At 47.8% G+C, this 71,531-nt stretch overlaps 2 protein-coding genes across 2 annotated transcripts in view; one reads left to right on the top strand and one right to left on the bottom strand.

The window, feature by feature from the left end:
* The window catches only part of SLC25A48 (solute carrier family 25 member 48), a 63,942-nt gene extending 63,443 nt beyond the window's left edge, over positions 1-499 (bottom strand). The window contains exon 1 of the mRNA XM_026063535.1: positions 466-499. Coding sequence (XP_025919320.1) covers positions 466-499 — 34 coding nt within the window. The remainder of the gene's footprint in view (positions 1-465) is intronic.
* A 45,213-nt stretch (positions 500-45,712) lies between these two features.
* On the top strand, positions 45,713-53,759 carry CXCL14 (C-X-C motif chemokine ligand 14). Its single transcript, XM_026063494.1, has 4 exons — positions 45,713-45,793; positions 46,696-46,801; positions 51,726-51,836; positions 53,445-53,759. Exons 1-4 carry the CDS (start codon positions 45,730-45,732, stop codon positions 53,458-53,460), a joined length of 297 nt encoding a protein of 98 aa, XP_025919279.1. The 5' UTR covers positions 45,713-45,729; the 3' UTR covers positions 53,461-53,759.
* The last annotated feature ends 17,772 nt before the right edge of the window (positions 53,760-71,531 follow it).

The raw sequence follows: 71,531 nt of genomic DNA, 5'->3' as shown, positions 1-71,531 counted from the left end.
TCTCAGTAAAGCATATAATACACCTCAGGTAGGAAAGCTACCAAATAGAAAGCTACCAAAGAACTCTGTCAAAGAGCGATTACATCCTAAGTCTTATTATCTTGACACAGATATTGTCATGATGCCAAACTATTCATCATACCCTGTTAAGATGTGAAAGCTGGAACTTCTCTCTGATTTTGTTTATGTATCTTAGGAAACTGTTTATCATTTCCCATCTTGTGCATTAAAGGGACACTATTTAATACGTACTAATGAGAGTCTGGTTTTCACATGGTCTTTACCATAACGTGGATGACATACACAGAAGCGAGATACATGGGGGGATCCTGGTCGCTGACCATAGCGAAGGAGGGCTCCTGCCGCCTTTCCTAGGTTTCTTTCTGACCAGTCATGCTAAAATTATAACATCAAGTCACAAGTTCACTGGAGCAGTAATGGAGCGGCAAGGTCAACATCACTTACCATTAAAACCAGAACAGTTGTCCACCTCGTTCATCCCAACGTGGACAGGCAGAGGAGGGCAGTGCTCTGTCCAGAAACAACTTTCAGAGAGCCATTCCCTTACACACACCTTGATCTGCCCCATTTTCTACATACACATTTGAAGCATATCTTGAATACAAATATTGACTTATAATTCTCACTAGGCGCCTTTACCAAATTTGCATCGACATAATGTTAGTATACGCCTGTGATTAGATCAATATTACAAGCTAATCTTGCTTTTCACAGTTCCCCTTGAGCTCAGTTCTAGCAAACAGTTCAGCTAGTCTAGTACAGCAAAACTCACTGGTCTTCTGGCTTCCTTTGGAAATCCTAAATCAGATACCACAGCCGCTGGGTCATTTCTGCATATCAGTACACCCAAGTTCAGCCCACATTAAGTCAAGTAAACATCATAGGCCAAAAATGTCCAGCATCATATGTTTACAAAGCTAAAAACCAAACACGCCAGCCACCAATAGGTTCACCAAAGGGCAAGCTTAACACCTTGAGGTGCACTTCCAAGGCAATATAAGGGATTTCAGCCATACCACTCTCTTTAAAACCACTGGAAGTCCTGAGACTGACTCTCCACACACATCACGGGCAATGTCAGACTTTAAGAAGTTCCAGAAGCTCAAAATACAGCTCAATTTCTGTGATTTATTTAGCAACGTATCCCTGCATCCCCTAACTCCATTAACGTGCTGCTGGTTTCCTATTTAACATGCACAGTGGGCTAAGCTGTTAGGTATTTTAAAGCACGACCCTATGTGCCACGTTAATCGGGGCGATCTTCATACGACCGAGCTGCTCCTCCTTTTTTTTCTTTTTTTGGAGGATTTGACTAGTGCTTCTCCCCTTTTTAAAATCCATCTCCCTCAGCAGCCCCCTTTCGCCCCCAAGAAGGGATCGCCGCTAGCGCTGCCGGGACCCGTCTCGTCGCCCACCTTCCCCTCTGCGTCGCGGCTGCGGGCGACGAGCGCGTGAGGATGCGAGCTGATAAGTTAATTAGGCAAAAATTGTTTCCCCTCCGATATCCTGTTATTTTACCCACATGGTGATTTACTGATGTTCAAAATTGGGCTTGGCAGGTGGAGACTTCCGCGCTGCTGGTGGCTGCCAGAAAAGCAGGTGTCTTGGTTCTGATTTTAAGAGGCTTTTTTTTTTTTTTTGTTAATTTGCCTGGTATTTTTTTCTTTTTCTTTTTGAAAGATACATTCCCTTCCTTTATGGTTTTGTTCTCATCTTTGCAATTCACATCCTTCCTTTTAATCTCTGACTTTGGAACACTTCCATATTTGACTGTCCCTGATATTTGAACAAATTCCTAATCTCTGGGATTTCCTTTCATCTGTAAATCACCTTTAAAAACCCCACAATCCTTTATTATTTCCTCTTTCATTTTCATCGTTTCATCTATAATAAGCAACATTAAATCCTGGGAGCATTCATGACCAACTTCAATTTCTGTACGAAAGAAAGAAAACAAACCATTTTCCTCAAGCCTGAAGTGGGATTTCTGCCAGAGGGAATATTTGTTCTCTCTCTAGTAACAAGGTGACACGGTGCCAGTTCAGTCTAATTTCGCATGGGGCGGGGAAAGATGCTTTTAAACGGCTGTAATATTCACTCAGCGTTTCTTCCAGAGCGTGTCCTAAATAAACCAAGAGCTGCGCGGTGCCCGCTGGGTCGTTTCCTTCCTCCTGGGGACCTAGGAGGACTGTACTTATTTTCTCAGGTAGCAACAAAAGAGACCATCTGCTCGGCTATTTGATAATCAGCTTATTTCTCGGCACACGGTCCCCGCGGGAGGCTTGGAGCGCGCCCCGGGAGCCGGCGGCCGGCGGGGAGCCCGGAGCGGCCGCGCGCCCCGTGGGACGGGGACGGACGGACGGACGGACGGATGGCCCCAGCGCCGTCTGCCCCACAAGCGGTCCCGTTCCCTTCGCGTGGGGTTGATGTTATTTGCACGCAGCATTATTTGCAAAAGGGCTCGAAAACGCAACAGGTGGGGAGAGAAAGCAGCAAAGGGGACGTGGCGAGGGCCGAAAACGGGGCACGGGGGCTCCCGGCAATCGGCTCTGCACAGCCTTCGTAGGTGCAAGGAGCCCAGCAGTGTCAATAATTGCAATAATAGAGCAAATCACATTTTGCCACTCACCCAGCCATTGTCAAATGACATTTTCCCCTCTGTATGTGACAACAGGGATGAATTTTCCAGTTGCATCTGAAGATGATGATATCAGAGATTTTGCAAGAGGATTAGTTACACATTCAAGCTTTCAGTGCTGGAAAAAGAACTTATACAGAAGAGAGAAATTTAGAGCCTTTGAAAGATTTTTAAGAATGCTATTGAGATTTGGATATAAATCAGACCCCCATGACTGCGTATCGGATTGTTGATATCTTTAAAGGCGCAATGGTGCTTTGAAGTACAATAGAAAAATAGAGATTTTTATCTCAATTAGGTATGACGATAATTGCACTCAGACGCTTTAATCAGCATGCTTCAGATTTAACCAGATGGATATGGAGGGCAAATCTGCGAAGGATGAATTATTTATTTTGGGCACACTAAAACTTTCTCTCTTAAAGGTCATCAAACTTTTAACAGAATTGACAAAGTCTGCTGCATATGTGAATGCGATTAATCCTCTCATTAGTGAGAGGCAACGTTTTCTTTTGAACTTGATATGCCTGGTAGGAGAACAAAAAAACAGAGCAAAATCATTTATGGAAAAATACAGCTGAAGAGCATCTGTTTGTCTTACATCAGTGGTTCTGCCCCATTGCTTACAAAAAAAATTAAACTGGAAACCCTGGAGCAGAAAAATACGTTCTCTCCAGCAAGCATAAATATTTGACATTTTTAATAGGATTATAAAATTGAGAGTCCCAAATCAAGTGGCATTTATCAACTAATAAGACGCCTCTTTAATGGACGGCTAAGGAAGTTTAGTGTTAAATGTAATAAAGAAGTCTTTTACACTCAGTACCAGAAATCGACAGTGAATATAAAAGAGAGCAATGGCATTGATCACAACCGCTCGCACGGGTAAGCTTAACCATATGCGGGAATGGCTTTAAACGATTTACAGCACTTTGCGTTGAAATCAGCCATGGGGCAAAACTGGGCCCCCGGCTCGAATCCCTCCGGCCGCATCCTGACCAACGGGGCCAAGCTCTTACGGTGGGGGGTCGCTTTGGACCACAGGGGAGCCACCGCCGGGAGGACAGGGAGACGGGTCCCGGGACCCCCCACGGGAACCGCAGCAATGTCTCCACGGGAATAACCACCGGGAACAGGAAATTCCACGGATGCAGCGTTTGGGGCAGAAATTTTGCTCGGGCAGAACGTGAGGTTTGCAGACTTCTCCAGGTGCAAGCGCCAGCGGCCGCGGCCCTTCGGCGAGAGAGGCCTCCGGTGGGCAGAGCACCAGGGCACGATGCCACGGACAGCAACACCGGCACTAACAATCTGCACCAGGACTCGTCGTATTTAGGATCTATTCCCCGATCTGTCAGTGCCTTGAGAACACTGAGCAACTCATCCCCTGTCCTTTCCCCACATATAAAATGAGGATAATAATAATCTTTTTTTTTCCAGAGTACTTTGAAATGCACAGATGAAAAGTGCTTAAGAGAAGTTATGTGGTACTAGCTGTTTCCAATAAGTAGTTTCTATTACTTTTATTAAAGAATAACTTATTTTTGAACAGACACTATTTAAAAAAAATCTTACTAGATTGCTTTTGCATTAAAAAAAAAAATCTATTTGCAGAAGGTGGAAATTGCTCTGCGATTTTTTCAATCTAACAGCTAGATGAGCTAATTAAGGAGAGGACAAGTATTATTCCACCAGACTTCTTAGTGCATGGTAATCCAAACATTTACCACATCTAACTTTAACAAATGCCTTAATAAATCTTTCATACAGGGTGAGAAAAAGCAGCACATTTGTCGCCATAATCCCAGAGATGCTTTTCACAGAGGCCAGCTGGGGCAATTGCTCAGGCAGGACGCGACGCTACACGCAGGTTCGGTGTTGGGTGCCGACCTGGCTCGGTGCTCCCGTGCCAGCGGGATCATCACTGCAAAGTGAGGGAACAGCAGAGGCAAAGCAGAGCAAAGGGTCCCGGCTCTCCTGGACCAGGAGATAGGCTATTAGGTTTTCACCATTTCTTCAGTTTCTTTATAACAACCTAACCTGGAGAAAGCTGGAAAACAGGAGGGTGCTGCGAACTGCTAGTGATGGTTATGGGCACACCTCTGCTATCGAGAGCCCTTAATCAGGAATTTGGCCTTTTTTGCTGAGAAGGCAAAGCAAAGAGCCATCCGTGTAAGCTCTATCTGACTGAGGCAGGACCCCATAACATCATGTATTAGTCCCAGTTTGGGAGAAAACACTTTGCTCTGGACACCAAGATATCCCTTAAATCAAGTCTGCCAGCAAAACCACTGTTACTAGAGACAGAACCAAGATAGGATGCAGAAATCCAGATAAAATCCAGATAAAATCTAGACAGGATTTTATGACAGTATGTTATTCATTCCAAAACAAATTCACAGCTAAAGTCTCCAGCAAATGAACAGCACTGCGAACGAAGCTAATGGTGCCTTGCTTTCACGTCACCGCTGAGTCCCTCTGCAGAAAGCAAACGTTCAGTCCTCGCAGCCTGAAACAGAGATGAATGACCTCATTTGTCTCCACCACAGCCTACACAACACACACCAGACAGCGTGCAGCATTCTGAGAAGGGAAGAACGAGGACCCACAATGTGTGCAACTGAGCTGCAAAACACAGCCAGCGTCTTTCTGCTCTCACCAAACCCAAGCGTGGTGTGCGACTACCAAACGCGAGGGGAGTCATCCAACTGTTTCATCAAATAACTGGGAACGCTTGTCAAAGTCACATCCCTCATCTTTATCTTCCCAGCTGAAAAGTCAATAGGAAGCTACAAGCTAATGTACCTGAATATTAAAACGCAAAGTGATTCGGGTATGATAGGAAAAGAAAACGAGGTCCAAGCAATTACTCAGATGACACAGTTATGGAGTTAATGACACACACCGGACTTGATTTTTAGTCTTGGAGAGAGGCCAGAATAATATTAATGGCCACTTTTGTGACTCTAATAACAGCACAGAGTATTCATTATGTTCAGTAAAATCAAACATCTTAACAAACAGTCGATACTTTTTAATTTTGTGGACTGCAGCCTCCATACCTCAAAGCATGACAGACACATGTTTTAGTGTAAGTTCCTCTCTACTCAGAAAAGTATTTCAAGATGTACAAAAGCACTTTTTTTAATCAAGAAGTGAGCAACATAAAAGGCCATGTCTACGAGCTAGCTTGTCTTTCATAAATAACAACTTCACAATAGGTTCTTAAATATAGAAGGAGTCATGCAAATAATTCTGCAGCTATTTTGAAAAATCTGCCTCAGACCTAAGTGCTTCCATAAAGACAGCTTTGTCTGAAACCAGACCTCCTCAGAGGAATACCTCTCAGAAGGTTTTGGACTTTGAATTAAATGAAACACCCTCGGGCACTTCATTTGCAAAAATATGGTTTATATGGGGAAACACCTCAGAAAGGCACGACGACAAACTCCGGTGTACCAGGGGACTTTTTAAGTAGCTGTCGGATGCCCTAGCAGGGGCGATTTGGTGTTGGCCAAGCTCTGCTGCTGGCGCAGTACAGGTCCAGGATTTACCACAGTTATCTGCAGAACTGTTCAAAGACTTCAGTCAGGCCTCAAAAGCAGCAAAACAAGGATGTTGCATCATTTGCAGTGGCAACGTTGGAGGGGAACTGCATCACAGCAGTGAATCAGCAGTGTCACCCTTCATTTCCCTTAATTTCAGACCTGGAAATCCCACCATCCCGTAGCAGCACTGGGCAGGGATCTCCCTCGCCGTTGACCTGCCCCAGGACTACTCATATTTCTTTTGCAGCACAGTCCTAGCACAAATACACCCAAAACTCCACTCTGAGATGCTGCACATTCACTGTATCACAGCAGTAATTAAAAGAGCGAAAAATCTTGCTGCCAAATATCACAGTGTCATGTTACTCGCACAGTGAGGGCTGAGTGAAGCAAGCTTCAGGGGTTATATTCTTTGTGGAGCTTTTATTTCTTAAAGGACAGTCGTAACCAAACTACCCTGGGAAGAAAAAGGCCTTTTAAGAACAAGTTTAATAAAATTCTAAATTTAAATTTAAACACACATACAAATCATTTCTGAATGTTTGTTGCATTTCACAACGGGAAAATCCCCCCTCCTTTGGTTAGAATTATTACCTTTTAATGGGTACCATAAGATTTGTTCATTGCCGTAATGTTTTCCAGGATTTTTCTTCCTTTGTGCGCCCACAGTGTTCCCCTGCTTTGCCCTTTACAGTAGTCTCAGCAGCGTGCCTTGTGTTCACTGGCACAAATAACTCGGTGGTTTCAGCGGTCCTTGGGATTTCCAGCCAGGTTTGACTAGGTGATCCAGCCAGTTATCGGAGAGATTTTAGACTGGAAATTAGAACAAACCTGGAATGAAAAACAAAGGAATAAACGCTAAAGGGTTGTTACTATTAGGAATCTCTTTGATACAAGGTGTTGTACATAACAGAATGACTTTATTCTTCATTGTCAGTTTTGGAGGTATCACATTTGGGGATGTCTGAGGTTCCTCTCTCCCAAAAGGTAAACGCTAGCTGGTGTGACAACCTGGGGACTCAGCCGACTTACAACTTATGAATTCTGGTTGCTTTTTCACGTAACTGTTAAGAAACTATGAGCACGCAGAAGCCACCATTTTTGACACCGCCTTGAGTCCGTGCGCTCCGAGCAGGGAGCAGCTCGCAGTGAGGCCGGGCTGGAAACACTAAACAACCTATATGCTAACGAGGGGACTGAGCTGGGAAGCCAGACTGACTTAATTTGTTGCATGGAGGAGGTCTGGAAAGTGGAAAATTACCCAAGGCTGAACAAAGAGGTAAGCTGCGGCCAGGGGGACACATACACAGGCTGAGAGTACCACACAAGACGATCGGGTCGGAAGGAAGAAGACACAAGCATGCTTCTGCGCGGGTGGGAGTCGAGGTCTGGTTTAATTGAATAACCGGTATGGGTAAAGCAAGCCGAGCTGGGCAGGGAGAGAAACATTCAGCTGTTCTCAGGAGAAGTAATAAGCTGCAGGAGAATTACCTTGGACAACCCCAGAAGAGGTTGACCCCAACGAATACCCCAGCGCGTGGCTGGTTTTTGCCTTGCTATTGGCTTTTTGGCGAAGAGCGTAGTGCCTGACGCGGCATGGTCTCCGTCTCCTGGGGCGCAGCTCGGAGCAGCCCCTGGAGCGGGGCAGCGGGGAGGTGTGGGCAACTCCTATTTATTCTGTGAGATACTCGCACTGTGTTTTAAAGAAAAATCAAGGACGTCTACCTTCGTCTTCCTGCCCTGGTCAAGCCCAGTATTAATACAGGATTCTGTGGACTGCTGGAGTAATTTTATTTCTTATTGGCAAAAGAGACTTTTCTCCACAGTTACCACCTGCTTATCATCTCTCTCATACAGTATTCTTTTAATCAAAAAATTCTTTAAAAATCTTTTTTTTTCAAAGCTATCATTGCCTAAGAGGCATGGTTTACCAACAGATTGCATTTACAAACACTTGGAAAACTGGGAACAGGAGATTAATACTCTATAAAGGGTGAGTAAATGTGTGGGAACCCGTTAAAATGCTAGGAATTATGAACACATGCCCCAGCAGAGCCCAGAAATCTATTCTTAACCTTCTTAAAGCCTTATCCATTCCTAAACTCCTCTAATCCACAGGATGATCCATCGCATCGGGGAAGCCTCACCGTGCCTCCATTCCGAACTCTCCCAAAACACCAAAGGCGGATCCGGAGATGCCCCGTGCTAGCACACAGGTTCTCCATGGGGAGACTTATTTGTCCCAGCACTTTATCTCACAGTACCACCTCCAAAAACTTCCAGTGCAGGCAATTCTCAAGTATGGATTGGGGATTTTCTTTTGCTCACGTTAACTTACATGAGATATATTTCAGGGCTGAGTTTGTACTGACAGAGAGGTGGACAGAAGTGTTGAGATGCTGTGAGCGCAGATGTGTGTGCAGATGTGTGTACAGTCTGCAGCACGGGTCCCCGTAGGGTGTTCCAGGCTGATCCAGCACAAAATTAAGAGTATATGTCAGCCACAGTTCAGCTAATGACATCTGGCTATCACAATACCGCTTAAAGACACTGCTTAAGCGCTCTATGAGAGTACTATTAACATTTTAATATCATCCATGCCTTGTTATTTTCAGATCTGAACCTGAACTAAAATATTGTACTGGAACAAATTCCTGTCTCTGCTTTGAAGTTAGCCTCTCTCTCCGCAGCCACGGAAGCAACTCCCGTGACCCTCCTTCCTGCAAGCTGTTGGGGCAGCTCGGATCTGGAGATAATCTTCCCTGCCCAGACCCACTCCTACTTTCAGAAAAAGTTTTCAAAGTGAGTTCATGATCTGTGTGATTTTGTCAGCCAGTTTTCACTTTAGGGGCATAAGAGAAGAGGCAACGCTGCTGGGCATAGAAAAAAGCCTTTCAAAATCACTCTTTTGGTGTAGTTACTAATATCAGAGGGTAACCTAAAACCCTATCAGCCTACACGGAAATCTCAGAAGTATTTTATTTGTAGACTAGCAGCCAAATTTCTATTCCCTGTCAAGATGATGTAAATCTGGAGTCATACAACTGAATACTGGGAAAAGGAGAAATTCTCTGCATACACTAATTATATTTCCACATTTTGGAGAGAAAAAGCTGTCCACACTGGACTAGTCTGTGACCTGATATTGAGGGAGAAAGGTATATGCACAAAGCCTATACTGTTCCTGAATGAATAACAATGCTTAAAAGGCAGTAATCAAATTACTTTTCTAGTTTAACTAAAGTTTTAGTCATTGCTAGCAACTCAATTAGTCATTGTTCTTATTAAGCAGCCAAGCCAGCCAAATGTCACAGTGGAAATACTTGACATTTTCTTAGCAATTTGAAAAATTACAAAACAAACCCTTTTTAGGGTATAATATTCCTAATGATTTGTCAAAATCACTAAGCTATCACAGATCTACAGTAAGCATGTAAGAGTACACATAGGTAACCTAAACCAAAAACATTGAAACCCCCCCCCCCCACAATTCATGCCATCAGAAGCACCAGATCTGCTAATACCCAAAAGATTTTCCACTTGCTGCAGGACCTGAGTTTTCAAAAATTTAGAGAATGTGTTTCAAAGCTTTCTCTACAACTACATACAAGATTCTCAACAAAACCCAAGACTGAAGATGCCTGGAACTAGCTCAGTGGTGGAGGAGCCGGGGCCCTGTGAAGTGGCTGAGACCCTTGAGCCCCATCGGATTATTGCACTGTTTCACACAACCAGGTTTCAGACCCATAGCTCAGATCCACCACTCCCTCCACCTCCTCCTGCCTCGCTATGAGGTCTCTAGCCATGAGAGGTTCAACCACCAGCAGAGCAAGATGCCTACAGCCATCGCGGCCATGCCCACAAGGGGAGAGAACACACAGCAGTAACAAATTGGGAGAATGAAGTTCCCCTGGCAGATTTGTAGAGTGAAACACACCAAGAAGACGGAGCAATACAGCCAGGTGAAGACATGACCTAGCTCAAGGTGGTGGTCACCACTTGCTGCAGCTGGTGGGGCCAGGTGCTGCCATGTGTGGATCCCACTGCAGCTGCAGGCATCTCACCTAGCCCCAGGCTTCCTGCCCAAGCACCAGGACGAATTGCTAAGTCCTGCTCACCGCTGGCTGGCCCTTCATCTGTTCTGTTCTCCTGCCTTCCTCACCGTACGATGGGGCGAATAGGTGGAATTACTACTGACCTGCTGCATGTTGAATAAGTAAACCAAGGGAAAAAAGTATGTCAAATGCAAAAACATCCCTTTCCTTCTGTCCCTGTTTTCTCTTATTCTATGTAATCTAATTCTAGCTAATGTAAAGAATAAGTGTGTTTTGAAAGCCTCACCAAATCCATGACTGACTTTTCAGTTATTGCACGCGCCTGAAGAGTTAATCCCAGGCGGCTGCAGGATTTGGGCAATGGGAAAGTATACACTTAAGCTGGATGTAAGGGAGTCTGGAAGAGTCAGCATTGTTGCACGTGGCTCCACTTCTAAGAGAGACATCCTGAAAGTAGGCTAGGAAAGCCAAGGGAAGAGAAAAAATTGCAATCTACCCAGACCAGATGAATCTTAAGAAACACGGGAAGCCCAAACACAGCAGGTCAGTGAACACCCAACCAGAGGAAGCTCTGCCAGGACTGTGATATTTCATAAATTGCTGAGGTTTTAACAAATTAGGACAAAAACTACAAAACAGGTTCCTTGTCCCATCTACGAGGCACTACCTTCTCCACACAGCGCTGGGGTTTCCAGCTCTTTGCAGTGCAGCCGGCAGTCCAGACTGCCGGAGGAGGTGAGTTGGCGGAAGAACTGCATTTGAACCATCTTTTCTGAGCAGTGATGATTCCCTCATGGTCTCAAACTCCTAGAGAAGCTCATATTCAAATCTCCCATACATCACTAGTACTTGATGACTTCAGTGTGGGCGACATGGGCTGCTGAAGTTTTAATATCTCTTTGCAGGATGAGGATGAGGCCTGCCCATCACAGCCCGTGAAAGGGCTGGAGAGGAACCAGCGCAGAGGCTTTGCTTGAAGTGAGGCTCTGCTAAAGACAAATGTGTGGAACTAACTGAGGATGCGGGACGTAGCAGCAGGACCACACAACAGAAGTGCCTACATTTCAAACACAGCTGCTGAGACGCCTCCTTGCTGGGAAGGTGACAGGGAGGAATCCACAGCTGACATATACATTTTTTGCTGGAGCATTTCATGTCTTTTCTCAGGCACTGTGACTAATTATGCTAATAAAAAAAAATCATAGAATTTTGCCAGCAGACATTAGACTTAAAAAAAGAACCCAGCAAGCTACCAGGGGACAATTCACATGACTGACCAGAAAAAAATGGTAAACAGCTGTGCCTTAACATCTGTAATACATAGTCTCACTCTGAGCGAAGGAGTAAATGGGCAGAACATGCATTGCCGATAGCTCCTCTGTTCAAACACAGATGACACTCAGAGGGAAGAGGAGATCCAGCAGCTCAGTGGCTCCATTCCCCTCCCAGGACAGACAGTCCTTGGCAAGTCACTTCTGGTGGGACTGACTTTAGGTTTTTAGAAGTCAGACATCTAATCAAAGCACGTTTGTCTAGACTCCCTCTATAGCCAGGGGGAAGAGACGGGCAGCTCCAGCTCTTAGAGGCCAGCCTCAGACTGGGATGAAACTGGGATAAACAGCCCTGTGGAGACTCTTTCCTCCTCCAGTGATGAATCCCACCCTTCGTGGCTTCGCCCCCCCGGCATTTAAGGGGGATGATGCCACTACGGTATCACACAAGACCACTGAACGGAAGGGGAAGGCGCTGAATTTAAGTGCAGAATTTCAATCTGGTGTTTTTGCAGGCACAAACCAATTGAGTGAGCAGAGGGCACAGCTCCCACCAGTGCCGGGAGGCCCCAGGAGCTGCACCGGGACGGTTCAGTGGGGCAGGAGGCCCCTTTCCCCGGGATGGTGCATGGCCTCCAGGAGGAACGGATGATATCTCATAGCTGGTCAACCCTCGCAGGGGTCTCGAGTTCTGAACCTGCAACGCAAGCAGCGGCCCTGGTCTCCGACCTGCTTTCGGTGCGGGGCTGCCAGCCCTGCAGCTGTGCTCTACGCTCCCCGGCCCAGCTGAGTGCTCAAGCAGCCAGCCGCCAGAACAAGCCTTTGTAACATTTTATTCTTAAATTACAGAAGTGAAAACCTATTACAGCTGGTTGTTTCTCACATTTGCCCTCTTTTGGCTAGTTCCCTCCCAGATAAAAAGAGTTCAGCGCCGCCGGCTGCGTGCATTCCCCACTTGCAGGAAACCTGCGTTGCTTCACTCGATTCTGCTCCCATTGCAAGCAATTAGAGTTTTCCCATTGGCATAAAAACAGGGCTGTGTCCTACACATCGCTACGTGCCTGTGGGAAGAAGGAAAGTTCTCTATAGCTCACGTATGAGACACTGATTTAAGTTAAGGTGGAGCAACAACTTAATTTACTTTGGTAGCATAAAGTTGAATTGACTCCCCTGGAGCTAATCTGGAGTCACGCTGGTGCAAAGGCAGCTCTCCAGATTTAACACCCAGTTAACGGAGGCCATTCAGGCACTATCAGATGTCCTGTCCACCAAGGCAAGCGCTTTGCAAGTGTCCGGTTCGGTCAGAGCTGCTGCTTTGTTCAAAGACGCAGCAGCAATAGTTCGGATGCATCTTGGGCGCCTGCCGTCGCGCTCCTGTCCTCCCCGTGCCCACCAGCCCCTGCAAGCAGGCGTGCTCACGAGCACCCCGAAACACCCACCCATTAGGGGTGGCTTCTGTTATGTTCTCTTGTCTGGAGTAACGGGGTTACATTAGATATTGTGTTTTCAGATCCTCTTAATTGAAGAGTGTAATTCGAGATGTCCTCAACCTAATGGCTCAAAAACAAGAGTCAACCTGCCCCTCCCAATTTATTTACACAGTTATTAAGCTGATCTTACGTCAGTTAGGGTCTGACTCCTTGATTCTGAATATTTACAGTTAATTTCTGGTTTTGTGACAACAGGACAAGAAGGAAGAAGTTGTTTGTGGTTCACTGGCACGTACTATTTCCATTAGACAGACCAAGGCCAGCAAGTATCTGCAGAACACACTGATACGACTAAATTGATCCAGCAGAACTTGGATCTCGGCTCTGTTTCCCCCTGAGTATTTATTAATACCGACATCAATGCAGATAATTCAGCCGGGTGTGCTCTGGCTCCGCAGGATGAACCGCACGTGCTATCGGGCTGCGCGGGAATCTGGGCCACATCTGCAGCCGGCACAGGCGGGAACCACCAGCGGCATCCGACGCGGCCGGGCTCTCCGGGCCCCTTCCCGCAGCGAGCGCCGGGGCGAGCAGGCGCACGGGGTCTTTCCCTCTTTAAATCGATATATGTGCGATCCCCGAGCCCTCGTCCCGGGTGCCAGGCGCCTGCACGGCGCACGGGGCAGCGCCTCCCCTTCGCGTGCGAGTGCCAGCGCCGAGCTTTGCCAGGGCGTCTTCAAACGAGGTGTTTCTAAACATCCAAAAGAGCCGGAGGCATATTTACTCCCCATACGCTTATTTTTAATTACAAAAGTAATTAGCGTCCTGCCTGTTGAGATGTAATAAAATGAATTTGCCAAAGACAGCAATATAAGCCTATTTCAGGTGAGCTGAATTAATTAAAAAAAGCTAAGTTAATCCAAATAAGAAACGCGCACAGAATTCAACCCAAAGCAATTTGAAACAGCCAATAAATATGTTCTCAATAGCAGCGGGGTAATTTTTACTTGGACTCTCTTACAAAGGTTTTCAAAAATAGAGCTTCAACCAACATATTCGTGTTCATTTGACAATTTTTCTTAAAAGAACTTTAAAATATTTCCTAAATAGTCTACACATTTTGTTTTAGCCATTCCCCGCAGGTTGCATCTCAGGAGTTAACTCAAGTCTCTCCTTCAGATCATTTCTTGCTTTGCATTTTGTTCGCAGTACTTTTATGTTCTATTTCCTTATCTGTTTAATTAATTAATCACCTTAGGTGCTGTTAGATTCCTATCGGATGGAGGATTTTTGCTACCAGATTTGACTGACTGAGCTGTATTGTTCTTTCCAAAAGACAAACATTTTCTAAAAGAAGTAAATTGGGTTTATAATTAAAAAAAACCACACACACACATTTTTGTGTTCTTTCCTTTTTGAAACTGCTGAAAACCGGAATCATTCCTATCACTTGATATGCCTGGAAAGATTTTTTTCAACAATTTTTATATCTTTCAGCTAACTGGAAAAGTTGCTACATGTCAGCTTTAACCCTCTCTAGAGAATGTACTTTTATTTCCTTAAGTAAAAAAATCAAAGGAGAGGCACATGAAGGCACTCATTGGTTTTGCATGAGCTGAGAATCTGTCCCATTTCTGCTATAAATATGTGGGCAGGAATGTCACGTACACTTTCACATGCTAATGATAGTGTCGTATTAATGCTGCGAAATCACACTTGTGAGCTCCAGACTTAAATGTCACTTGGGTAAAAGGATTTTGAGCAGAGCACATAAGTTTTCAAAACTTGCTTTTGGCTGCAGGACGAGGAAAATGGACAGTGCTTCACACTTTTATTTTTGACTCCTCTGTCAATACTGACTAGCTGCGGCTTATCACATAATGCAGCTGGCAAGTATCCAAAACCTAGTGAAACCAACTGGGAAAACCAGCACGAATATTCCCGGAGTGGAATGATGAATTTTGATAATGAATATTCTAAGCTCCTCTGACGTTTGCAGCACTCGTTCCCAAAGTGGAGATGGATTTAAAGACAAGCTGAGGATACTAAAGGTTTCCGTCATCGTTTGAGCTGTCACGCTCAGCCAAACCATCTCATTACGTGAGCACCAGGGTCCTGCAAAACCACCTATTCCTCACGGGTTGCGTCTTAGGAGTTAAGTCTCTCCTTTAGATCATTTCTTGCTTTGCATTTTGTTCACAGTGCTTTTTATGTTCTATTTCCTTATCTAATTAATTAATCACCTTAGGTGCTGTTAGATTCCCATCAGATGGAGGGCTTTAGCTACTAGACTGGGCTGCCTGAGCTGTGTTGTTCTTTCCCAAAGCAGCGGAGGAGGCAGCTCAGAGCGCTATTAATGCAGATTTGGTTCCTGCGGATGACGCAGCTCCTCTGGGCATCTGAATTTTGACTGTTTCCTGTTATTCCCTTCATATTCCAAGAGAAAGGAGAGCTGTATTACAAAAGGGGTAGGGGCGGCAATAGGAACACGCTCAGCACCAGGCGTCTGAGAAACAGTAAGCGCGTAATTCAGAAGATGGAGCAAAAACAGCCCAGAAGAGACCTGCCCGCTGCGCAAAGCCCTCACGAGCATGGAGATCACAGCCCTGGCATTGCTAACCAGCTTCATGAAAAAGTGACTGGATCTGATATCCCGCTCCCCAAATTCACCTGCTGTTATTCCATTCGACATCACCAAAATTAAGTCCATTTCTTTTTCACGTTGTGGCCTTGAAATTAGGCACCTACGTCAATACACAGGCCCATAAAAGCATGGCCTGCTTTTCAGAGGCCCTCAGCACCACAGTTCCCATTAGTTTCCACATCAGCCCTCTAACTTCAAAAGCAGTGGCCTAAGGACCTCTATCAGCCACCTCTCTCTTGCCCTGTTTGAGAGGCAACGTAACAGAGAAGGGGAACATCTGTCTATTTGTATAACAAAACCTGGTGCAAGCAACTGTCCCTTACCATGTTTGCACGGACTTTGCCATGTGGAAAACTTTGCTCCTTTTCCAAGCAGCATGCCTGCTTGCCGCAGCTAGTAGACAGCATTCAGGCTCGCGCACCAGCTCGCCCCGGTCCCCCCGTAACCTGCAGCTCCTCGGGTTGTCTTAACGTGTCACCAGAAAAGCGCGACGGAAGCCCTGCGAGTGGGCGAGGTGTTTACGTCTTCCGAGCCTTGAGCAAGACCGAAAAAAGGAAAACGAACTCAAAATAGAGCTCGCGCCTCACACAAAGATGGGAGATATTCCTCACTGCAATGTGGGAATCGTCTAAATGTGAAGAACAGCACAAATCTTTAAGGTCGGAACTAATCTCGTACTTCAACTCGGTAATCTAAGGCCATTAAATATTTATACTGTTGGGATCCACAGAAAGCAAATTAATACCTGTTCAAATGAAAGGGATCAAGCTGGGAAGAAGGTTAAAAATAAAAGAGAACAGAATATCAAGTGGGATTTTCTTTCCATTTTTATTCTCAGCTCTCCTTCTGCTACTGTGTTATTTCACCCTCAATACCTCTGACAATACCAGCTGCTTTGATCCCAAAGGCTTATTTGCTCCCTGACTTGTCAGCAAGTTTGCAATAGTTTAAACAAACGCAGAAAGGTTCAAAGCCCAACAGAGAGGGATGAAATATACTTTAAAAAGACACAAAGTCAGGAAGGCATGTGTTCCTTAATTACTTTCCTGGAGGCTATATCTTTTCTCTTCCCCCCATGCCTCCTCCTCATCTACCTTCCTTCTGTTTCTTGGCTTAAATTAGACTGTAAAATCTTCTGGATAGCAAAAGCATCCTTCCTATGCAATTATACAATGGGCCATAATCTTCTCTGGTGCCCTCAGGTGATACTGTGACTAATTTTCCATCTGTTGTCAAGGATACCTGTTTGGTCCATTAACAAATAGCAAAACAAACAAAGCAAAAGGGCAGTTCACACATAAGGTGTTACTTCGACTCTCGCACTGCTCATTTCTCGGCTCTGGAGGCTTCTTGTAAAATGCAACGGGTGTCTTGCTCTTGTGCTAATGTCGTGGAGAAGCTGCGGACGATCATAACACGTCCAAACAAGTTACGGAAACTGTGAAAACTGTTTTTATATGCAGCAAAATTTATTACCTGTTGCATTTTGCTAGCAGCAGGATTTTGCCTGTCACAAGGTAAAAGGAGGAATAAGGAGATGCCAAACAGAGTAAAATTTCACAGAAGTTAGAGTATCCTAACGTTACAAACTATATGAACCGCCAGCATTTTGTTCTGCATGTAGATGGGGGGAAGGAGGAACAAATACGGTAGAGGGGAATCTGTTTTTTTTTGAACATAATCAGAATTTTTTTCTGTGATAGTAGTGAGATGAAGGCCATGTCTGGCTCTGAGTTATAAGCATCCCCTTTTCCCCTTTTTTGCATGGTGACACCAATACAGTTTCATCTATACCCTGCAGATTTCTGCCATTTTCAGCAAGACTTTCTCAGGAATGAAATGCTATGGATATAAACAGAGAGTTCCCCAAGGTCCCTCTATTTCAAATGCCTCAGGTGAAGCCGCACAGTTTGGAAACATGGACTTCTTCAGCATTATCATCCTTGAAATGCCCAAGGAGGATTAAAGCTGAAAGAGAGCTGAGATTGCAACTTTCCTACTTAAGGGGGGGGAAAAAAAGAGCCAAATGTTACATTTGCTGTCAGCGCCTGAGCCCAGCTTTTTCTGCTCGTCCTGCTTTACGCTCCCCCTGCCACGCAGGAGGCCAGGACATTGGCCACCACCGTGCCACAGTCCCCATGCAGCCGAGCCTGGCCGGCTGCAAGGAGCACAGAGAAGCAGTGAGGTGCCAGCACACCGCTGCCCTCCACAAACTCACCCACCGGCTCAGAAATTTGGGGAACCTGGTTCAGATTAAAATAAATACCAACAATTTTCTCACTAGGAAATGAAGGAAAACTCTATATTTTGTTCATTGAACAAGCACGGATTATCAGTTTATAATTACTTGCCATTCAACTAAATTGCTTTGCTCATACTCTCGAAGGAAGATTGCATCTTCCCCTCACCTTCTTACCATAAATTAAGGGGAATGATCTGCAGAGCTCCCAAGTCACGTTCATCCAGTGCTCATCTAGGGTCCAGCATTTTATCACATAGGCCTGCCCACACACATGGCTTACTGATTTTGATTGATTTCAAATCCTCTCTGCCGAATCTCAAAATCAACGGACTTAAATCCTTAAAACTGAACTCTTATGGTTTAAAATATTAGACAAATCTTTCAGGTTGGACAAAAGCTGGAGAAGGCTCTTCTCCAGATAAGAGCTTCATGTTGTCTGGATGGAGGAGTGTATGGTTTGCATACACAGGGTTTGGGAAGGGGAAAAAATATAACACCTGGTCATTCAGTTTGCATAAAGGAAAAACACTGATCCATGAAGCTCTTGGCGCACGTGGCAGGAAGGAGGTTGTTACAGCAACGTGCCTGTACACAGCCTGCCTATTTCCAAGCATCTTCATCAAAACAGCCTCTGCCCAGCAACCACACAAAACCTTCTGAATGTCAAACCTCGTCTAACTCGCTTCTTCTAGAAGCAATTCATATAGTTGATCTTAATCCAATGTCTTCCAGCAGTAGGAAGTTATTGTATATTGAAAACACATGTAAATCTTTGGTAGATTATGTCTAAAAATGCTGAGAACAACAAACAGTCACATTTGACCAGTAGCCACCAACTTTGTTACAAATATTTATATAGAAAAACAGGCAAAAACCCTTTGTTTATTGCATAGCAAAACACTCAAAACTAAGGAATTTTTAAGTGCATATGCAGCATTCATTAGCTCAAAAGCTGTACTTGAAGTTCAAGTGTCAGACTCTATATTTAGTCACACCGTAGTTGATCAGTTTGATTCTCCTGAATTTAACTCAAGGGCTCTGGTTCTTTGCTAGCATTAATGAGGAGCTCTCTCAAGTCATTCCCAAAGGCAGCCTTGTAAAAGTACTAACGGCTCTCGGCCATATATCTACTAATTCAACATGTGACTGTATAGCTCAGCTTTATCCAGCTTCATTCCTTTGGTTTAAGCTACATCCACATCACAGTGCTTGAGATTAGCCTGAAAGGACCTCACTGGCAGGGTTGTATCCTTTTGATATACTCATGAGGTGCTTGTACATTAAATTAAATATGGACAAAAATAATGGTCTGGCATAGAAAGGGGGTCAGAGCCAGCAGACGCTTCCCAGCCTGCGTGTTTTCCTCGCATGCTGCATAGCCCAGCTACAAGAGCACAGTCATTGCTGGATGGTGGCAAACCCAGACCCTCAGGACCATCTTTCCCCTCAGAGGGGCCCCTGGGCTTGCAGGAGGCATTTTGGGTGGCTAGTGCTGGCCCAGCATTGGTCTCCCTCGCCGCAGGGGAGAAGGCCAGTGTGCATGAGGACCTGACTCCCGACTCCAGCTTTGCAAACAAGCTCAAGATCAATCAGGGCAACAGAAGAAGATGGGCACCTCGCCAAAGACACAGACCCTAGAATAAATCCTTGCTAATGTCTGTGGACTTTGTTGGTTTCTCTCCCTTTTTCTCACTCTGTTGACAAGATACACAGGTTCAAAGAATTTTGTCTGGGTTTTCTTTCAGGATACGCAGAGAGCAACGAGACCGGGGAGAATGAGGTTCAGAGATCAACTCACCGATGTTCAGTTGTTCCCCACCCCACGCACATTTTTCTTTGCATTTGTTGGATCTTTCCTACAGCAAGAGGCTGCGGCAGTTCCCCTCAATTCCCGTTACCTCCCCAAGTGCTGGTTATGGGCACGCGACACAGCAAGGAGCCAGGCACCGCGTTCCTGGGGGATGGGGACGTTCCTATAGTCACCAGGGCAGCAGGGTGGCCAGGGCAATTTTCTAGAGAACCAGCCAAATCAAGAAGTTGGATTATAATGCATGCAAAATTAATGGGGAAGGGAATATTTTTTAACCCTTCTTTTACAGTCACAGAGTACCTTTAAATGAATGGGTTTCCCCTGAATACAGTTCCCAGGAAACAGCCAAGTGAACTCAGCCACTTGGAAAGAGAGGGAAAAAGCTGATGAACATCTGATCTCACATAGGGACAAGCTAAAAGAAGTAAAGCTGTTTCCAATGGAGCAAACAATGAACTACAAAGAACTTAAAATAAGCTGCAGATGATCAAACCTGGAATATTTCACACTGTATGTAAGCAGACACACATTGCTAAAGGATTTAACCTTTCCTCAGTGCCCTGTCCTACCTACTCCATTCCACTAGTTCCTTTGGATTTCATAATTGTGATAATTTCCTATTTTGGATGCAAAGTAACAAGTAATAGTCACTCAGGGAAAAATAGAGGATTTTTTTTCCTTCTGCTGCTTAATAACTTTAGGAATGTAGGTCAAACTCTTTCTTTCTTTACTTTCACTACATTAGTGACACATGCTCATTTTAGAGAGTGCTGTCCCCAATGTCCCCCACTTTTTTTTTTTTTAAATAAGTCGCATGAACTTAAGACAAGCCAGCAGTATCCACTGTTTGTTAAAGTCTATGGAGGCTATGGAGGAAAGGGACCATTACCGTGACAGAAGGTACGGCTCTCGGCGGGGATCGTTTGAAAGATTAAGGCTTGCTGTTGGAGCATACTTGAAGCCCCCCACATCTGGTCTCTCTGAGCCAGGTGCTCCAGGTCGTCCAGCAGGAATGTCTCTGCAGATGGATGGGAAGTGAACTACACACCCCCAAAGTACAGGCTTTTTTTCCCCCCTTTATGCTTTGTTGTTATTGCACAAGAATTAGCTAATTCTCAGGAAAATAAGTTATGCATCCTGAGTTATTCTCTCATTCAGTCTCTCAGAGCAGAGAGGAGCGGAGCTCGGATGACTCCGTCTATCAGCTCAAGACCTGCATACATTTCTCCTTCTATTTATCTGGAAACTAACAATAAATATAGGGGGGGCACCCCCAAACCAGCGTTATATACTCCCTGGCATGGGATTACATCATGTTTTGAAAGTTCTTTGAGAGCCTCAGGCCAGAGGGATCCCACAAACACAAGGCGCCATCAGGCAGTCGGCCCTTCTCCTTGCGCGCAGAGCAGGACGCGGAGCCCCTTGAAAGCACCCTAGCACGAAGGCGAAACGCCACCTTCGTAGGAAATCGCTCCCTGCCTCTCCTTATAGCATGCTGCAGAAAGCTCTTCCCATCAGAAAGAACCACTAATTGCCGCTGTCTGCTAGCTCTCAGGCCCAAAGGAGGCCCTGAAGGTGAAGGAAGTGCTAGAATTAAACTGAGCCCCCAGCCTGAGCTAAACCACTGTGCAACCTCCAGGCTGGCACAGGCGATTTACTCTCACCGGTTTGGTGGGTCACAGCTGCCCCTCTGCTGCCGAGCAGCCGCCACTGCTTTCCGGTGACGTCCTCAGCAACTGGGGAAAAGTTCCACCTTTAAAATGTTCCCCCTTGCCCCATTTTCTCTGCTCTTTTATAAGATTTCCCCCTTTCCTCTGTGCTCTGCACACAAACCTTGTGGTTCCTGCAGATAAAAATGGGAACTGCGCTTGCATTTCTTCTTCCCCCAAATCTTTATTAGCAGCGGCAGCATAAAGTGCACTGACACCCTTCAAAGCAAAATTTACAGTTATTGAGTAATTCAGAAACTCTTGGTCTAATCCCTGAGCGTGAGACCTGGCCTACTCCTTCGGTGGTGGCAACAAGAGTTAATGAAAGAATTATATCAACAGCTCGAGGGTTGTCTCCTTTATTTATACTAGAAGCTGGCGAGAGATGCAATTACAGTAGATTAGCTTTGGCATTGGCTTAGCATAAAAACAATATGCCAGGGCCAAATTTTATTCCAAATATAATATATCTATTACTGTGCATGCACTTCTATTTATTTTGTTTGGACTGGCAAACTTTAATTCAAAGAATGTAATTACAACATAACTTGCCAGCTAGGTTTTTCAAGATTATATTATTCATTTGAAAGGAAAGTAAAGTTTACTTCTGATTGAGTTTAAATACGAAGGTTAATTTTCTTTGAGCTATAGGAGCTTGGTTTTGACTTGATTTCTATGCATTTGGGGCAACCAGCACAGCTGTGAAAACATAATTGCTCTTAGAAATTTAGGGCCACTCATTCTCATTTTCAGAACCGTTCGCTCTTTTGTGTGCTTTCCTAATTTCAGCTCTCTGAAGTGGCCGCTGATTAGCTACCGCAGGTGCAATCTTTCTGGCCTGTTCGGTACCTCTGACTTGAAAATATTCCAAGCACATTCACAGAAAATCGGCTAATTGCAGGCAGCGAGCTGACCTCTCAAATTGGCAGAAGGGCCTGAAAGAGGGCAGGGAGGATTACTCGCCCCATCGAAGTCGATGGGAACTTCACCCTGGGACTCAGCAGGGCGAAGGCAGCGTGGGTGAGACGCAGAGGTGGTGCAGCTCGGTGCACCGATGATTGCCAGCTCCTGCCGGGTTGTCAGTGGATAGAGAGGAGCAGCTTGGAGAGAAGATCAGCCTTCGACCCGCCCTGAGCAGGATTTTGGTGGACTCGGTGGTGCCCTGGCCTCAAACACGATTCCCAACCGGAGGAAAAGGAATGGCAGAATCCTGCTATTTATGACCCAGGGATATAAATAATGGAAATACAGCCGTGGTGCCCGTGGGGGTGACCCAAGCTCTCAGCGGACACAGGACACGCTGTCCTCTGCGGACGGACGGAGCCACAGCAAAGCCCCACGCGGGTGCCGCGGGCTTGCGATCTGCACCGGCAGGGCAAAAGGCAGCGCCTGGAGCAGCAAGGGTAACGAGCCCATAAATCCTCCCCGCTGATTACCCGCGCGGGCCAGCGTGCGCGCGAGGGGACAGCGAGCCTGGCTTGCACTCCTGGTGGCTGCTCTCGAAGCGCTTTGGGTCTCGGCGAGCACAAATGGCTCTTTCACACGTCCTAGCAGATGGTACTCATTTTCTCCTCATCCCACTTGAAGCTCGGGCTACATTCTTTCGCAAAGCTCAGCCGTTGTCCTAGAAACCCCCCTTCACTCGATCCTGCTCAACAGGCTACCTTGGGCTTCCGCACACCTCCCACCTCTCCGCTGGAGCATCTCCATAGCCTGCTGCCTCCCCCCGAAATTCCCCTCATCCACTGGCCACTTCCTCTGCTCCGCTAGAGATTACGGTCTTCACCAAGGTGCTAAAGCAAAAGACACCTCGTCCCTTGTGCGCTGTGACAAGCGCTCAATAATATTTAAGGACGTTTGCAAAATTTGCATGGAGGATAGTGGCAGCCAGCCGGACACAGCTGCTGAGTGGGAAAGGCTAACGCGCACCGCTGTAACGCGGCACCAGGGTTCAGACCTGGACCGCGAGGAGAAGAAAGAGCAACGACTGCGGGCGGTGAGGTCCAGTCCGGGGGTGGAGATGCACTGGGCAGAAGTGACTTCCAAAAAATTGCAAAAATAATTCAAATTATGCACTTGAATTGGGTGGGTATGCCTGCATTCAGTGACTATGGGGGTATTTAGTCCCTTCAGAAAGCCTATTTTTATGGACGATATCCTCTTACTGCATTTCGCTCCCAGTTCTTTCTATGGCTCAGGTCCTCAGCTCCATATGAAAACCAAATCTTCCGCACAGCTCTGACACAGCATGGGCCATGCTGTTTTGACTGAACGTTCATCAATACGAGTAGGAGTCTGTAATTCACATAATACCTTTCCATAAACTACCTTTTAATTTATTCTAAGGATCCCAGAAGAAACTAAACAGCTTCATTAGATGCCTCAGTTTTTTGCCAGGTCACCAGTTTCAGCTGCGCTATGTGTGCATGTGTTTCCACGCCAATCGATACACCAGTTATGCATCGCAAGACATAAAAGTCACTAATCAATTCATAACTCAAGACAAGTCACATTCCCTACGGATCCTCCTCGTTATATTAAACACACAGATCACCCCGAGTCACTTGTCACCGCCAGCAGAGACTCAAGGGAAATAAATCAGCTACGAGAGCGCTCAGGGCCGAGGACTCGGAGCCCGGGGTTGGGTGGGAAAAGGCAGGATTCCTCCGCGTTTCGGACATCTGCACCGCGGCCGACTTTGTCCTTGGACCCCTCAAGCTCCCCCCGAGCAGACGGCAGGGATCTGCCGCGGCTCGGGCAGCCGCCAAGGCACCTTCCCAGCAAGTCACAAAAAAGCCCGGGCTGCAAATAACCTCCATATCAGAGGGTATTTGAGGGAAATGGGAAATGAAATTCAAATGTTAACGTGTAAGAAAGAAATCCTCCATGCCAAATAAGTGTTTTACTCTAGCTCTACATGCAGCAAAAATGAGCCTTTATAAAGCCCCAGGCAACTAAATAGCATTATAAAAGCAAATGCCACCAAAAGCTAATTAATGTGTAATTCTGGTTTGAAGTAACAGTTTTGTATGGATGCAATTTATTATACACAGCTTACAAAAATCAGTGTTATTTGCTACACACTCGTATGAACGAGAAACATATAAATCAAGAGCAACTTCAGGTGATCAGAAGTCAGCAGCCAGGACTGAAAGCTGGCATGCCCTATCCTGCGATTTGGTTTTTTCTGGGAAGAGATTTGCGGTGATCTTTGACATGAGAAATGTGCCCATAAATTACTGCGTTCATAAACACGCCTCCAAGCCAGCAGAAACCCCACAGCCACAAGCCAAAGGACTTCAGACACTTATAATTTTGCACACGCATCATATTTCAGCAATGAAAATACCAAGTAATATATTGTGGCAAGCATTTTTTTTTTAAAAAAACTTTTAAATATTTTGCAGTCGGGCTAGCAGCAAGTAAGGTTTTTGTCATGTGTTTTCCACCCTTGTGAGAAACCCAGTAATTACAGATGCAGGGAGAGTAACAAACAAAAAAACCCCTATATACCACGAGGAAGCAGCTCATAAAATTGCCACGTATAAATGCTGCTGCTGGGCTCTTTCAGAGCAGCGGTGAGGACGGGGATCCCGCAGCGACGTGCCGGGCGGCCGCAGAGCAGCCCAGGCTCGGCTGCTGTTTGGGGCAAGAACGCCCCAAAACGCTCCCGTCCCAAACGGGCGCCAAGCTCAATGCAGTAAAAGCGAAGGATTTCCCCAAACGGAGGCTGCGGAGACTCGTCAGAAACAAATTAAAATCAAAACAACTTTTCAGCAGGAAGCAATGGAAGAGATGTAAAAATGTTTATTACTGGAAACTGTTAAACCTGCCAATTAATTTTAAAGTGACTTAAATGAATCAAACTGTTTTTAGCTGGAAAACGTGAACGAGTTGCGAATCATAGTGGTACCTTCAGCAACGCAGATACCTCTTCTTGGAAGCCTGTTCAAAAATCAATGGGAAAAATAATCTAAACTGTCCAAAACCGGACAAGAATCTTCCCGTTACATTCATTGTCTCAATACCCCAGTCGCTCTCCCTAGAAACGTTTCCGTTTTATCACCTTGGGGACTCTGACGCTGAGTGCAAAATCGTGGTAGCTCCCCACGGAGCCCCCCGAGGCCTGCAAACTTGTCGCACGCCTGGAGCGGCCAAACTGGCCACGGCCAACATCCCTGTTCCCGCAGGAAAATCCCCAGGGACGATCCAAGGCCAGACCTCGCACGGATTCCTTTCCCACCACCCAACGCACGCAGCCTTTTCCCCTTCAGAATGCTTCCTCCGCTCTCACCCCCGCTGTATTCCTGACTTGGAATCACCAAATCAACTTCAGTGGGCAAAACGAAACCGCTATTTCCAAATGCCAAGTTCGCCATGTAGGTGTGAACCAAAAAGCACTTGGCTGAGGCCAAAATTCGCATATACCCATATGAGCATTTCATGAAGCTTTACGCTCGGGAACGGTTTTAGTTCGCTTGGACGCTGAAAGTGGTACAGATGCTCAAATGCTTAGCTAGATCAGGGCATAACTCACCCCCGTCACCATACAGATGTATTATTATTAAAAATAGGAAATAATTATGCATCGTTATTTATTTTGCAATAAGAACATGGAAATCCTAAAAAATAATGTATAATGCCTAAAAGAATGTTCATCCTACATTGAGACATGAAGTGGAACACTAACAAAAAATATTTAACATGGTCTTCTGAAACAATTCGATTTTAGGAGGACTGAAGGTGATTTTTTTCCGCTATTTCTTACGTGCTCTCTTAGAAGACCTTTACCCACGTTGCTTCCTTTGGTGTGCAGAAAGAGAATTGAGAAGGGCCTTTCTGGCGAGAGACTAGGGAACCAATTTAATTTTTCCAAAAGGAAATTAAAAGCACCTCACAGCACTGAAATGTGTCCGCTGCAAACGCTGATTTTGCAAAGGAACATTTTCCTTTAGAAAACTACCCAGAAGTATTCTGAACAGCTCTACTTCTTATCACTCCCTTCCCTTCCTTTCACATTTTATATAGCAGCCCATGTTTTCTTGAGCAAAATTGTCACTTTCCTCCCAAAACAGTACTATGTTTGGAGAGGTTATAAGGAGGTATTAATAAAATTCCGGTTATTTAAAGAGCACAAGACAAATATGACACATACACTCTCCTAAATAGCAAGCAGCTGGAAGAATACTAACAATGTCAATGTTATGTGTAAACTCCTTTTTCTATCAAAAACTATGGAAACAGAAAAAGAACCAAGAAAAATCCACTGTTTGTATAAGCTGAGACTTATTACTGTTGACTCTGGATATAACCATTGCAAGAGACAAATTGCCTCATGTTTCCAAGCTTTGCTATTCTAATTTCAGCAAAAAGGTTTCATTCTGATTTCCTTCCTAATAGCTTAAAGCCCAGGGAAATGCATTTTTTTGGCAGATTCATAGCAATTGTAAAAATATCTTGTCCCTAAATCCAAACAGTTTTTCTTTTCCACAAAGCGACCTAAGCCCCTGAGATTTTGACCCATTTACACACTGAGTGGCACCTTCCGCTCAGGGTTGTTCAGTGGGAGCTGTGGATCTACAAGGAACCTAAGACCAGACCTTCACCACACGCGTGCGACCGAACTTGAACACGTGGGGATCTACAGTTGAGGTAAGAATAAACGGCGGGTTCGATGCAGAAGGGATTTCAGCTATCATGGTACCTACCTGGAGGTTGAGGTGAAGAGAGCACCTGAAGGACTTTAGATGTTTAACCTCCAGCTAAGGGGCAGCCGAATCCCAACCCAAGACGCTGCAGGTAAAGAAAGGAAAAGTGCTGTAAATTCACAGTCTGCGCTTGCCCTGCAGGAAAACTCATCCGCAGGTAAGGCCAGCCCTAAATCCCACATGTCGTCACCGCACAAAGGCCGCGGTAGCCATCCTCGTGGAAAGGGTTAAAAAAAACCCTCAAGTAATGAGAAGCAAATCGCCTCGGGGCACTTCAGCTGTTGAAGTGCAGGTGTCACTTATGGAAACTTCACAAAATACAATCTTTTTCCTACCACCAATACTAAAGCCCACAAGGAATTAATCTCACACTTACAACCAGATGCTGCAATCAACTGCGCTCACAGAGAGGGGGGAAGGACTCACCGCATCTCACAGGCTGGTTTTCCTCAGGCGTAGGACACATGGAGCCAAACTGCACTCCCGGTGACACCGGCGGAGTTACTCTATTAGAATCAGTGTAGTTATTCTGGATTGATACCAAAGAAGCTGTGAGTAGGAGCTGGCCAGTTGTCTATTATTCACAGCAAGCTAGCCAGTTCGCTGTTATTTATGGGTTCCTCCAGCAGTCAAACCCTTACAGTTGTATTTCTTCCTTGCTTATTAAATTATTTGCTTATTAATTCTAAATTCCTTGACTATGAGGACTTTTTTTTTTCCTTAGGTATAGCTCAGGCATGGGAAATGCATCGCGCTGTGCATCATACCAGCCAGCAGGGCGTATTGCTTATTGCCTGTTGTCTCCAAGTGACACCTCTTTTTCCTCTGCCCTGCTTCAAGTGATGGGCGAAGTCTACAACGTGCAACAGAAGCGGTTTAAATAGCAAATACCTCTAAAGGCACTGTATCGCTCCAGGGTAGCACTGATGTAACGCCACTGAGCAATCAACCATTATTATGCCCTCGCTAGTGTTTCCCATACCCTGAATGAGGATCATAGCAAGAAACATGAGTTTCTTGTTAAAGATGAGTTGTAAGATCTCCCAGCTTGAGTCTTTTCATGGCTTTGGTTCTCCGCCTCGATTTCCCAGTCTGCTCGGGCGGTTTGGGCTGTGGCATATCTCTAGCAAGGTCCTGGCTTGATCCAGGGCAGCCCAGCTCCAGGGTGGTAGCCGACCAAACAAGCTGGTGTGGAGTTAGTCATTGCAGTGGAAGAAGACAAGCTGTTCAGCAAGACCTGCTGTTCACGCATTTAGCAAAGAGGAAGGCTGCAGCGTTGGGGAGCCCTGCAGCAAAACCCTGTGAACCTGCTCACCGATTTCTCCCCTGTTCGGAGGAACAGGGCTGAGTGTGTCCCAAAAATATTGCATTTCCACATCAGCATCTCCTCACCGGATAAAGGGATAAGACACCAGACTGCAGTGGAATTACTCTGGTTGAAAAGGGTAACGATATTCCCCCCCATGACCTAAGATTCAAGTTGATGTTGTGGTCGGTAATAAGGCAGGAGCTGTTTCCAGCGTGTCGCTTTACCCAACTACACGCCGAAGAGCACTGCGAGGAGGAGAGGCTGGCGGCTCCCCTCTCCGCTGCTGCCGCGGGGCGCCCCACGGCCGGCGCTCGCGGCTCTCTGACCACACCGCCCTCCCCGTTAAAGGAGGGTTTTAACTACCCCAGAAACCCGCGCATGCGCAGGAGAAAAGGAAAATGTGATACGCATTTGGCTCAGCCCCTGGAGACGTTATGTTTTACTAAAACAATATTTAGATCTGCTCATCTTCAGCTTAAGAAACTGATCCAAACAAGGCCACAAGTACTAACAACATTTCAGTCTGGGCTTGAAGAGAGATTAGGGAACATTTATTTAGCTTCCAGTATTTTTCTGATCGCTCCCAACATTTCCTTGCACAAGCATCTAAATGAGGAAAGATGAACAAAAAGACTAAGTACCATGATTGAATTAAATTCCACTGGGGGTGGGGGGAAGCAAGCCAAACTCGGTAAAATTGATCCACTTAACATTCAACAAAATAAACAGAGAGGAACGTGCTTAGCTGTGCATATAGATAATTGGGAACTTATAGGTCCATATTTCAAAACTACTGCAAAGAATTTCAACGGTAGCTTAAATCTTAGCTCCCATCTCACATGAAATCCACAGAAAACTGTTGTACTTGAAGAGTCCTGCTTCGATTGTTATATTCTTTTTGGTTCCCTCAGCATGAACATGCTGAACGACACTATTGAGAGAAGCACCTAACCTGGATTTTTTAATCACAGAGGAAGAATCAACTTTCTCCTAAAACTTTTCCTTTGGCCTGAAATGCAGCATAGAAATTTCAAGGCAAAGGAAAGTGAGAAAGTTCAGAAATGCAAATCTGGAGTTCAGCTTCCCTACAGAATGCTCTGCCCATGCCCACAAAGGAAAGGTATTTTAGAGGCTGAGTGTTTTATTACCTGCAGGACAATTTGTGAAAGGATGGTCCTTGTCCAGGAAACATCTCAAGGTGAAAACAAGCAGTAATCCTGCCTGGGGAACAAAAATTAAATAGGTTAGTGGGGGGACAGCTAGGATGAGGTTTGGCTGCTTTAAACATCGCTGCAAAAATAGTCTAGAAACTGCCTTAGTGACACAGCACAAGACGGTGCAGGGGAAATCAATACCAGGAAAGGGCCAATTCACATTACTCACTATTTGGTCTCGCTCAGATTTATTGGCTGATAAGTGGATCATGCAAATAGGTTTAATGTCGTAACGAGATTACGTGCGAACGATAAGGAGGTTATAGTCTATAAGGAAGCACAATGCAAATCAAGAAAAGACCTTGGTGATTAGTGGGAATAAAGCACTACAATAGTTTACATAACGTTTGGCAGTGGGACAAAATGCAAAAGCCGGATGAAGTTGTGTTAGAGGCATGAAAATAGAGGCATGGGGCCAGGTTTACTCAACCTGCAATAGGGAGATATAAATTTTCCCTGTCAGCACCCACCAGGCCCCAGAATTACCATATTCCCCCGTGACGCTCATCATGCTTCCCCCGGCTTTAGCCTCCCTTGGCTGGTGCCTTCCCCGGAGAGCGAGAGCTGCAGCAGCTTCACGGCTCTGGGGCAGATTTTCTGCCAGCGCAGATACAAAACACACGTCATTCCAGCATGCCCAGAGAGGAAAGGGATGTTTTTTAGGGCTAATGCATTAATAGGCAAATTTCACCCTGTTTAAATGATATCACAGCCTTAATAATCTACAGTGGGTTTTTTAAAAGAACTGGTCCTCTGCTTTTGGCACGTAAGCCCACAGAGAAGCACTTTGCAGCCCCTGGGATGGGTCCCCCTCATGTCCTTGCCTGCGTGTCCCTGGGCACCGTGTTTCCCCCAGGGAAGGAAACCCAGGTGTGGTGGCTGGAAAGAGGCTGGGGTATCTGCATATGTATATATCTTTAATATTAGAGTACTGTGAGCCAAGGTCTTGCAAAAACAAATGCATACATGCCCTAGCACAAGGAAGGTTAATGTTAATTCACAGAAAAATTAGCCCTTTGACTAGTTTAAAAGCTTTGTATGGTCATTAAGTCATTAACCCTCTGTCTGTTTTCGGAAGTTCATTAGCACTGCTGGTCTGCAGACGGGGAGGGCGAGACAAGCGGCCAGCAAGCGATGTCCACGTTGCGTCGCAAGCCGGGGACGGCGAGGCCGTTCCCCCCGCACGCGAGAGCCCGCGGAGGACCCAGGCGCGGGTGGAAACAGGTAGCGAAAGGCGACCACGGGCTCCGTGCTGGGACTAAAAGGAACATATTTTCTGAAGAGGTAGGAAAGCCCAAATGGAGGCAGAAAAAAAGGTCTCCAAACCTGCCTGCCGCCCTGAGGACGAGGCAGCCGAGGCCGTGGGAGATAGCTGGGCAGAGCGCACGGAGGGATGCGCCAGCACCGTCGTGCACCAAAATCGGCCAAACCGCCCTCGTCTCTCTAACCCAGGGAGGCTCCAGGAAGAGCCGCCGGCGCAGAGGCCGTATTCCCGCTCCTGCGGAGGTGAACGCCTGCTGGCACGGCGGGAAGCAGCGACGGCAGAGCCGCTCGTCGCCTCCTCCGCGCGCGGCGGCTTGCGGGAGCGCCCGCAGCGCCCAGCCCGCCGTGCCGCGGCAGAGACCAGGCACGCGCGAGACCTCGGCGCTGCAGAATCGCCTCAAAGCCAAGCGGGCCTGTCGTTTCGTAACCACGAGGATTCCTTTCATCCTTCTGCAGGCCGCTAAATCAATCTCAGTGACGAAAGCCAACCAAGCGGGGAAGCCAAAGCGGAAGCGGAGGGCAGCAGATTGCTTTTCGGATGGGGTTGTCACTACTGACGCACGGAGCAAACAAAATCAGCGCGAAACAACCCGTTTGGAAAAACGATGTTTTCCCCTGGGTTCGGGTCCTCTGTTCCTACGTTGTCCCCTCCGCCTTTTCCCGCACCCGGCCTGGCTGCAGCCGACCTGGGGCACAAGCACCGCTGGCTCCACCGGCTGAGATCCGACCGCATTTCCCTGCGTAAGGCCACCTCGGTCGGGGCACTGCCACACCACCGGCGGCTTTCATGCAACTGGTGAGAGATTCGTCTTTGAGGCGTTACGCCTCCGTGAAGTTTGGTTGGAAACAGCTAGCAGGTTTAAAAACGTATTGTGGGAGAACAGACAGACAGCACAACCACGTAACTTAATTTCCGTAAGAAATGGGGCTAAAAATGTTCACATTGTCAAGTTACTAGAATACTGCCTCCGCGCAGGATGCCTTCATCGTGCCTCAAATAGCTGCATGCTTAATCTGCTCAGGAGAGGTACAATTTATGGAGGTATTTAACATAGCTGACATCTGTTTCACTGTGTCATAAAGCATTTTTTAATAAATCAGATACTTCACCATATGACACAAGTCTTAACATGAGAAACTAGCACCCCAGAGAAGGCATCCGCACGGATTCAGGCTGAACATACATCAAACCCACAAGATCGTGGGCAACAATAGCCCGAACTATCAGCAACCCACCCATTTTCATAATTAATGTTTTGACAAAAATGAATACAGAAAGGGATTTGTCAAGTTAGTTTTCATTCACGGGTCAAACACAGGCCTGATTTATTGCATGCATCTTGAACAAATTGGGGTAAAAGGCACAGAATTTGGTCATCAAGTTCATTAAAACTACACACTGGAAAGAACCAGAAAATTCTGCAGCAGATCTTCAGCTGACATAGTCACACTGACTTACAAGTCCGGAAATCCGGCATGCGACTTCAACTGTTTAAGGAATTCCCCCGGTTACATGCAGTATCCTATCAGTACGGCATCCAGCAAAGTCCACCGTGCAAATCAGGTAGGTTGAACGGCTATTTTTGCTTCTGCTCTTTTTTTTTTTTTTTTTTTTTTTTTTTTTTTTTTTTTTTTTTGCTTAGTTGGCTTCCGTCAGCATTCGAGCAGGCAGGACTACTCACGGCACGGTGACGTTAGAGTGGGGAATATTTATAGCTACACAGGAAACTGATTTTAATAGATCTTTTTGGCATAGTCCAGGTCAGGAGCGATACCATGTGCTCTCTGCGCTAACCATGAATCCGCACGGCTGCAAGTGCAGGTGTTGGGCTTTGGATATCGAAATGTTCAAAAAAAGAGCAAAGCTACAAAGCAAGACTTGGAACACCTGGAGGACACTTCTGAAGCATAAATACTTCAAAATACACTAAAATCATGTCTGAACTTCCCCGTGCAGAGGAGAGGAGTTAGACACCTCGGGTCATGGCTGAGGTAAGAACTTGCCACCAGGATGAAGTAAAGCAGAACTGATTTCCTGGCTGAGGCACATGTTTAAACTAAAGCTTATCTACAAATCTGCTCTCACTTTTCATGGTACAAATGCTGCACAGATCTGAACTGCTGCAAACACCAATGCACTGCAAAAACATCTGCTCTTTTCTCTTTGAGACTAAAGAAAACAAAGCAAAGGGCATTAAGCTGAAGACTACTGTAAGCTTCTACCAGCTTCTTGGGTTTTTTTTTTCTGCTCACAGTATCAATGACAGGGACCCATTAAATATGAACCCTAAAACGTATCTTGGTTGCATTCGCGAGAAAAAGACTACGTGCAAAATCCAGCTGCCTCGCCCTGGAAATTGTCTCCTAGCAGCAAAAAACAGAAGATAAAGAATGTTAAAGATCAACTTGTCTTATCATGCTTCAGCTCCAGATGGATTTGTGCAGACAGAGGCATAAATCATACCTTAAAATAATGGCTCGACACTTGAGAAAATGATTACAGCACCTTTTTTCCCCATCTGGTCTCATCAGCCACCTTCCTATCTCTGCAACTCCAAGCGTAACGCCGAACTGAATTACGCACAAGGCTGAGAGGAGAGAAAACATTCCCGTATCCAGAGAGCGCTCACGGTAATTTTGTAGTTCCCCTCCAGGTGCCGGGGAGCCAGTTTCGGAAGGAAGACTCCCGTTTCCCCCATCTCAGCATCTTCAGTGGGGGTGGTTCCCCCTAGGAAACGCTGTAAGCGGCTCCCGCAGAAGCGTGTCAGCTCTGTTCCTTCGTATAACCACAAGCACGTACAATTAGAGGGCAAAGCATGCCCTATCCGCCTTGGAAACAAGAGGATGGTTTTTCCCCAGCCCCTAAATTAAAAAAAAACCAACAACACTTTTCAGGGAAAAATACTTTCCAGGCCCCTCCAAAATAACATTTAAATTATGAAGCACGGAAGAAGTAAAGGGCTGGAATGGAAACATCCTAATATGGAACAATCAACAAAAGAACCTTTAAAAGTGACATTAGTGTGCCATATCCTCACCTGTCTGACACTACTGGGCCCAGAGTCCAGAAAAGAAATAAAAAGGAAATTTCTGAGAAACAGAACATCCATATTTCCAACATAATTGGGAAAATTATTTTACATATAGATGGGGGTGAAGGGGAGGGGAGAATTGTTTACGTAGCTTCAATCAGATCTTTTTAAGAGCTTCTTCAGCTAAAACAAGGCCGCCATGTCCTACACGTAAAATGAGTCAAATTATGAACTATGTTCTGGCCCGATATAACCCTTTTGACCCAGCTAGCATGACCATGGATATAAGATCAGGCTAGTGGCCTGGGAAAGGCAAATGTATTGTCTTTTTTTTTTTCCTTGCATTCTCTCTTATATGATACTTTCCTTTGGAGCTACTTAGGTGGAAAATAAATTGTTTTGAGTACAAATATATCTAAAGACTGTTGTGGGCTGGCATTTTCATACTTAAACTGTTTCTTGCTATTCAAGAGCAGTTAGCATTTCAGAATTCAATTTTCACGTCCACACAGCATTTCTCAGGCAACGTTTTTCCGTTGACCTACTCTGGTGCTGGAACACCAAGAAGAGTTGCAGATCTTTGAAGAACCAGCTAATGATTTCAGCGTCTCCTTGGCAAAAACAGACCATCCAAGTAAATTATGAGACCATCCAAGTAGATTATGACAGTTGACTTTCTCAGAGCAAGGGGGTGGGCTGTGTGGAGCTGGGGCCTGGGGCACAGCGGGAGGGTGGGCACTCTCAGCAAAACCACCATTTCCAAAGCCAAGCACAAAATGCAATTACAGCAAGCAGAATATTCCAAGGAGAAGAAATCCAAATAAAATGCATTCAGACACAGGAAGCGGAGTGTGGGGCAAGGCTTGGTCTGTTTGGAGCTGGCCTCCTTTCTGCTGGCACCGACTGCTTCCAGATACAGAGTGCAAAGCTGTTAAATGCTGTTTCGTGTTGTTCTCTGCATTTCTGGAGAGCTTCAGTTTTGGAGCTTTAACTGCCCATTATTAAAATTTGATTTGAATTCAGTTAAATTGACATATTCTTATTAGCTCCTTTGTCACAAAACTGCCATGTCTATGAAAAAGATCAATACGGCTGCGAGCAGCCGGTCAGTCAAGACTTCAGACCAGAGGCTTGTGTGTCACGGCAGGAACAAGCCCTGGATGTTTGTGCACCCGCGGAAAGGAAGCGGCTTGGCAGTAGCATGCGGCTGCAAAAACTCTGGGTCTTCGCTCACGGGAGGCCAGTGGTGGCTGGAACCGATCACTAACCACCGCTTGCCAGTGCCAAAAGGACGAGGCAACCACCCTTCATTCAAGAATACGAAGATTAATTTTTCAGCCTCCAGGGCAGGATTTTTCACACCAGATTCCAGCCGGGGAGAGACTTGGTGGTTGCAGAAGCAGCCGTGAGAGCGACCGACAGACGCACAGTACAGCGCGGCCCCAGGGCTACACAGCGGGCACGTCGAGCTGATTTAAAGGAAGAAGAAACAAAACCGCATCTGGCCTCCGGTGGAACGTGGTGACCAGAGCTACTGCTGGGAGAAGGCCTCACGGCAAGTATGTCTCTCTCAGGGTGAGATGGTTGGGACACCAAATTCCAGGGCCCGCAGCAAACTTGAAGTCCCAGAACGGATCTTTTCAAGGGAAGTAGGACTGTGATACAGAAGTGTTACAGAAATGTTAAAAGGAAAATATGGCGATCCTTTTTTGTGCATTGGTTTTGAGCACCTGAAATGCTGCACATAATGTCCACCGTTAGAGGGGACTGGCGAAGGAAGACTCATGCAGTTCTACCTTTACGAGGTGCTACGATCAACCAGCTGAAGCAGCAGTTACAGTACGTCTGGACTCACAGTGCTGATAACCCAGACCTCAGACACTGCATGAAGCAGGCTCCTGGCAGATGCTTGGGCTCTGCGTGATTTCTGAACACCACATGGGAGCAGAGCACCTCTTTCCAGGAGCATCCCACCATTTGTATCTGAAGTGGATCGTTTCCTTTTGAAACCCCTGCAAGGAATCAGCTGTTATCGCAGGTTTCATCTTTGCAGTCATGAGTTATCCAGCTCTGTTAAAAATATAAGAGACTATTTCATCCCTAAAGGAAAAATTTCCCAATTCACCATATGATATAACCTGCAAAGCAACATTTCCTTTGATTTCTCATTTCCTTTTATTTTTCCATTGATCTCATCACGTTCTCTCATTGTCTCATCTTATAGAGCAAGGCAAGAGAAGGGCTAATCTGTTTTCCCTCTGCCCTTTTTAAAATCTCCTTGATTGAAATTCACATTAACTCTTAGGTGCCCTCATGTTAGAGAGCATCCATAAATCCTCATCCTTTTCTGTAAAACTCAACTGCTCTGAAACTGGAGCTTCTCCTTCAAACCCAGAAGCTGCTGAGAGCTAGGGAGCTCTTGGGCATGGGACAGACCCTTGGATAATTTTTAACAAGTCTCTGAAGAAGTGCTGGCCGCCAAGTCTATCTGCATTGCCGGGTATGTTTGGTCTTCTCCAGTCTGCACAACCCTGCAAGTCCTTCAGGTGTAGGGCAGGCACTTCAGCAGGGAGGCCACAACGAAGGTTGGTTATCGTGCGTAGAAGGTGGGAACCTTTGCATGCGTGCAAGCCTACCAGCCCCTCTTTTCAAAACCAAGGCGCTAGCGCAAAGCCAGGCCCATCGGCCACGGCGACAACCTCAGCCACCGACCTCCTCCCACAGCGTTAGAGCTCCCGAGCATCACTTGCGTTTCCAAATCGCTTTAGCAACAGCTGCCTGCCTCTTCAGAAACAGCCAACTGCCAGGAGAGGCTGCCAAAGACCTCTGGAAAGAATCAGCAGCCGGACATATTTCTGTCCCCAAGAGTGAAAGCGGCGGAGCCCTGAGTTTTGGGGGAGACATCTAGGGAGGCTCTCAGAGAGTCAGAGCGCTGTGATGGGTCCAGGCCATTCATCACCGGTCCCTGTTCCAGTCCCACTGCCAGCACAGGAGACCCACGGCATCATGGCGTTTGGCATTTGCATAATTTTACCAGCCCTGCCTTCTTCTCTAGTTGATTCCTTGTTTAATTTCAACAGAAAAAAAAGACCAGTTCACCACATTGATTCTCCAAAGTACCATCCTTGCTTGATTCTTCAGATTATTATTTAGAGGGAAAAAAAAAGCTCATGTTTACCTACTTAGGGGTGCAACAGTGCCCTGCTACCCACCTGTTCCTCATCCATTTTGTCATCTACAAGACAGGCTGTAGCACCCTGCATTGGGGAAGAGATGGGCTTAGTGTATCTGCTGGTGAGCAGGGCTGCAGAGAGCTTGGCCCAGCTTTTCTCCAGACCACACATGAACGAGAACGGGGGTCACATTGAGGAGCCAAGCCTGCCTGGGCTTTTCCATCCAAAGACCTCTGGAGCACGGCCTAAATTCACACTTGAGCACATGATTGTGTGGAAAACCTGTGGAAAGTGGGCAAGTCTGGCCAGAGAAGGGGGCTGGAGCGGTGAGGCACTTCAACTGCCCATGATGAAGAGGGGCCACGTCGTCGTTCATAGGCGTCAGCTCACAGCAAAGTCCCTCTGTGCATCGGCCTCGCTGGTTATGCTGCTGCCATGCAAAGTCCGTGAGTTATGGGAGTATCCCGGGTTAACGAAGGGCAAGGGGGAAGCGAGCTGCTGAGAGGCAGCAAACGCAGAGAGGGCATCCACCCGCGGCAGCCAAAGCTCTGGCTGCTCTTGCAGAAATGCCGCTTTTTCACTTGCAAAACGCCAGCTGTTTTAGCAGCAGAATGAACCAGTTTTCTTAGGAAAACTGAGAATAACAATAACCCTCAATATACTATGGTAATTAAGCTTTTATCCTAAATAGAAAAAATAATTAGCATACTTATTACTCAGAACAAAATCCTATTTTATGATTGATTACAACCTATTATTCCTCCATCAAACATTCCAAGCCTGCATTGTTAGTTCACTCATTTTATTATATTTTTTAAAGACGTTACATATGCTTTCTACCCCAAGGGGGGAAACCGAGGGTATGAAAAATACCATTCATTACTAACGCACAGCTCAGCAGAAAAAGCACAGAGACGGGGAGCACTCGTCCTGCCGGCAGGAGACGGGGCTTAATTAACAAGCGTGCAGCGGGGTTTTGCACATAAGAAAGCACCGGGGAAGGGAGGCGGGAGCCTCGTCGGCGTCCTTCCGGCGTCGGACCCGTGTGCGCCCGCGCACGGTCCAGCGCCAATCTCCAAGCACGCCGCAGACGCTCCCGCGCGCTTCGGCTGCCTACCGTCGCGGGAGACGGAGTGCGATGATTTACCTCCATCCTTAATCACTCTCAATTACAGTCATTTTTATCTAATTGCTTTCGTGCTTTGTTCCGCGGGAGTTTCGTTGCTGTGGTTACTGGGCAAGTGTAAACAGCTATCAATTACCCTCCCAGTTCACTTGGAAAGCAAGCTCTCAACGTCTGCAGAGGAGACCCTCAGTTAAATACTGCATTCACACACACACACAGGATTTTTTGCTGTTGTTGGAAACATGAAGCCATAGGTCTGAGAAAACATGCCAGAATGAACGAGAGAGAAAACAGCTATAACATATAGGCCAGCCTATATGCAGCAGTGGTTGCCCACCTGGGACGGCATGGATGACTGGTGAAGCAAGTGACAGCTTGGTGGCCTCCCGGCGCTGCCCCAGGTCCCGGCACACTGGGACATGCCAGGAGGCTGCCAGGACCGAGGAGCTTCCCAGCGGGCTGCCCTCGTACGCACGGGGGTATTTATTCCCGTATCCGTGGGGGAAATACCTGCCTAGCTGCATCTGGCCAGGTCACAGCCCACGAGGGGCTCCTAGCACGGAGCAGGCGTTGCAGCGCAGCACCGCGCAGGGGTTTCGCACAGGCGGGGACACGCGGCAGGAGAGCGAGGCTTGCGCAGAGCGTGGGAGCCTGGCCAGGCCTTTGGGAGAAGAGGAGAGCGGGCGCCAGGACTAGCACGGACAGGCACGGGGAGGCACGCCGGCGGCGGAGCGCGCAGCAGCACCGAGGCCCCGGCTGCACGCCAGCGCTGCTGGGATTTTGCGTGTAAGACACATAATACAGGTCGGCATCTTTCGGGTGCAAAACCCCTCTGACAACGCAACAGCAAAGCCCAGGCTATTTGCAGAACGCTGCAGCCAACAGGCACCGCTCCCCGAGGCCAAAGAGCAAATGGGTCACACAGGCATTACTCCTGCTCCAGTTGCCCACGTTAAATAGCACCTTGCCCCATAAACAGCTCGATAGCGGCCAAGGCGGGACAGCCTGACCTTTGGCAGCTCCCTCATGGTTCGAACGCAGCATCTGGAGGATGCAACGCTACGGCTGAACTCTGCCAGCTGCCAACTCCCAAAACGTCATTGCCCTCTCCCTCAAAAATCACGGTTTCCTTTAATCGAGGCCCGTAAAACCTCTGCAAGACCAACACGTGCAGCAGACGCGTCCTCTCCGGGCCTCCCTGGAGAGCCTCGGCCTGCCGGGACAAGAGCTGCCCACGCGACGCGCCCCAGGCAGGGCTCAAGGTGGATGTGCCGAATCCCTGCTGCAACCACTGAAGCACATTCCCTCCTTCCCTGCGAGCGTGCTTGAAATTATGCCCAGCTCTGCTGAGCTGGCAAAAAGACAAATGCCAGGAACCGATTTGCTTGCGCCTGAAGCACTGCGTTTCCTGCTGTTACAGTCCTCCACCTCCACGAGAGCTCACCTGGGCTTGGATCAGAAACAGATTCGGACGCTGATCTCATTCGGTTCTGTTCTGCCACAAAAATAAAACACCTTGTGGTTCACTTTAAAGATTCCCCGAGCTTTCGAATGTAGAGGGGTTGGCAGAGGATCCCCTTCCTTTTCAGGGAGAAGTGGTATTAATCAGTGAGGAAAGCGGCTGCCTATAATTTATTACATATAGTAACACTCCGCTCTATCATAAAAGCCTTTCATTTGAAAAGGTGACACCTACAGATTACCCAAAACTACCCCCCAGAAGAAGGAAAAAAACACTCTGAAGAGCAAATCAGGAAGGCAACAATTTCTTTCTAATCTTGGGGCAAAAGAAAGGTTTTCCATTCAATCATCTTTGTGTTATTCAGCCTATATAATGCTCTTACTGTACATCTGGCTTCGAAAGCCGCGGAAGAGAGCAGGATCCTTGCCTGCAAGCGCTCCGTCTAGCAGAGATTAAAAAGCGTTCAGGCAAGGGAGAACGTGGAGAAGACGCTGGAAGGAAACGAGCTGGGGAAAGACGAAGCTTGGCAGGACGAGCGGGAGGAGGAGGAGGCAGGGGGAACGCCTGCCGGAGAGGCAGCAGAGGCGCCGCAGAGAGCGAGCGTCTCCCGCGCCCTCGCTCCCGCGCGCCGCGCCGGCGGGAGCCGTCGGAGCCGTCTCACCTGGAGATCTGCGATGGAAGGACGTTGCTGACCTGTTTTTCCAGATAACGCTAGCTCAGCGATTGGGAACACGCGGTTCTTCCCCAAGGGGCAGGTATGTGAGGTACAACGTTGATCTCGACCCCCCGTGGAAGCGCAGGCTCGCACGCTGCCACCGCCGCAGACACGCTTGAGCGCTGGCCTCGATAACGCCCTCAAGTCGTCTTTCAAGAGCAAGCCGGTTTCATGGCTAAGCGCAAAATAAACACCTATGTCCACTCGCAGCTTAAACGCTTAGTAAGGGGCTTGGATAAAGCGTAAACTATGTTTGCACGTGAAAATAAACGGTAAATTATAGCACGCAAAGAAATGAGTCGGTAGGAAGTTAAACACAACCCCCTGTTTTTTTAACCTAAGAAGCCATTGGCAGGATTAACCCTTCTCTGCGCATCCAAAGGGGATTCTTAGGTCCCCTATAGAAGGAAGCAGTTCCCCGCTTTGCCCTGTTAGTGCAGTGCTATTTACTCATTCAGGACGAAGAGCTTCAAAGACGGCTCACAGACACGTGGCAGCAGTCCCGGGTCAGACCTCCTCATCCCGAGCCTGGCAAAATAACCCCTCTCGGTGAGCAATTTAAGCCTATGAAGAGAGTTGTCTTAAAACTATTCCCAAGAGAAGGAACAGTGTCTAGAATGTAATCTCATAATGGAAATCATAATAAAACGTATCAAAAGCAAGCAGCGAGCGCAAAAACAATACAGCCCTTATTTTGCAGAGTTCCTCCATTGTGAAACTTCACAGAGGGAAACGCAGCTGTTTTCCCTGAAATATGTTTCATGTTTCCAGAAACAAAAGACGAAATCCGAAGCTTTGACGTTCCACTTACGACGGACAAAAACATAAAAGGATGACACAACTACTGTTCAGAGCTATTAAAAAGAAAAAAAAAAGCCATTTAGAGTTCAAGGTGAAAACACAGACTTGACCACAACCTTTAACAGCCACCAGAGGATGCGACGGCAGCGCCCGAGGAGCAAGGCTTGCAACATGCCCCCCAAATCCGAAGCAGCTCTCCAGTCGCTTCAAGTTTGGGACCGAGTTTCTTCCTCGCTCTTTTGGGGGGCCTGGAGCCCGCGTGCTGCACGTGGGGGCACACAGCATCTCTCCTGTACGACCCCTTGCACTGCACACAAAACGGTTGCGTTACCCAAGAGGCAAAAAAACTCGACAAGACTCGGGAAAAAAAAACCTACACACAACATAAAATGCATCGGTGCAATACCTCAGCCTCACTGCCAAATTTCCTAGCGTGCATCTAAGCCTAATTCCTCTCCCAAATTTCCGACAAGCTACGCAGGGATTATGTCACGCCACTTCAAACGCTTAATCTTTTCCTTGACGGGCTGATTAGGATATTCTTGTACGTTAAGCACAGATGAGCCATTCACAGCAGTTTGCCTCGACAGCAATAAGCAAGCCTCAGTTTCAGGGCCCTTTTTGCAAATATTTCTCCCGACGACTGGCACTCCTCATCCTTCCTGTAGGAAACATCCTGTGAAATTTTGAAGGACGGTTGATACAAATTGTAATTGATGCTATACTCCAAATAACCAGCATAAGCCCAATGGGCGATAGCGAAATATTTCCAGTAACAGGAGCCCTCCCATTTCCATGTTGACTCTCTCTCTCTCTTTTTTTTTTTTTTTTAAAGGATAAACCCTTCTGTTTCCATACTTCTGTCTCTAAGGACCTCCCGTATGGCAGCGTTTGTTTGTTTTTTGTCTTAAAGTGTAAGTGTTTCATTTTAGTTCAGCTGAGTGTTAGGCTCAGCTTGAAATACTTCTCCTTCCAGTTGGCCAAAACCGGAGAACCTCTTGCTTTTCAAGGCAATCCGGTTGCAAAACCTGCACTTTCTTATTTTTGGAGGGGACAGCCGCTAACCCCCAGTGCAAGTACCTCTCACACGGTTCTCGCATTCAGTCCCTGCTGTAAGGCACCGCGCTGGCCAAATTACAGCCGACCTCGCCAGCGGCTCCACTTTCACCCTCGGAGGCAAAGCCAGGCTTTACCCTTGCTTTGCCAGGGAGCCTTATGCCGGGGCAGAGACCTGAAAAGAATATTTAATTAGACGAAACGCCAGACCTTTCAATAATGACAATGTCCCTCTAATTAGCCGGACAAAGAGGGTAATATGCTACGAGTAATATGCTCCCCGGGGACGCGCACGGCTTTCCGAGCGCGGAGCTGAGGACAATGTGCCGACCTCGACGGTTAGGTCCCTTACGCAGCGTTCCCTTCGCAGGGAGCAAAACCAAGCCCCGGCTCATTAATATACGATGGGGCAGTTTTGTGACAGCCAGCGGGGCTGAAATGAATGCTCTGACCTCCCGCCGCCCCCCAGGCGGCCGGTTTGCCGGGGCAGTTCCGGACGGGGCAGCAGGAAGGGGAGGTTGCCCAACCGTCCTGCGCTGCACCACCGCTCGAGCTCCCTTCCCCCTGCTGCCCCGCTTTTAGCGTGCAGCGGTTACAGCCCCCGGCCAGGCTGGGGGGGACCGGTTTCAAACGCCTCCAGTCCCTACGGGGCTCCGAGCGCTCGTTCTCCAGGAGGACATCTGCTCCGGACGTGCCGACGTGCCTGGCTCGGCGCTGGCTGGCTGGAGGAGCCCTCCGAGCGCCGAGCCAGGGCAGCGCTCCCCGCGCCAGCCCCTGTCCTCGCCAACCGCGCGAAGCACCAGCTGCCGGCAGAAAGGCACGCGCTGCGGCTTCGCGGATCGCTCGGAGATGCTGCAGACACGTGAGGCATCAGCTCGGTATATGCTTGCACAAAGAAAATAAGCTAATGAAATACATCTGCAATTATCAGGTTTTCTTTCGATGCGGACCATGGTGTATTGCACGCAGCCGTTTCCTGTGCCTCAAATCCTTTGCCAAAGCTTATTCCTCTTCCGTGATCGTCGTTCTGTTATTCAGACATGGCCAGCTTCGGGTCTAAAGACAGCTGTACACAGCGACCCAAATCCGTTACACCAGACAAGAGACACCTTTGAGCTATCAGAAATAATTACTATCAAAGTCAGTGCTAGACATAAAGATACTGCTCGGTCACGTAATCGGCGGTCATCATACTTAATGCACATCATAGATAGCAATTTCTCCATGTCAGCTGGAACTGAAACAGAGTGGTACTTTGCTTATTCAATAGCTAAATAAGCTTGGCTTATAGCCAGCTTGGTTTTGAGTGACAGCAGAAGTCCTACAAGAATCAGGGATTGACCTCTTGGAAAGCTCAAGGGTTTCCTTCAATTTTCCTCCAGACCGTACACAAGCATCCTGGCCTGCAAGAAGCTCAGCCCGCCGTTAGCTAACGCTGCGCCCAAATGCGTTAGCAGAGGGGGAGGGAAAATGTCTCCCCCTTCCCGCGGTTTTTCCCCTCTGTTTTGGGATGAACAGGGTCTGTGAAGATGGTTGCGGAGGAGAAAATAACCCCAAGTCGCAGTAGCCCAGGATTACAGCACCTGGACGGGACGCGAGTGAGGTTTTTTAAGCGGTCCCCCCCTCTCCCCAGCGAGCACCCTAACCCGCAGGCCAGCAAGCATTCGGAAATGAGCCTTTTCCGCTCCCCTGCGGTACTTGGTCTGCCTCATGTAAGCAATCAGATCCCGAAAACGTCTTTCGGAGATGTGACCCTAGATCTCCCGCATCTGAGGTGCATGTTTTTCATCGCCAGGCTGCAAAACAACCCTCTCTTTAGCCACTTCAGCGATGCGCACAGGCCCAAACGGCCCCGGCGGGACGCTGCTGCAGCCCCCGAGGCGCATCGCTCCTCCGCGGCGCAAGCGACCGAAGCACAGCAAAATAAACCACCCCGCCGCCCTCCCCTGCCCCGCTGCGCCGGCCGTAGGCACACAAGCCTACCCGGAAAGCGGTTTTCCACCCCAAAAGCACCCCGCCACATTCCCAAGCTCCCCCCGGGCGCCTCCTCCCTGCGGCACGGAGCGGAGCGAGGCGGCCGGCCGCGAGCCTGCGGGAGACGCAGCCCCGTCCAGGCACGTCCCGCATGAAAAGCGCCGGCGAGAACAGGGCGGCTGCCGGCGAGGCTGTGCGCGACGTGCAGCGTGTGTGGCGCGGCTGTACTCGCACAGCCTGCCAACACCCGGGCAGCGGACGCGGCCCAGCGCTGCCAATGAGCAGCGGCGGCAAAGCCACCGTGTGGGAAACTTGAACTGAAATCGGAGCTAGGAGTGCGTGGCGGGTTGTTCCCAGCCACCGCCTGACCTGGCAGGATGGGCGGTTTAGGTTGTTTTTTAGCGTTTATGGTTATGATTAAATGATATAGTTAGCAGAAACGTTTAATTCCTTGGCTGCTTGTTATATAGCTTCCAACTGTCTTTGGCTGTGTGACTGCGTGTGAGCTGAATACACAAAATACCGGGGGAAAGGCGGTTGCACTGGGTATGCAAGCGGGGAACGTAGCTGAAGCTGTTCTGGGAGAACGGCCGAGATTCACCGGGGGTCAGCAGAGGTATTTGTTAATAACATATTTCACATACATTACTACAAAGGAAATTAGAGACCCAACCCTGATTTTCACCCATTTCAGTCACATAGGCATAAAACTGGAATGTGGATTTTAAAGAAGCTGTTTTAGCTGTGTCTGAAATCAGAAACAGCATCCGAGAGGGAGAACATGCACGCACGTCCATAAAGTTCATGTGCGTTGTTACCCTGTTCCAGACATTTTGCTCAAGTATTACTTAAAGCAGCCCTAATTAATATTATTACCCAAAATACTCTATATGCTAAGCCCCCCTAACAATGCTCTTGGGAAAAAAAGATTCCTATTTAATTCACCAAAGGTTCCTTTCGATCTGGAAACCCATTAAAGCCAGGAAACAACATTAAAGCAAACAGGTTGCCCTCCTCACCAGGTGAAATTTCAGCGCCCGTTACTTTCAGGAGGAGCGGGGATTTCCGCGGAGCGCTGGCCTCCCCCTCGCTCTTTCACACCGTGGGGTTTTTCCCCCCGTTTGCCCGGCGCAGAAACGCCGCTGCTGCCCCCAGCAGCCGCCCCGAGCCCGCGCCGCCGCTGCCCGCGGGGCGCCGCGTCCGTCCGTCCGTCCGTCCCCCCGGGCCGGCCCGACCCGCCCGTCCCCTCCCTCCCTCCCGGGGCTGGGAAGCTGGAGGGAGCCGCCGAGTTGCTCTGCATATTAATGAGTCGGAGCAAGGGCAGCGGGAGCTGTTTTAAAAGAGGACAAGAGGCGGCGAGCGGCAGAGCGCGCACAGGAGCCGAGCCCGCGGCGGCAGCGGCGGCAGCGGCGGCGGCAGCGGCGGCAGCGGCGGCAGCGCCCGGCCCCAGCGGAGCGGAGCCACGAGCGGCAGCGGGAAAACAGATCGATACCCCCGGCACGACACCTCCCTCGGCACCCGCTGCCTTACCATGAAGCTCCTGACAGCAGCTTTGCTCCTGCTGTTCATCGCGATGTGCTTAGCCAGCGCCGAAGGTGAGCGAGCTCCTTCTACCTATTCCCCTCCGAACCGCGTCCCGCTTTTCCGCTCATCTTTGTTTTGCCTCAGGATGCACCCGAGGAGGGTTTGGTGTCCCTCGGCCTGCAGGGAGGAGGGATGTATCGAATCGGGGGTGCAAGGTAGCTGCAAGGTTTTGGGTTTTTTTTTTTTCCCCCAAAGGCAAAACACAAGTGACAAAGTTGTCCCGCTGCTGCTAGCCAAATAGCCCAAACGCACAGTCCGACGGACCACATCGTGGTCTCCCTTTTTCAGGAATATAACTCAAATATCTCCTTTAAATTGGTGGTGGTTTTCGTAGAAAATAGAGCAGAGCATAACTGGATGTGTTGGCATGAATTTCACTGAATTTACCAGTGTGTATTTTGTTCTGCATAAAAATGATGGGGTGGGGAAAAAAGAAAAAGAAAAAGCTTTTGCATGGCTGAGAAGGCATCGTAGCAGCCGTGAGAAGAAAAAAAAAAATTAGAAGTGTGACTTAAAGTCCTACAAATTCTAAGTGAGAAACAAGTGAAGTGAGAAAGTAACTAAGAATTGCATTTGCTTACTCAGTTTAAAGTGAGTTCTGACTCTTTCATCTTGCTTTTGTTAAATATAGTTATGTTTAATCACAGCAGGTGCACTTTAAAAAGCTATCATATTGGCTAAGCCTCAGAATGTGTGCAGCGCTCTAAAACATATTTCTCCGGAAGTTGCTATATTTTTCTGGGATAAGAAAAAAATATTACCTTTAAGCTCGACAGCATTACAAAATTCAGCTTTTTCTGCCGAGGCTTACGAGATCAAACTGAAGTTCATACACATACATATGCTAGCAGGGAAGGGACACTTGGTATGCAGGAGGCTTCGCAGGCGCATGAGTAAGTGCTTTCTCTTGTAGGAGTAAAGTGCAAATGTTCAAGAAAAGGTCCTAAAATACGATTCTCTAATGTCCGGAAGCTGGAAATAAAGCCACGGTACCCCTTCTGCGTGGAAGAGATGATTATGTAAGTTTTCCTGCATTTTTTTCTTTTTTGCTTTCCTATCAGCTCAGTTGCATTACCTTCCATTGCAAGTTCCTTCTTTGTTCTTTGGTTTTATCAAGCCCTGGTATGCTAATTTCCTGCAATAATCATTTGCTATATGAGATGTAATAAGTGTAACTCTGAAAAATGATAGAGTTTTTGATCAATGTAGTTGCCTGCTCAAAGAAATATTTAGGGAACAGATAGTAATAAAAGGCTAATCATTCGTTCAACTGAAGATAGGGACCAAATTCTACTCCGAGCTGCCCGATATAAAATCCAGAACAATCTGCTCAAGTTATTTGGGATGTGCAGAGTAAGAACAAGAGCAGGATTTGGTCCACAGTGGTTTCTGCAAGGAAGAGTTATCCTAACCCGAGTCAAATTTTTGCCTACTCTGTGCCAAAGCAATCCCCTGGCATTTCATGGGATTACCTAGTGCACAGGAAAATACTTTCCTCCTAGCCTCACCGCAAAGCGGTGACTAACGCTGCGGCGAAACCTCAAAGAGATGCAGCGAAAAGCCGAAATGAGGCAGGCATGGGGATTTTTGACATCGCTGGTGATTGGTTCAAGAGAAGCGCTTTTTTCCCCCCCTCATCTCAAATATGGGTGATCTGTGATTTTTTTCTGTCCCGTTTTGGATACTTTAAGATTGCACACAAGCCGCCAGCCAGCCCACGGGACTGACCACCACCCAGAAGGGCAGATCAGCTGAAAAGACCTGCACCCAACTCTGTCCTCTAAGAGGGGGAAAATGGGTCCCAAGAGAGACCGTGCTCTCAGCTGACCAGCACAAACAAGGAGGCACCGATCCTGCCCGCTCCGAAACGAATGGCCAGACTCAGCAGACGGAGCAGGGACAGAGCGTGCTGGCCTCACTTGAGACCCTCCAGGTTTACACCAGCATAACCAAGAGCAGTATTTAGCCCGGGGAATGTCGTGCCCATCCCTTTGCAGCCAGAATCAGCCAGCGGCGACCCGACCAGATAATTTGCATTCAGAGCATCCCCGTGTGAATCTGTCCCATGAATCAGCCTGCTGCAGTTTTACTTTGTTTGCTTTGACCTTTAAATAGCACAACTAGGGTACAGGGGGGCACTAACTCTTCAGATCTCACACCAGCCATTTGGGTGCAAACACGTCAAGCAAACATTTTAAATAAACAGCACTGACCTCTTGCAGGGGATTCAATCACCAGCATTTTACCCTCTGCCTGGGAAGGAGCCCCAGGCGATGCAGCGCCCATATCTCCATCTGCATCCCGCTCCCCTAGAAAGGGCACCCTAATGCTCGCTCAGTGGGTGCAGCCGAGCAGTTCTCCTATCTCATGCCAATCACCTGGCCTTAACAAGAGCAGCGGAAGCGCTGCAGCGGCATAAAAGCAATTGAAGAATTTGCTGCTGGAGATTTCCCTCCGTGCCTGGAAGGCTCAATTGTTGTCTAGGAAGCAAGCGGGAGCGTGTTTCCCCCAGAGCAGGATGCCAACAGAGGCTGGATGGCAAAGCGTTGTCAGAAAAACAATAACGGGCTTTTCTAGGCTGGGTCTAGGAGAGACATCTGCTCAAAAGCAGCCGGGCCAGGCTTGGCGGCCAAGAGGGAGGGGAATGCATGGGGATAAAACAAACCTCATTAATGCAACTTTCCACTTGCAATCAGAAAGTCAGGACAGCATACAAACTGCTTCAGCCTGCACCAAAATGCCTTGCGAGAGTGGGTTGCTGTTCCAACTGGACTTGCTGGACAGCTATGCAAGTTTGGAGTAATGCTATTCAGGAGAAGGGAGATGCTCCGGGTTTGCACCCGGCTCCCGGGACAGAGCCGTCCCCCAGCTCTCACACTGCCAGGAAGGATTACCCCTGCTTACGCCCACGGGGAACAAGGGCCAGGGGAAAGCTCATGCACGGGCATCGGTGCCTTTCCAGGCTACCATAGTGCAGCCTGAAGTCAGTATTGAAAGCAAGTTTAAATTAATATTCAGAGAACTGATTGATGCAGAAGTCTTGGGACAAGGCACAGAAGATCTAAATTCCTGCAGCTGAGTTTTTGTTGCTGGGGTGATCATCTAAAATGAGTTCAGAAAGCTCCTTTTCCTCCTACTCTCCTCGAAAGCTCTCATATCTTTTCATATGGGAGAAAGAAGTTAAGTTATGTTTGGCAGAGAAGACACAGGTATATAGGTGCAATTTAGGAAGGAATTCTTCTTAGGACACAACCCCCCTTATGAAGAACCACAGTCCTAGGTAAAGACAACTAAACTTGAGTCCTTGGTCCAGTCAAAACCTGTCAAGATTCATGGTCTGCTCCACCAGGCAGTAGTCACATCCCCCCAGTGAGAAAAAGCAGCAGAATATAGGAGGGAGGTTTAATTCTTTCTGCCTGAAAGGTGTCAAACCCACCCGCTCCCCTCACATACGGCCCTGGCCCCAAGAGAAGGTAGCTGTCAGGGGTGAGACCAGCTGAGCCAGATAGGGGACACGGGAATCCTGCAGGAGGGAGCGCAGCAGAGATGAGAGCATTGGGGCTTCAGCCCCTTCTCCATCCCCGCACATCTCCTTGTGACTCATCCAGACAACTCCTTGCTTGGGATATCAGCTCCCACAGCAGCTACTCTTAGACACGTAACAATTTGTCTGCCTAACAAGCAGGCATCATGGCCATGGCGCAAGGCAGCGTCCCCAAGAGCCAAGATGGGGCAGCTTGGGGTGCCCGATAAAGCTACAGCCCCCATCCACGTGCTGCAGCCCCAGGAACTGTGGGCATACAGACCCCACACGCTGCCCTTGGGACGCCCACCCTGCCCTCCGGCCTCCCGCTGGCATCATCCCACGACACTGCACAACGCCCCAGCAGAAAAGCGGTGCACAACAATGTGCGTGTTGAAGGGAGCAGATGCCCCCAGGTCTCTTAGGAAATCTGAAAAATAGCTTCACCGTCATTAATATATTTCTTTACCCAGACACCGGAAAGGTGATACAGCACCAAAGCACAAAAGCTACACCTAGCATCAAAGTAGCACATCTCATTCCTAGAAAAGCCCCACCACGCATCTTCTCCTGGTTAGATAAATCCAGAATTGTCCTTATTCACTTCTTCTGGCGCAAAATTAGGGTTTGTTGTTTTGTAGGAGAGTTCCTGTTCCTCCCTGTGATTTCGCTTGTCCATCACTTTCTAGAAATACCCTCTATGCTGTGTCAGAGGAGAAACCCAAGCCAGGTTCTGGCATCAGACAGTGCCTACAAGCATGAATAGCCACAGCTGAGAAGGTAGCTGCTGGATGAAGGAACTTTGCACTGACCTCGAGTTCCTTAAAATTTGCATGCCTTGTGCCTTCAACAGAGGCTTGGTTTTGCTCCTGTTCAAAGCTACAGGAAAAATTCCTTTCTCATGTACGCACTGATCCCCAGAGGCGCTGGCTGAGAAAGCCTTTGAAGCAGAGGTGGTCTTCAGGTTTGAACAGTGACTTTCCCTTCCCGATACCTGCAGCTGTGTAGACTCCCAGAAGCCTTGCACAGCTTCCCCAGGCTTTGGGGAAAGGGCCATGGCCTCCCCAAAAATAACGCAGAAAGTAATGCCTCATCTTTTGGTGACATTAATTTACACCTATTGGAGATGGAGTGAAGAAGCAGAGCAGGGAAGAAGGTTAATTGAATGGAAAGGCACCATTGTACAACACACAAAAACCTAGCGAGACCCTTAGCTAAGCTCACGCTAGCACCTTAGAGCGCTTCACCTCTAAGGAAAGAGCAAGGCATGCCCATGCCCCCTGCACACTGGCGAGTAGGGTGAGCTGAAAGTGTTTGCAAGGTGCTTTTTGTATTAGAGGTAAACAGCCCCTTTTTAAACCAAATCACAGAAGCAGCCCCGTAAGTATGAGCAGGTATTTCTGGGTTTTGCTATCATTTTACTGATGTTTCTAGCAGTATTTTAAAAATTCCACTGTAGTATTTCAGTTAAACCAAAAACCGTTTCCCTGTTATGGATGGTATTTCCAGAAAATGAACAGTTCCAATAAAAAAAAGGGAGGGTTAATCACAAAAAAATTTAGAAAACCTGTTGATTTTGAGCCCTGAGATGTAATAGCAATTTTGGCTTTTCTGGAAAGCCATTCTCTTGGAGAGCAGTGCCAGATTTCTCATAGCCTGGTTGTTGCAAGACCAACCAGCACTTAACAGTGATGGTGTCACTAAGCACGCTGGGAGGAAGCCTACGTAGATGGGAAGACCTCTGCCATGTTTTGCCTCCCAGCATGTCTGGTGAGGAGGGACACCAAGCCTGCAGCTGCTGGCAAGGACAGCAGAAACAGACTGATCTGAGGAGGTTGAAGGCCCCAGGTCTGCCTGCCCTGATGTGCTCAGAGCCAGCCCTTTGGGCCATCAAGAAGCTCGTCACATGCAAGCATTTAAAATATTGCTGACCACAAAAAAAAAAAAAACAACATCCAAGTCTAATCTTTTCTCTTGGATGCAGCACTGTTGATTCTAAGGGAACCATCTCCTTGTGCAACGACTTTGTAGTTGCCTGAATGAACTCTAATTAAATCAGCTATTAAATGCAAAAGAAAATATCTAACAGACAGCAGAGAAAACCCACTGATTAAATATAATGGGTAGGTCTTCATCTGGTATGACTTAGCACAGTGCTATATTGTCCACAGAGTTGTACTGATTCATAACAGCTGAAGATCTGTTCCCACATTATTACAGCAAACGCAGACATCTTCCATAAAACACAGCATGGAAGTCCTTCCATTGCTGCCTGGGTGAAAGTCTCGTGACCGTTTTTGGAGTTACCTGGAGTAAGAGTAAAGCAGATCCACTTGGCTTTTTAAAATGTAAAACCACTGAGGAACAAAAGTGGGTTCTTTCCCACGACTCCCATAACCAGCGCTCTCTTTCCATTGCAGCGTAACTTTGTGGACGCGGGTGCGAGGCGAGCAGCAGCACTGCTTGAACCCCAAGCGCCAGAACACGGTGCGGCTGCTGAAGTGGTACAGAGTATGGAAGGAGAAAGGCAGGTGAGCATCCATTCACGCGGTGGGACATCCCTCGGTTTCTGCGGGCAGAGTGCAAAGCCAGGTCCGTCCTTGCCGCCAACGGCAACGCTTCCCCGCGGGATGGCTCAGTCGGCAGGGCTGCTGCCGTGACCGTGCCGGAGGAAATGCCAGACTGAAAGAGCCAACATCCCCCAACGCCAATTAGCACATCCGTCTCAGGGTCTGTTCTAAACGACCTCAGCACAAGGGGGAAAATCCTGGTGGCAAGCTAGACAGCTAAAGGTGCTCAGGCTTAGAGACCCCTATTTTGCATACTGCAAATGCACTCTTCAGCACAGAGGACTTATTTCAATCCTAAACTGCAATTATAAATGGATGTTCTTGATGCAGTTCCTTTCCCTCCTCATGCAGGGCTCAAGATTAGGCTATTATGTCTATAAATAGTAATTATTTTCTGTTAGACTGTTTGTCAGCTGCTGTTCTCAGTTACTTACGTGTGCTCACCTTCCTTTTATGGTTAAAAGGCCAGGATAAAAAGCTAAATTACTTCCACAGTCACATGTAAGATAGAGCTGGGAAGAGACTGCCCTACTTCATGTCACACATTTTAATCATAACATCTCAAAACCTTCAGTTTCTGGCAACACACATCTTTGCCAGTTTTAACATTCCCAGGATAACAGCAACTTGCTGGTAAGATGCACTGCCATCTTCTCCCTTGCAAGGAGGGTTTTTGTTGGTTGTTTTTTTTAAATAAGCACAAGCTAATCATAACTAGAAGAGAAACGTGAATTCCTGATGGTGGTGTTTTCATCTATAATCAAGGGGAGCTGCCCAACTCCCACCACCTCCAAGGAGAACCAGGGGCTTCTTCTGAGCCTTTAAAGTCCCTTGAATATTAGGGCAAATCTTTCAGTGACTCTCAGGAGAAATAATTCTTAGAAGAACCAAGGCAGGAAGGTAGGAATGATCTAGCTTCCTTCAGTCCACGGCTGGGCACGTGGAGATTGCAGGAAGAAAGAAGAGTATTTTACTCAGAGCATAAACATGCCCTGGGAGATGCAATGAAAAGTTGTCCTTGGCACTGGGTCCAGGGCCATGCCCGAGACTCAGGCACCCTCCAGGAAGCACCTGGGGCTGTGAGAAGCCCTCCAGACCCCTCCGTGGGGAGGCCACCCGCGTGAGTCCCAGCGTTAGCCAGCATCCAGGAAAGAGCCTCTGCATGAAGCATGACCCAGCTCCACCCGTCTGCAGCAAAGGCAAATTTTCTCCCCGACACCGGGGGAAGCGGAGCTCAGCCAGAAGGAGGGCGGTCAGCAGCGAGTGGTTAAAGCGTATTATCGGACACAGATTTCCTCATCTTACACGTCCCAGTAATCCTGAGCACGGTTGAGACTGTTGCTCCCAGCAGGGCCAAAAGGAGCCGGGGTGGCAAGCTCAAAGCCCCCGCTCCAACCCGTGTCGCAGATAAGAACCTGGCGACTCTGCTGAAGTCACTAACTCACTTCCCAATTTACTTAAGCAAAGGTTAAAAATTTGGCTTCTAGTTCTTAATCATCTGGAGGGGGGCTGTTTCGCTCCTTGATAAAATAGTTTAAACGGCTTGCTCTTGGCTTTCCTTCTTTGCAGGGTTTATGAAGAGTAGAAGGAAACAGCGCGAGGAACGGACCAGACTCTCCTGGCTGACGTAGGACTGGACTCTGCAGAAGATTATTTCTCTCACAGACATAAGACACAAATTCTATATTATTATAAAGCACTTTTTACCAAGGGTCAGTTTTTACATTTTATAGCCGTGTGCAAAAGGCTTCCAGATTTCATAAGCATCTCTTGCACTTCAGATTTCATACCTGTCTGCTTTGTACTGAGACCGGGAAAACTCATGCTTTTCATTTTAAAGAGGTCTTTTTTTTTTTATTGTTATTCATTCATACTTCACTATGATTGCAATCGAGCTTTATAAGCTCACTAGACAAACCTTGCCGTTTGTAAAGGTATTATACGGTTGTGTCCCTCACCCCTTCGCGCTGGGAGAGCTTCGGTGCTGTGGTCGTTTGTCATGTTTGCAGCCTCCGCCCCAGCGGCACAAACCGGGGACCAAAGACTGGTTCGCTGTGCAAAACGCCTCCGAAGCTGCAGAAACGAGGTCCCTTAGCGTATTGTCGAAGGGATCCGAACATCACTTCTGCAACGGCCTGGGGTCTTGCTGCGAGGTGGAGCGCACCACGTGTCCCGTTTAACATTGTGTACGCTAGAAAGCATTTCTAGGTCATTTTTATTACTAAGAAAAACATTTGTTCTTTTTTCTCCACTTGAAGTTCTTACGGAAAGTTTGCAGCTTCAGTACTGAGACATTTTAAGCTTCGAGACTATTGTGTATGATTTCTTAGATTTGTAGCAAAAAACCTTTACAAGGTACCTTTTTATGAAAAATACGATAGGGTAAACAAATATCTATATGTGTTTTAGCCACAATACAACATATTCATTATTTTGAATGTAATACTTCAATGTTAAGCAGTGCATTCCTCTTTTTAAAATAAAATAACAAAACTACCTTTTCATTTGTAAATATACTATAGGAAATCTCCCTATATTATCTTTCTGTATAATGTACTGTACTGCTAAATTATCATATGCTATTTAAATGTTTGAAATATTTAGAAGGTTGCATGCAGATTTCATATTTCTTTCTAAGACAAATGAAAAAAGTAATAAAAAATATATTTAAAAAAAGCTGACAAGCGCTTTTAAATTTTCTTAAGCCATCACAAAACTCCAGCCATTCCTAATGAGGTGGGGTGGGATTTTTTTTTTTTTGGGTGGCTGAATTGGTTTTGGGAAAACACCGCATCAGAAAAGCTGATTTAGGGACATGGCAACTCACTCCCATTGGAATTAGAAAGTGTTATTCTGGTTCTGTTTAACACTTTCTCATTTTAGGATTTGGACTGTACCCAGATACTGAGGAATCTTATTACATAAACAGCAGCTATGGCACATGCGTATAGCCACTAGTCTAGTGTTATGTTAAACAAATATAGATCAACCACCCCGCATCCATATATAAAAGGCAAATAAAATGCAGTGATTTATAAGTTCTCAGTTAAATTAGGCGAGGCTGTTCAATGGAAGTCAGACAACAACCCACCTCTTTCACTGCAGTTTCTGCCCAGCGGATTTGCCCTGCAAATCTAGGTGGGGGAGTTGCATATATATATATACACACACATATACATATTCCCATATGCATACGTATACATATTCCCATATGCCCGAAGGATGGGCTTTGCGCCCAGCAAAACACCTACGCAATTCCTAAACCACCCCCATCGCTCCCCCAGCGTTATTGCGCTAACGCCGGGTTTCCGCGCACAACCGGTCAAAACGCCTCTCGCCCTGCTCAGCCGAAAGGGAAGTAACAGCTAGAAACTGTCAAACCAGCAAGAGTTTAAACACGTCAAAGGCACCTGGTATCCTCCGAGCAGCATCCCTCTCCCTTCCCCGCCGCTCCCCGCGCTGCGCCAGGCTGCTGCGGAGCTCGGCGCGGCTCTCCCAGCAGCCGGCCGGAGGATAAAACCCCGGCAAGGCCGGATCTCAGCCGAAGGGGTTTCTCCAGCTCAGGTGGTTTCCGTGCCGAGCTCGGCACGGCAAGGGGCACGCTCATGTTGCGATATACAACGGATGTGCCGCTTGTCATGTTTTTCACATGCCCATGTATTGGGGGAGGCGGGGGGAAAAAATTAATTTCCTTCCACAGATCAGCTTTTTGGCATGTACCTATTCCTGGAGTGCTGGAATATCAGATATCAGCCCTTGAAGAAGATGTTTTCTACTCAGGAACAGTGAAAATAAATTCCTTAAGAGACCTGCTTATTTACTGAGCTAATGCTCCAGCAGAGCTGAAGGAGAAACAGCTATTAGATTTCAAAATATTTTCACATTCTGCATAAGGATGGAGCTAAGAACTTCAGATTCTTTTTAATAAAAGGCTTAAGAAAGACCCCAGGATATTTAAGAAATTAAGCCCTGGGGATATCAACTCCAAACCGCTGCTTCGGACTGGGCATGTGAACCACAGGCAACGCAGACCCGTGGGCTATCCGAGCAGCCCCTCTCACCACCATCCAGTTGGCATTTGCTTAGTTTTACCAAGTGCAATAGTTCCAAGCAACTAACATTGAGAAAGATATGCCCTAATATAAGCAATACATGTTAGGGCATTCTTGCTTTGCACACAGGTGCAAATTCCCAGGTTCACCCAGAGCAAAGCCGAACAGGGGTTCCCATCCCAGCCGCACGCTCCACCCATCAGCATGTTGCATGCATCCCTGGTGCTACACACAGAGAGCAATGCAGCAGAGTCATTTCTTGACTCATACTTTAACAAAACCAGTAGTTTTTCACTGAGAAGACTCGATTTCAACATACCAACCGACTTCAAGAAAGTTTATTTACTTAACTGCTACCAGGCAATGTATTTCCTGGAAAAGCGTTGATACAATTGCACAAGATGCAGTTAACACTTCATTGGGAATCCTGCGTATAATAGTTGCCCGAATTCAATGCAGTGATTCACACTTTAGCAGGATATAGGCCATACAAATGACTTAGCTTTGGGTTTGGCTGCCAGACCCAAATAACCAGGGAAAATTGGCACAGAGGAAACCAATTTCCCCCCCGCCCTTGCTGGAATGAAAATCTGAAGAAAAGAAAAAAAAAAAATCATTTTTTCAATACAGGCATTCCAATTAACCTGAAATCTTTCCTCAGAACAGAATCGCTGCTGGAAACATGGATTTAAATCATAAAGAGGGAAAAACTGACAGAGCTTGTTTTTGAAACCACAGCTCCAGGCAGGTTTAAGTTCCCAGAAACAGGAGGAGCATCCGTCACCCTTTGTGATACTGCAGTTGTGATGGGAAGTAGCATGTCAGGAGATAATTGTTACGCATTAGAAACAGCAGCTGCTTTCCTGCAGACTGAAACATAATTTGTTAAAATGTTTTTTAAATGTACATATATGTATATAGGGATATGTATACATATGTATATAAATGTGTGTATATATAGGCAACTCCCCCACCTAGATTTGGTAACAACCCGAAGGTTGGTTTTGCTTTTCCCAGCAAACCTGCAGGTTGCAAGGCCCCACGAGACCGTGCAGTCTCACCTCCCATAAATACAGACCATAAATTCTTACTTTGGGATTGAAAGCCCAGGCCGCCGAGGCACAATCTGAACACGCACGAGCCGGCCCGGGCTGCTCCCCAGGCACCTGCAGCCCAAACGCTCGGCCAGCTCTGGGGGCACCTCGGCCCCGCTGCTTGCGCCCACTGGCGCAGCGAGCCCTCAGGTTCATCCCAGGGGAATTCACGGGAAGCAATGCGGACGTGGTGGATCAGCCAAAGCACAGCAGTGGAGCGCAGAAGCCACCTCTGCTCCGAGCGAGCTGCCCCAAGACCTTGCCCTCCCCCCTCAGAGGCGACTGAAAACAAAACCAGGCTTTAGTTTAAGCATATCTGGCTTTTGCATTTTGGGCACAGCCAAGCTGATCCCCGGTGCCTTTACTCAAGCACCTACACTAGGCGATTGGGATGCAAACCCTTCAGCAAAGCTTCCAGGGAGCCCCATCAGCGACTGCTTTCTCCCTGTGCAACCTGCAAAGCTGAGCTCCGGAGCGCTGGAGCCAGGAGCACCCGGTGACGGAGCAAACCGGCCGGACGAGCCCTGCGGACAACGCCCGCAGAGCTCGCCCGCCTCCCCCTGCCCTTCCCTCCGGCATCGCGTATCGCCGGCTGCAGTCAGTAATTACGCTATCAGGTTCTATTTTAATAAGAGCACGAGGGTGAATCAAGCAGCTGCAGCGAAGGGACACAACAGCAGCGGGGGAACCTGCCTTGCCTTTTCAGCGAGAGCGTACACGGGATTAGTAACGTTATACAGATCCTTTCACCACTTGCCTTTCACTTGTTCATATATGGTCTAGGCCAGCAATGGCCAGAAGTTTATTAACAAGCGATAGCTGCTCGGGGGTCGGCGTTAGGCGCCTTGGTGCTCTCGCTCCCTCCGCAGACCTGCGCCTCCAGGTGTCTGCCATGCCCCAGCCCCCCCAGAGCTCTTTAAATCAAGCCACGGGGCCTTGCTGGTGAGCTACGCGAAGGAAGAGCTTTTCCGACCACGTTCGGACCGCGTGAAAGCTCGCGCTGCACTAACTAAACTTGCACAGGGCTGTGCAAACGCGGGACCGGTGTTAAAGTAATCAGAGTGGCCTTTGGGGGTTTCTTCTCCCTGGTCATGACAGAGACCTGCTCAGGAAGTTGAGGACAATATTACAAGATAAATGCCCGCTGAACTAATAAAACAATGTCAGAACTGGCGTCATTTGGATCCACCTTTGTAGAAAGCCTGGAGCAAATGCCACCACCTCCAGAAAGCCCTGTCCAGCCGAGTCCCACTCAAAGGCAGACCAAGATGCGCCTGTCCAACGGGTAAGAGCCTTCCATACAATCTAACAGCTCTTAGCTGGCTTTTGTTTAAGCTCAGGCAGAGCTTGCATTCTCCAAAATGCACTTCCCGTTAAACACCAGCCACTTTCTCCAAAGCCAGCTTCCAAAGAGTGGCACATTTAAATCCAGATGTGCACAGAATCAGACTTCACTGATTCCGAGTGCTCGGCACCCTTGGAGGGAAAATAAAAGAAAGAAACACTATTTTGGGCTGTTGGCTCAGTTTGGACTTCAGATCCAGAAGCTGAGGCAGCCAGGTTTGAAAGTTGTAGCCATGCCGACTTCATTCCAGCACGGCTCTAAGTTCTGGCACTCCGAGTTTTCCATTCACAGCATTCCTGCTGGGATTTCTGCTCGTTCCGTTTGTTTCTTTCAATGGGCTGGCGTGTGTGGTCCCAAATGGAAATATATATAAGTATTTGTGAGGAGCTGTTTGCAGCTCTCGCTGACCCAGTGTTTGCTTACAATATCAAAAATATTCTGCCTCTATTATTTCTTCGTTTCCCTTTGATCCCAAACTGCAGAGTACTAAGTGCTTCCTGGAGGGTGCTCGGTTTGCCTGGAAAGGCCAGACCTCACGAGCCCACTGACATGCTTGTAACCAGCACATGTCTCATCCTGGCAAACCACTCCAGAAAGGACTTTCTGTAATTCCTTTACCTGACATAACCCACCGCAGAAGAGGAGCTGCTATTATCATTACCTGAGCAATAAGCAGTCTGCAGCTGCAATTGCAAGCTCTCCTCAAGCTGCACAAGAGCATTAGGCAACAGGCGCACCGATAGCGGCTCCTGTACTCCCACCATCGGGTAAAGACATATGTAAGGGTGTTCACAGTACCCAGCTTTTGCTATTGCATCTAGCTGACTCACCCCTCTAGAGTCATCTCTAGTCAGAAAGGGCAAATCAGAGGCCCTGAATGAGCCATCCCCCATCACATCCCTCCCTGGCCACGGAGCTCAGAGCTCCAGTTGGGCCATGGGGTTGGACCTGCATCTCTTGGACCCCACGTGTAAATGTATTCAGGCTGTCATTTCATAGAGACATCAGCTAAACACATGCAGAAGTCTGGGTCATCATTTCCTTCTGTGAAACTGATTTTTTAATCCCCCCCCCTCCAAGATTGCTTCCTTAGACCATCACTTCAATCAGGTGATGTTCAATGAGCCTGGGCATCACCTGCCTGGGTGGCGGTAATCCCACCAAGGTATCCAGACACCGATATAATAAATAGTGCCTTATTCATACTACAGGTATTAAAGCAGGTATTTAACACCCAGCACAAATGCAGAAGTTGGTTTTTTGGCGCTTTCAAGAGCATCCATATTTATATTAACCAGCCCCACGCAAGACAAAGCTGTGCAAAGACAGAAGGAGTTTCGAAAGGACCCAGTCTGCTGATATCAGGCTCATACGTTATAGCAGCAAGGTTTATTCTACGTTTCTTGTTCTCCTTACGGCCTCAAGCAGGGCCGAGAGCCCTTTGGTGTCCCTGCCACGCTCGGTCCACAGCCAGCGGGGCTCAGCCCAGATGGCTGCACTGGAGGTGGAGGAGCAGTGGGAGAAAGCAGGGCTGAAAGGACATCTAGTGGCAACGAACAACCTCCACAGACAGGCTGGAGACACCTCTGCGGCCCTGGGACCGTCTTTGCTATAAATCAGATCGGGAATACCTGCAAAGTCTGCCTGCAAAGAGGAAGCTTCTGCATTTCCTTAACTGGGTACGAGAGACCCCCAACACAAAGAAAATGCAGCTGTTTTGCTTTGCGGTGAAGAACACTTGAAAGCTGGCTCGGAGCACGCATGCACCATCATATTAGCACATTAACATGGAAATGTGCGTGTTAAGGGCACACGTGGTCAAGAGGATGCCTGGCTGAAGCTGGCTTGACAGGAGCCCTGTCCATCACATCTGCTCAGGGAACTGAATTGCCACACAACCCTAGGAAGATTCGTTTCCAAACCATCCACCCCAAATCCTTTAAAATATTAGGAGACGCTGCCCAGTATACCAGGTCTATGGCTTTCTGCCAGCTCTGCCATCTCGCTCAGCAGCTTCTCCCTCCGGCCACCCGTTCCCCAGCAAGCGCAGGACCCACAGCCCAGCCTTCCCCCGGTACGATCACAGTTCCACAGTCGCTACGGTTGAGTTGTGTCCCCAGTTTCCAAAGGCAAAACAACACACACACATGCCAGCACCTTAAACACATGAAGAGGAGACCTTGCTGTCTCTTGCTAGGTACGAGCACAATTCGATCCAACCACGGCGATAAAGCAGAGGTCCCTGGAGGAAATACTTGATAGAGACGCAACACCAGCTAGCGTTTGTCTGTGTCATTCGTGGGTCACGTTTCGGGTGTAAAGCACTTATCTCCCCTGATATTTTTCTACCATCTTTTGTCCATTTAGATTATCAGTGCTTCGAGCAAAGACTCCTCTGACGACACACATGGAGGGAGTCCAGCTCAACGGGAGCTGGCCTACACCAAGCGGGCACGCAGGACCTGCGAGGGAGGAATGACATGACATGACATGAAATGACAAGAAGGCAGGCGGCCAAGGCCTGGGAAAATCGCCACGCCTGTGTTTTTGTTTTTCTTCCTACCAGACAAAAGAGGCTAGCGAATTCCTTTTGGATATGTTTCAGAACCTCCAAAAAAAAAAAAAAAAAAAAAATCCTGCTGGTGTTTGCTCACAGCTGATAATTACGGGAATAATTATGATTTATTCCCATCATAAATCTTGGGGCAAAGAAAAGGTTTTTGAGCCCTGCAAGATTTGCTGGATGCCAGGAGCAAAACACAGCTCTAATTGCCCTTCTTTGTTGTGTTTAATTAAGGATTCTGAAGCAACTGATCTTTGTGGCTTTTCACGGCTAGAAAACCTACAAGGAAAAGAAAAATCTTTCCGCAGAGCCACCAATCAACGCTTTGTTAGGTTACTAGGCACTAAGTGTGCTACATCTGAACACTCAGAACTCCCAGAAAAAGAAGCTTATTAAAGGAAAAGAAATGCTACAACAGGCTTTTTTTTTTTTTTTTTTGTAAGCTTTGGCAATTTTGTGCTCACTTCTAATCCCGGAAGAAATGTCTTTTGTCTTTATCCCTCAGCATTTTTGCCTCATTACTGCCCATTCCATTGTGTTGCATAAAAATACGTCTCCATTTCTATTACCTTCATAATTGCACCATTTCCATTTTTCCTTGGGGTTTACTTCAGCTTCCTCTCTAAGCCTAGAGGACTTATCGCTTTCGCAAATACATTCAGAAAAACAAACCAGCCCAGAACTCCCTGGAATAACGAGGCTGCCAATCTCACTACAGGTGTTTCCAAGAACTGAGGAGGAGGAGTGCATTTAGGAAGAACAGCACCAAACGTTCCTCCTTGGAGCAGTAATTCCCAGCCAAGTGCCGCTCCTCCCCAGGAGGAACGGGTTTGCCCAATGCTACACCTCAAACTCGACCTCGAATCGGTTGGCGCATGCAGGGAGCAGGTCTGCGGAGCAGGAGGAGGGTATACCAGGATTGCCTTTTTGCAGAAAGGGATTACACTTGCTAAGTGCAACGTGCCTTCGGCCAAGGTTAGGCCCAGAGTCCTGGGTCTAAGCACAGCACCCACAAGGAAGTGCTGCTAGGAGTGACAGAGCAAATGGAGAAAGTCTGATGTCGCCCGACATGTAAAACCCAACGGTTCAACTGTACCAAGCAGCTTACTGCACAGTGAGGTCCGAAAATAGTTATCTAGCAAGCAAAAAACGCCAAATACAACCAGCTTTTTTGCCCTTCCCCCCCCCCCCATGGGCTTATCATGCCTGGGAAATATTCTTCTAAGACCAGGAGAAAAGCAGATGCAGTGGAGGAGGACAGAAACAGCGTGGCACACAAAGGGAACGGCACAAAACCAGCAGCATCTCTGATCAGAGCAGCAGCATCCGACCTCAGGTGCTTACTTTGGTCCACAGAGCAAGCGGGTCGTGGTCAGATCCCCGGCCCTCAAGCCCTTCCCGGTCCTGCCGGGACAGGGGGCCAAGGCCAGGCACTGCAATGCCAGGCAGGACAAGGCCGTGCACGCCAAGGCGGCCAACTGCTTGGATTCACATTGCTTTTTATCATAAAAGCTAACAGTGGAAGTCAGCTAGCAGCCAGCTCTGAAATCTGGAGTTGAAATAGGAAAAGAAAGATGCCGCTTCCCAGTAGAAAGCCAATCTTCCTCTTTTCCTAGAGTTTCAGCTTTAGGCCATCTGTGTCCTGATCATCCAAAGAGTTGACCGAATGTCAGTCCCTCTGTTTTAAGGCTGATTACAAGGTGTTGTAACCCGCACAAGAGCCCTGGACCAGGACCTAGGTCTGCAGCGACTCACCCCTCACATAGCCATAACGTGGCACTGATAATACATCTTTTCTCCAGCCATCCTCCACCTTACTTTTTCCGATACTAAGCTTTCTGTAACAAGGACCCCGTTCTACACGCAGCAACGAGAATGTCCAATGTGGCTGAAGCTTACAGTGCAAAACATTCAAGGAAATCAAAGGGAAACAAAAAGAATGGTTACAAAAAAAGCAATTTTCCATGTTCTGAAAAAACTGGGAGGATTTTTGCCACTTACTTGAAGCCAGATACCAGGATTTCCCACCTGAACCTCCGCGCTGGGTTGACCAAGCGAACGCCCGCTCCCTGCCAGGGCTGGCTCCAAGCTGGCGCTCCCCAGCAGCGGTGGAGGTTGACACCTTGTGGCTACTCATATTATTTGCAAGTCGTAGAAGCAGAGCTTTTTACTCCTTCTGGTAACAGCTGTGGTTGTAGTTGCTTCTGTTCTCAGATTAAGAGCTAAATTCCCAACACCTGGCATGTAATGCATGTGGCTGAGGGCACATGCTGGGGTCACTAGCAGGTTAATGAAGATAAACACCACCAAATACTGAAAACGATATTTAAAGTCATACCCTATTTATTCCTGGAGGAAAAAACCTCTTTGGGATAGGAACCATCTGTATATACGTAAACCCACAACACATGCAATAAAAGGGAGCTCATGCGAACGATGCCTCTCCATGATTCTGCTCTCTTATCCTGAGCCTCTGACCCGGCTGTGCAAACAGAGGAGGGGATCAGAAAACTTCCGAAACCAGAGCTGTTTTGCCAAAGTGTAGCTGCACTGACTCCTGAGAAATTATCTCCAATTTTCACTAGATTAAAAGTAATCAGGATCAAGACCTGCAGCGCACTAAACCTGTTAAAGAAAAATTCAATACTTCAGGCTTTTATCCAAGAGGGTTAAAAAACAAGGGAAGTCTAAATTAAAACTAATATACTCCTTCTAGAATAAACAACTGCACTTATCTTACTATGAGCACAGGATTTATTGTACATTTAATGTACGCTTAAATTGCAAAAGCAAGAAGCATCAGTGCAGCAAAGGCCCACCAGAAACATCAGCCAAACCTGCCTCCCGTCGTTAGCCACGTACCCGCTCCAGAGCTCCTCCACGTGAGAGCGCGTAGAGCCCCAAGGAAAACGGCCCTGCCTGCAACTGCATTTACCTTCCCTCAGCCACACTATTCCACACTCCTCCTGGCTGCTACAACTAATACTTTGTATTTATCTAGCATTTTTACACCTTCAAGCCATTCTGTAAAACACATATCACTAGACTTAAAACATAAAACAACTCCAGTAGAAAAATGGTCAGTAATTACAAGGCCTAATGGATAGCTTAAACGGCTCTTTCGCTTTTGACACCTAGGTGTGGGGCTGGCTTGCCTCCTTCCCCCATCCTCCGCACCAGCCGGTGCGGCTCCAACCTGCAACATCTATTTGTAGAGCCGTACTGCTCGCTTCTGGCCTGCCTGCACGCTGGGAGCTTTCAAAGGCTGTTTCGCTTGTAGTTTAACATCATGCATTTATTTTGCTTTTCATACCCACGGGCATTGCCACAGACAGATAGTGAAGGAGACGATGCTCAGCTGTGAGCGTGATGGGGAGCAGCCATCTGAGTCCCCTCGCTGCAGCTGCTTGCACTAACAGTGGGGTAATTTGGGCTGGAATCAGATGGTTAAACTTATTTTTTGTATCTGAAGAATGCAAACATTAAAAGATAGATTGCACATATAATACTAAGGTATAATAAACTGCAAAGCAGCCCAATTAAACACATAGCCACAGGCTCACTTACATCAGTGCAAAGTACTCTTAAATTCCAGAAAGCAGAGCAGATCGACAAGTTATTTACTGTTTGCTTTTGATGAGATCTCACCAAGTTTGTTTGAAAAGCAGCACATCTTTCAAAAACCGAGTTGGAGCAGGAAAAAAAAGGGGGGGTAATTAAAAAAAGTTGTTGTACCATCTCACTGCATTATAACTGAAGCATGTTAGTTCAGGAGCAACTAGATGTTTCATTTTGACATTTTCTAAAAATTATGTTCTGTTTAAGCCATTTTCCATCCAGCGCTGCCCTTGCGCTGTTCGTCTGCCTCCTTTGGGCCTCCCCGATGCACCAAGACTCACAGCAGCTCCAGCCACCACATTTAAAATGCAAACAACCAACCTTCAGCCAGGAAAAGCTCTTTTTGCTCCTTTTAGAAGGAACCATTTCTCCCACACACACCCATTTATAACCATGCAGTCCCCCACAGTAACATGCACGTTTAAAAATCAGTATTTCCTCCATGTCAGGAAAGCTTTCCAGGGGGACACGCGCTACAAGCCGTCAGCTTACAAGCATTACTTACCCCGACCTCCTGGACATGACACGCAGAAGCCGGTATTCACGGAAAAGCTCTTCTAAGTGACTCTTTCCTCACGCTGAAGTCTTTATGCTTGTGCTCAGGGTCACATAACAGCTTCACTGAAATAAGAATTAAAAAAAAAATTTTTTTATTGATGCAGTAAAAGTTATAAAACAGCAAAAGCCCAAAGGAAAGCCCAGACTTTGCTTTGCCCCCCGAGCCACACTCACAGGTGCTTCGGCGCCACTGCAGCTTGCGGCACCAGGCCTTGGGGTGTCACCCTCGCCCCTCGCATGGCCACACCAGCAGGGAAACGCACCCCAAACGCGGAGCTGGCCAGGGGCATAGGGTGGGCGAGGGCACCCCGGTCCCAGCTGCTCACCCAGCGCAGGACCCACCACTGCCAGGCTCCCTGCCGCTGCCCTCCTGCTTCTCCACCTGCCCTGCTGCTCCCAGGTGCAGGGACACCGCCAGGCTTTCCCAGCTCTTTTGGAGTGAATACACCTGCTTTTGGGACACAGCTGGGCCCCCCTCCGCCCTCCCCTGCATCCTCCTTTGCAGCAGATGGAGGCCTGGTCCCATCACCGAGCCAGGGCAAGAGTGGAGCTGGTCATTTGGAGCAAAAAGCGTGCGTTTTAGCCCTGCACATCAGTGCTATGGATTCTGCAGTCTCAGCTTTTTTATTTTTAATACAGCTCATGGCAAACTCTTCCTCACTGACATAAAAGAGCCTCCTTTGGTGCAAAGGGGGAAGGCATCTGGACGGTTTTATATGATGTCCCTTTACAGAGAGCCAAAATAAAAGTTACAAGCAAACATCACCAACCGGGAACAAAAGCCTACAGGCAGGTGCATTTGAAAACTACTCTCTGCTTAAACATATTTGAAACATCTCATTTTTCTTTCAGGCACGTGCATTTGAACTGACAAGGCAAAACATTAAGTCATTTGTGATATGAGGCTGTGCAGTTTCCATCCAGCCACCCTGGGCGCACTGGCTGCCCACCTTCCTCTCCCATTTCATGTGCAGATGCACGTGCAACCATACGTATCTGTGCACGCGCAGGTATATATTATTGCTGTTATTAATCACATGTCTTGGCCTTAGCCATGGATGAAGGTAGGCATTGCATAAACATATACAAATAGAGAAGCCGTGACATGATCCCCAATATAATAGCTACAAGCATTTTCAAAATTTTACGGATGCCGGCACTACGGTCCTTACTGCAAATTAAGCACCTTCACAACACCAGTAAAACGTCCCGCAGCAGCCGGTTCCCCCAAACACAAGGCCGCAGTATTTGCTGGTTTGGTTTTTTGCCCCGTTCTGCCCCGGCGCCAGCCGCACACAGCCAGCCGGGGGGATCTGGCTCCGGGGGCTCACGGGAAGGGTGCAGGCCAATTGGGGAGCTTCGCCCCGAAAGCCCCCCTGCCAGGGGGGCTGGCACACGCGTGTGTTTGCGTGTGCATGCACTTTTGTGTGTGCACACGAGTGTGTGCATACATGTGTGCACGCACGTGTTACCCCTCTCCCTGGGGCAGATGCCCGTGTACCTGCTTCGAGGAGGTGCCCGGCGGTGTTTAGGGGTGCGTGTCACCCCCGGGAGAAGCCCCTGCCCGGGCTGCCCGGCCCCGCTCGCCCCCCCTTCCCTCCCCTGCTCCAAACCCCGGGGAAGGAAAGAGGCAAATCTCTTGCGGGTGCAATACTTGTACGTACAATGCCAGGGGAAGGGATTATACCAGGGATTAACATTTTAAACTCCCTTACCAGACTTTCTGACTCAAAGATCCTCAGGCTGGTAATCGTATTACTGTCTTTGAGATTACTGCGTTACTTACTAGATTCAAACGAGAATTTAAGGTTAAGTTGCGGGGAGTTGCCTGTAGCCCCCAAACACCCTGGGCTGGGGCAGGAGCCGCTTTGGTTTAGGTTTTTCTATGTTTTTTTTTTAGATATTCTCTTAGTTTCCCCCCCGCACAGCCAAGGAAGACTCCGCGAGCGCTTTTCTCGTCCCCTGCCTCCTCCTAATTCCTGGTAATTTATCCCGTATTAAAACTCCTTTAAGGAAGAATGGCCAAGGACCAAACACCTGCTATGCAAATGGGAGCAAATCCCCCTGCCGCTGCGGCGGCCCCGCGGCTGCCGGCGCATCCTCCCGCCGCCCGCGCACCCCGGCTCAGCCCCAGCCAGGTTATCTTCATTGCATTAAAAAAATAAAAACCCCTCCCCAGCAGAACTATTTATACGGAAGGTCTTTCGAAAGAAACCGCTCCGCAGGTACTTAGGCTTCCTGCTTTTGGCATTGCTGGGGGCAGGATTTCATCCGCCCGGCGGTCGATGCATTTGGCTTCTTTCTTTTAGGATGAGTGCTCGAGCTTCAATTAACAAAATACGGATCAACAAAAGAGGGGAACTGTGGGCGGGAGAAGGTGGACGGGGGGGAAAAGGAAAGAAAAACCTCTCTCACAATAAGGTGCAGGGAAAGGGGCTCGCTCCTCCGACGTGACATCCTAATCTCGGTTTTCCCACTTAACGCGGCAGCCGGGAGGCTGAGGGAAGCAGCGGGCAGGGCGCGTGCCCGGCACCGCGCAGGGTTTGGCCCTTTGCCTTTGGGGGCCGCCGATAACCTGGATTAGGGTTGTTGAGACCTCGGGAAAAGTGACGTTTTCTCCGGGAGCTCTCCCCGCGGAGGGGAAACGGGGGGCAATCGCGCGGGGAGCCCCACGAGGACGCCGGGCGAACCTTCCCCGCCGCCGCCGCCGCCGCCGCGCTTCATTCCGGCGTCCCTTTAACACGAGCATGTATTTCCCAGCGCCGGGCGCTTGACTGACGTTTCGGCTATTATTCGGGGAGATAGATTGTTTGGCCCGAAGATGCTTTGTTTGGGCTCCTCATAAAAGAAACAAGTTAAACGCCACAACTACCACACACAAAAATGAGTCCTTCTAGCCATAAAACCAGTGGGACAAGGAAGTGGTTGTAGGAGTCAAACATAATTGATGCTCAGAAAGATGTTATAAATAATCTGTGCAAGCGTTCTCTCCCATGTGCCTCAAAACCGCAGAAAGTGGTGCTTTTTTTTTCTTCTTCTTCTTCTTCTTCTTTATCTCCCCTTGAATTCAGGAGCATAATACACCGTGAGCGCCAATAATTGATGTATGTTATAATTCTTCATTACCCTATCAGCAGTCTGGGAAAACTGGAAGAAAAGAAAATGCCAGAAAGTTATGGTAAAACTTAAGATGCGACAGAAGTAGCTTTCTTTGCTCACGCTGTGAGTGTTTGAATAAGAAGAATGTCCCTGCACTGTAACAAGCTAAAAGAATGAGGAAGACAAAGGATTTCGCGAAAAAGGTTTAGATAGAAGACAAGGCAAGTGAAACTGAAAGGAAGGCAAAAAAACCATTTACAATGGAACAATGCATGTACTAATCGCTTTGATATATTATACAAACCCAAAGACCCAAAACATTGTGTAATTATTTATAAATGACTTCTCCACTCCTGTGTATAATACCGAAGAAAGAATAAAACTGCAGGCTACTCTCTAAACTATTTCTAAATAGACCTAGCTCAAAAGGAAGCAGAAGTGTTTGAAAAAAAAATAATTAATGGTTGATTTTATGGTTGTCTCATTAAAACATTTTAATTACAACAAACAAAATACATTTGTGCTTGCCGGGAACAATCATTTACCTACTCGCCCCCTCCCCTCCAAAAAGAAGAAGTCGCATCCCATGCTTAAAGCCCTGAAAATAAAACATTCCCAGTCTCTCCGCGGAGCGCCGGCCGGGACGCGGGCAGCCCCCGCGGCGCCCCCGCGCTCGCGCTGCCGCCAGCCGCCCGCCACACGCAGCCGGGGCCCCACGCCGGCCGCAGGCAGGTAGGGCTGAGACGAGGGTCAATCCTTTAAAAACCCGCTTCCGAGGCGGTTCCCCACTGGCGAAACCACCTCTGCGCTCTGGAAGGGGTTAAAGGCGCCTCTCTCCCGGGGCGAGAGAGCTTGGAAACACCGCGCTTCCCGGGCCGCCCATTAGTCGCCAGCAACGGCGTGAACCCCTGAACCCTGCTGTAGCCGCGGGCTGCGAGCTGTAAGGCGACTCCGGCGGGGCTGCGCGTCCCCCGGGGCGAGGCACCTCCTGGCCAGCCGCAGGCTCGGCGGCTCAGCGCCGCGGCGCTCGCTCCCTCCGCACCTCCGTGTGCCAAGCGCCGAGGTGGCGGCGCCCACGCGAGCGCAGCGAGGACGGGATCGGGGGGGCGGCTTTGGCTCGCGCACCCCTGCGTCCCCTCGGCGTTACATGAGCTCGCTCTCTCACCTCTCTCACCACTTATCCTTCCATACGCCTATTTTAAACAGTTGTGCATCAACGCACGGGTCCTTGGGGGGCAAGCGAGGTGCAGGGACCCGATCCTCACCTTCTTCCTGCCAGGAGGATTGTCTTCAACGGGCCTTGGGTCGAGCTTTCTGCTCCTGGGGTGATGGGTTAGGAGAACAGCCAGGGATCCGCTCCAAATCCAGTACAAAGCATCTTCTGCAGACGACTCTGCCTCTTGCTCTGGCCACGTTTTCCAACAACGAGTGAGGAAAAAAGTAGTATTGTCCTGGTTTATACTTTGCTTTGATGCTCTTTTCCACGTTAGTTTAAGCCCTCACATACTAACGTAACAAAACATACAGTTTGGTGAATTGTTGTATTAATGTGTATCCTAAACCTACAAGAAAGTACCTCTAACTTCTCTGAGGCATCTTCCAATTTGAACTAGTCATTGCAACGCTCGGGGAGAAGAGCAGCACTAACACCGTCACTAAAATTCTGGCCATTTCTGAAACGTAAGGTTGATTTTTAAAACGGAGACTTGCCTAACTTCAGGAGGTACAATAAATACTCCGCAGTGAACGGTGATTTCTTGTTGACTGGCCTCTTTATCGGTGGCACGGGTGGATTCAGCGAGCAGTGCTGAACGCGGACACCCTGGCAACCTCGCGCCGTGCCTTACTGGGACCTCAGCACCCGCTGAACCTTGCCTCAGGTCGCCTCTGCCTCTCCTCCAAGCACCTCCACCTTTGGGTATTAACTCAAAGCCTTTCCAGAGTCCACCCATGAGGCCACCACCTGCCACCTCAACCAACGCCAGGGAAAGGAGGGAGGCTCTGGCCTGAGGCCCTTGTCCACCAAGGGATACAGCTGCTGCATGAGCAGGGCCCCCAAGGGCTCGCTTGGATTTTGGATGAACCGAGATTGCCATCCCACATGCGGCGGTTCGAAGCTCGGCACACGGACCCGCGAGGGAGCGGGACACTGCAGAGCCCGGTGCTGCTGGGAGAGTAAGGACGGGCCCTCCCAGCTGCGCTCTTCTGGTTTCTATAGCCAAAAATAGAGTCTTCTTATTGCTTTAAAGTGCAGCAAGGTGTCTCAAGGCAAACGGCCGAAGCATTTCCACGTGATAGGCTTCTCGGAGCACGCAGTGTGAAACTTATACCATCCACAATCCAAGACTAGCTGCGTTTACGCCAAGACAGAGAAGCTAATACCAAAGGCTACAAATCAGTCAAGAGCCCAGGAACATACGCTGCGTTCCACAAAATCAAAGGTCCTGTTTCGACTTCGGACTGTTTCTTTTTCCTGATCCCAGAAAACTTCATGGACCTTTTGGAGCTGACGTCCATAGGCGCAGGCCCATAAGGTGTAAGAGCTATTATCTTTGTTGGCTGAATAATTTATCTGCAAAATTAGTAGACTGCCTGTGATAGAGCTGGTTGAATTATTCATCGGGAATAAATTATCCAAGATATGTAGCACCTCTTTCTGTTTGCGAAGGCTTCCTGAAACAATTCTGATTCTGTGAATGCATTCGTTATTCATAAGTATTCAGTGAATAGATTATGCAAACAAATTTCAGCCTATGGGTTGTTTGTGAAACATTCACTTCAGCCCTTGCTATTCATGGCTGTGACTGATCACGGAGACACATGGTGCTCTCTCCCCTCCTTGATTGGAGCACAAACTTTTAAAACAAGAGAATAACAAATGACAAACCGCAAATGATGGATAAGGACTAATGAATAATGCGCTTTCACTGCAAACTTTCAGACAAGTGATCAGTTGTGCCAGTCGGTGAAACTCTTGGGAATCATAAACATTTTAATGAATAAACTATTGACTACTTGAAGACACCTAAACAAAAGACAATAAAAGTGTTGTTGACAACACCAGAGTTTATATTATTGTATACAAAGTGCACCTTAACAAAAGTGTTAACATATTTTTTGCCATATGCTTCCATCGGCTTTAATTTTCAGTTTTTTCTGACTTTCTTCTGGTTTATACTGGAAACTCTGCTACAGATATCTGCCTAACTGAGGCCTCTAATAGTGCAGCCACTTAAGGACATGAGGAACTCAGTGAAGTGGAACCACTTAGCTACATAAAGTCATTTATGTATGCGCGGGCCCTAAAAACATCATCCTGATTGTAGG

Source organism: Apteryx rowi, unplaced genomic scaffold, assembly GCF_003343035.1.
Source record: "Apteryx rowi isolate R43461 unplaced genomic scaffold, aptRow1 scaffold_2, whole genome shotgun sequence".
NCBI lineage: Eukaryota > Metazoa > Chordata > Aves > Apterygiformes > Apterygidae > Apteryx > Apteryx rowi.
This window is presented reverse-complemented; position numbering and strand designations above follow the sequence as displayed.

Excerpts from the sequence above, each read along its gene's own strand:
- CXCL14 (XM_026063494.1), top strand. The coding sequence starts at position 45,730 with ATGAAGCTCCTGACAGCAGCTTTGCTCCTGCTGTTCATCGCGATGTGC. Across the intron at positions 45,794-46,695 it reads GTGCTTAGCCAGCGCCGAAG|GAGTAAAGTGCAAATGTTCA; the intron begins GTGAGCGAGCTC and ends TTTCTCTTGTAG. Across the intron at positions 46,802-51,725 it reads TGCGTGGAAGAGATGATTAT|CGTAACTTTGTGGACGCGGG; the intron begins GTAAGTTTTCCT and ends TTTCCATTGCAG.